This window comes from Aptenodytes patagonicus, chromosome Z, assembly GCF_965638725.1.
Source record: "Aptenodytes patagonicus chromosome Z, bAptPat1.pri.cur, whole genome shotgun sequence".
NCBI lineage: Eukaryota > Metazoa > Chordata > Aves > Sphenisciformes > Spheniscidae > Aptenodytes > Aptenodytes patagonicus.
In genome coordinates, this window is record NC_134982.1 from 5028 (window position 1) to 74804 (window position 69777).

The 69777-nt window shown below is 56.4% G+C and overlaps 3 long non-coding RNA genes across 13 annotated transcripts; all 3 read right to left on the bottom strand.

The window, feature by feature from the left end:
* Window positions 1-23223: 23223 nt before the first annotated feature.
* LOC143172926 (uncharacterized) lies at window positions 23224-33616 on the bottom strand. 3 transcript variants are annotated; one of them, XR_012997435.1, is made up of 5 exons: window positions 33576-33616; window positions 32713-33041; window positions 32489-32597; window positions 26228-26338; window positions 23224-23437 (listed from the first exon to the last, which is right to left on the bottom strand). It is a non-coding gene; the product is annotated as an uncharacterized LOC143172926 (long non-coding RNA). The 3 variants fall into 3 exon arrangements; XR_012997434.1 differs by lacking the exons at window positions 23224-23437; window positions 26228-26338 and adding an exon at window positions 27134-27516; XR_012997436.1 differs by lacking the exons at window positions 23224-23437; window positions 26228-26338; window positions 33576-33616 and adding exons at window positions 27134-27516; window positions 33438-33555.
* A 7531-nt stretch (window positions 33617-41147) lies between these two features.
* LOC143172673 (uncharacterized) lies at window positions 41148-49664 on the bottom strand. 5 transcript variants are annotated; one of them, XR_012997389.1, is made up of 5 exons: window positions 49624-49664; window positions 48898-49089; window positions 48537-48645; window positions 43199-43376; window positions 41148-41388 (listed from the first exon to the last, which is right to left on the bottom strand). It is a non-coding gene; the product is annotated as an uncharacterized LOC143172673 (long non-coding RNA). The 5 variants fall into 5 exon arrangements; XR_012997388.1 differs by having other exon boundaries at window positions 48821-49089; XR_012997387.1 differs by having other exon boundaries at window positions 43199-43308; window positions 48761-49089.
* Window positions 49665-53877: 4213 nt separating this feature from the next.
* LOC143172718 (uncharacterized) lies at window positions 53878-62387 on the bottom strand. 5 transcript variants are annotated; one of them, XR_012997401.1, is made up of 5 exons: window positions 62347-62387; window positions 61621-61812; window positions 61260-61368; window positions 55929-56106; window positions 53878-54118 (listed from the first exon to the last, which is right to left on the bottom strand). It is a non-coding gene; the product is annotated as an uncharacterized LOC143172718 (long non-coding RNA). The 5 variants fall into 5 exon arrangements; XR_012997400.1 differs by having other exon boundaries at window positions 61544-61812; XR_012997399.1 differs by having other exon boundaries at window positions 55929-56038; window positions 61484-61812.
* Between the last annotated feature and the right edge of the window lie 7390 nt (window positions 62388-69777).

The window sequence follows — 69777 nt, forward strand, 5'->3', positions numbered from 1 at the left end:
GCAGCCGCTCGCGTCCCCCCCCTGACACGGTGCAGCAGCCGCTCGCGTCCCCCCCTGACACGGTGCAGCAGCCGCTCGCGCCCCCCGGAACACGGGGCAGCAGCCGCTCGCGTCCCCCCCGAACACGGGGCAGCAGCCGCTCGCGTCCCCCCGAACACGGGGCAGCAGCCAGTTGCAACCCCCCCAAACACGGTGCAGCAGCCACTCGCGTCACCCCCCGAACACGGAGCAGCAGCCACTCGCGTCCCCCCCCGACACGGGGCAGCAGCCAGTTGTGACCCCCCCAGACACGGTGCAGCAGCCACTCACGTCCCCCCCCAAACACGGTGCAGGAGCCACACGCGTCCCCCCCCAAACACGGTGCAGCAGCCAGTTGTGACCCCCGGACATGGTGCAGCAGCCACTCGCGTCCTCCCCCGACACGGGGCAGCAGCCGCTTGCGTCCCCCCTGACACGGGACAGCAGCCGCTCGCGTCCCCCCCGACACGGGACAGCAGCCGCTCGTGTCCCACCCCAACATGGGGCAGCAGCCACTCGCGTCCCCCCCCAACACGGGGCAGCAGCCACTCGCGTCCCCCCCCAACACGGGGCAGCAGCCAGTTGCGACCCCCCAGACACGGTGCAGCACTCACTCGCGTACCCCCCCAACAAGGTGCAGCAACAGCTCGCGTCCCCCCCCGGAACACGGTGCAGCAGCCACTCGCGTCCCGACCCGACACAGGGCAGCACCCCCTCGCGTCCCCCCCGAAGATAGTGCAGCAGCCACTCACGTCCCGCCCCGACACAGGGCAGCACCCCCTCACGTCCCCCCCGACACGGGGCAGCAGCCAGTTACAACCCCCCAGACACGGTGCAGCAGCCACTCGCGTCCCCCCCAAACACGGTGCAGCAGCCACTCGCGTCCCCCCCGACACGGTGCAGCAGCCGCTCGCGTCCCCCCCGAACACGGCGCAGCAGCCAGTTGCGACCCCCCAGACACGGGGCAGCAGCCGCTCGCGACCCCCCCGAACACGGGGCAGCAGCCGCTCGCGTCCCCCCCGACACGGGGCAGCAGCCGCTCGCGTCCCCCCCGACACGGGGCAGCAGCCAATTGCAACCCCACCTGACACGGTGCAGCAGCCACTCGCGTCACCCCCAAACACGGTGCAGCAGCCGCTCGCGTCGCCCCATACACGGTGCAGCAGCCGCTCGCGTCGCCCCCAAACACGGTGCAGCAGCCACTCGCGTCACCCCCAAACATGGGGCAGCAGCCAGTTGCGACCCCCCAGACACGGTGCAGCAGCCGCTCGCGTCCCCCCCGACACGGTGCAGCAGCCAGTTGCAACCACCCCAGACACGGTGCAGCAGCCACTCGCGTCCCCCCCGACACGGGGCAGCAGCCACTCGCGTCCCCCCCGACACGGGGCAGCAGCCGCTCGCGTCCCCCCCGACACGGTACAGCAGCCACTCGCGTCCCCCCCGACACGGGGCAGCAGCCGCTCGCGTCCCCCCCGACACGGGGCAGCAGCCGCTCGCGTCCCCCCCCAGACACGGTGCAGCAGCCACTCGCGTCCCCCCCGACACGGTGCAGCAGCCAGTTGCAACCACCCCAGACACGGGGGCAGCAGCCACTCGCGTCCCCCCCGACACGGGGCAGCAGCCACTCGCGTCCCCCCCCGACACGGGGCAGCAGCCACTCGCGTCCCCCCCGACACGGGGCAGCAGCCACTCGCGTCCCCCCCGACACGGGGCAGCAGCCGCTCGCGTCCCCCCCGGCACGGCGCAGCAGCCGCTCGCGTCCCACCCCAACACGGGGCAGCAGCCACTCGCGTCCCACCCCAACACGGGGCAGCACGCCCTCCCGTCCCCCCCGACACGGTGCAGCACCCACTCATGTCCCCCCCGACACGGTGCAGCAGCCACTCGCGTCCCCCCCCGACACGGGGCAGCAGCCACTCGCGTCCCCCCCCGACACGGGGCAGCAGCCACTCGCATCCCCCCCCGACACGGGGCAGCAGCCACTCATGTCCCCCCCCACGGTGCAGCAGCCACTCGCGTCCCACCCCGACACGGGGCAGCAGCCGCTCGCGTCCCCCCCGACACGGGGCAGCAGCCGCTCGCGTCCCCCCCGACACGGGGCAGCAGCCGCTCGCGTCCCCCCCGACACGGGGCAGCAGCCGCTCGCGTCCCCCTCGGCACGGAGCAGCAGCCGCTCGCGTCCCCCCCCGACACGGCGCAGCAGCCACTCGCGTCCCCCCCGACACGGCGCAGCAGCCACTCGCGTCCCCCCCCGAACACGGCGCAGCAGCCACTCGCGTCCCCCCCCGAACACGGGGCAGCAGCCACTCGCGTCCCCCCCCGAACACGGGGCAGCAGCCACTAGCGTCCCCCCCCGAACACGGGGCAGCAGCCACTAGCGTCCCCCCCGACACGGGGCAGCAGCCACTCGCGTCCCCCCCCCGACACGGGGCAGCAGCCACCCGCGTCCCCCCCCGACACGGGGCAGCAGCCACTCGCTTCCCCCCCCGACACGGGGCAGCAGCCAGTTGCGACCCCCCAGACACGGTGCAGCACCCACTCGCATACCCCCCAACAAGGTGCAGCAGCCGCTCGCGTCCCCCCCCGAACACGGGGCAGCAGCCGCTCGCGTCCCCCCCCCCAACACGGGGCAGCAGCCAGTTGCGACCCCCCAGACACGGTGCAGCAGCCGCTCACGTCCCCCCCGACACGGGGCAGCAGCCAGTTGCAACCCCCCCAGACACGGTGCAGCAGCCACTCGCGTCACCCCCAAACACGGTGCAGCAGCCGCTCGCGTCCCCCCCGACACGGGGCAGCAGCCACTCGCGTGCCCCCCGACACGGGGCAGCAGCCACTCGCGTGCCCCCCGAAAATGGCGCAGCAGCCAGTTGCGACCCCCCAGACACGGGGCAGCAGCCGCTCGCGTCCCCCCCGACACGGGGCAGCAGCCAGTTGTGACCCCCCAGACACGGGGCAGCAGCCACTCGCGTGCCCCCCAAACACGGTGCAGCAGCCAGTTGCGACCCCCCCCCCGACACACTGGAGTAGCCACTCGCATCTCCCTGACACGGCGCAGCACCCACTCGCGTCCCCCCCCGAACATGGTGCAGCAACCACTCTCGTCCCACCCCAACACAGGACAGCAGCCAGTTGTGACCGCCCCAGACACGGTGCAGCACCCACTCCTGTCCCCCCCGACACAGTGCAGCACCCACTCACGTCCCCCCGAACACGGTGCAGCAGCCAGTCGCTTCCCCCCCCCCAACATGGTGCAGCACCAACTCGCCTCCCCAAAATATACCAGGACGAGCTCCCTTCTCCCCAGAAGACAACAGCAGCAGCTCTCCTCCCCCAAATGCAGCAGGAACTAAAGCCAAAAACAGAGCAGCAACTCTTCCCCCACACCAGAACAGGAACACTCGTGTCCCCCCCGACACGGTGCAGCACCCGCTCGCGTGCCCCCCCAGACACGGTGCAGCAGCCACTCGCGTCCCCCCGCAACACAGGGCAGTAGCCACTCGCATCCCCCCCCTCCCAACACGGGGCAGCAGCCACTCGCATCCCCCCCCCCAACACGGGGCAGCAGCCACTCGCGTCCCCAAAATATACCAGGATGAGCTCCCTTCTCCCCGAAAGAAAACAACACCAGCTCTCCTCCCCCCAACACAGCAGCAACTGAAGACAAAAACAGAGCAGCAACTCTTCCCCCGCACCAGAACACAAACACTCGCGTCCCCCCCGACACGGGGCAGCAGCCGCTCGTGTCCCCCCCCGACACGGGGCAGCAGCCGCTCGCATCCCCCCCCGACACGGGGCAGCAGCCAGTTGTGCAGCAGCCACTCGCGTCCCCCCCACACACAGTGCAGCAGCCACTCGCGTCCCACCGCAACACAGTGCAGCAGCCAGTTGCGACCCCCCCGACACAGGGCAGCAGCCGCTCGTGTCCCCCCTGACACGGGACAGCAGCCGCTCGCGTCCCCCCCGACACGGGACAGCAGCCACTCGCGTCCCCACCGACACGGGACAGCAGCCACTCGCGTCCCCACCTGACACGGGGCAGCAGCCACTCTCGTCCCCCCCGAACATGGTGCAACAACCACTCGCGTCCCACCCCAACACGGGGCAGCAGCCACTCGCGTCCCCCCCCCCGCCCCCCCCGACACGGGGCAGCAGCCACTCGCGTCCCCCCCCCGACACGGGGCAGCAGCCACTCGCGTCCCCCCCCCGACACGGGGCAGCAGCCACTCGCGTCCCACCCCGACACGGGGCAGCAGCCACTCGCGTCCCACCCCGACACGGGGCAGCAGCCACTCGCGTCCCACCCCGACACGGGGCAGCAGCCAGTTGCGACCCCCCCCGACACGGGGCAGCAGCCGCTCGCGTCCCCCCCGAGCATGGTGCAGCAGCCAGTTGCGACCCCCCCCGACACGGGGCAGCAGCCGCTCGCGTCCCCCCCGACACGGGGCAGCAGCCACTCGTGTCCCCCCCGACACGGGGCAGCAGCCGCTCGCGTCCCCCCCGACACGGGGCAGCAGCCGCTCGCGTCCCCCCCGAACATGGTGCAACAACCGCTCGCGTCCCACCCCAACACGGGGCAGCAGCCACTCGCGTGTCCCCCCCCCCGCCCCCCCCGACACGGGGCAGCAGCCAGTTGCAACCCCCCCAGACACGGTGCAGCAGCCACTCACGTCCCCCCCCCAACACGGGGCAGCAGCCACTCACGTCCCCCCCCAACACGGGGCAGCAGCCACTCGCGTCCCACCCCAACACGGGGCAGCAGCCACTCGCGTCCCACCCCAACACGGGGCAGCAGCCACTCGCGTCCCACCCCAACACGGGGCAGCAGCCACTCGCGTCCCACCCCAACACGGGGCAGCAGCCAGTTGCGACCCCCCCCCCGACACGGGGCAGCAGCCGCTCGCGTCCCTCCCGAACATGGTGCAGCAGCCACTCTCGTCCCACCCCAACACAGGACAGCAGCCAGTTGTGACCGCCCCAGACACGGTGCAGCACCCACTCCTGTCCCCCCCCGACACAGTGCAGCACCCACTCGCGTCCCCCCCCAAACACAGTGCAGCACCCACTCGCCTCCCCAAAATATACCAGGACGAGCTCCCTTCTCCCCTGAAGACAACAGCAGCAGCTCTCCTCCCCCAAACACAGCAGCAACTAAAACCAAAAACAGAGCAGCAACTCTTCCCCCACACCAGAACACTAACACTCGTGTCCCCCCCGACACGGTGCAGCACCCGCTCGTGTCCCCCCCAACACGGTGCAGCACCCACTCGCATCCCCCCCCCAACACGGGGCAGTAGCCACTCGCATCCCCCCCCCCAAACACGGGGCAGCAGCCACTCGCATCCCCCCCCCCCAACACGGGGCAGCAGCCGCTCGCGTCCCCCGTCCCCCCGTCCCCCCCCCCGACACGGTGCAGCAGCCGCTCGCGTCCCCCCCAACACGGTGCAGCAGCCACTCGCGTCCCCCCCGAACACGGTGCAGCAGCCAGTCGCTTCCCCCCCCCCCCAACATGGTGCAGCACCAACTCGCCTCCCCAAAATATACAGGACGAGCTCCCTTCTCCCCTGAAGACAACAGCAGCAGCTCTCCTCCCCCAAACACAGCAGCAACTAAAGCCAAAAACAGAGCAGCAACTCTTCCCCCACTCCAGAACAGCAACATTCGTGTACCCCCCGAGACGGTGCAGCACCCACTCGCGTCCCCCCCAACACGGTGCAGCACCCGCTCGTGTCCCCCCCCCAGACACGGTGCAGCACCCGCTCGTGTCCCCCCCGAACACGGGGCAGCACCCACTCGCAACCCCCCCCAACACGGGGCAGCACCCACTCGCATCCCCCCCCCCCCAACACGGGACAGCAGCCACTCGCATCCCCCCCCCCAACATGGGGCAGCAGCCACTCGAGTCCCCCCCCCCCAACACGGGGCAGCAGCCACTCGCATCCCCCCCCCCCCCAACACGGGGCAGCAGCCACTCGCATCCCCAAAATATACCAGGACGAGCTCCCTTCTCCCCGAAAGAGAACAACACCAGCTCTCCTCCCCCCAACACAGCAGCAACTGAAGCCAAAAACAGAGCAGCAACTCTTCCCCCACACCAAAACACTAACGCTCACGTCCCCCCCGAACATAGTGCAGCAGCCACTCGCGTCCCACCCCAACACGGGGCAGCAGGCAGTTGCGACCGCCCAGACACGGGGCAGCAGGCGCTCGCGTCCCACCCCAACACGGTGCAGCAGCCACTTGCGTCCCACCCCAACACGGTGCAGCAGCCACTCGCGTCCCCCCCCCCAACACGGTGCAGCAGCCAGTTGCAACCCCCCCCCCAACACGGTGCAGCAGCCACTCGCGTCCCCCCCGACACGGTGCAGCAGCCAGTTGCAACCCCCCAGACACGGTGCAGCAGCCACTCGCTTCCCCCCCGACACGGTGCAGCAGCCACTCGCTTCCCCCCCGAACACGGTGCAGCAGCCACTCGCTTCCCCCCCGAACACGGTGCAGTACCAACTCGCCTCCCCAAAATATACAGGACGAGCTCCCTTCTCCCCTGAAGACAACAGCAGCAGCTCTCCTCCCCCAAACACAGCAGCAACTAAAACCAAAAACAGAGCAGCAACTCTTCCCCCACACCAGAACACTAACACTCGTGTCCCCCCCGACACGGTGCAGCACCCGCTCGTGTCCCCCCCCAACACGGTGCAGCACCCGCTCGCGTGCCCCCCCAGACACGGTGCAGCAGCCACTCGCGTCCCCAAAATATACCGCCCCTCTTCTCCCCAAACACACGGAGCCACCGCCCCTCTTCTCCCCAAAGACACGGAGCCAAATCCTTACCATCTGACACCCTCCAGAAGGGATTAGTACACCCACATAACATATACATACAGAACCGAGCCACGTACTTGACATCCTCAGGATCAGCCCTGCAAAGATGAAAGGAAGTCTGATGCTATGTCCCTGGATGCTCCAGCGCTCAGCTCCTCTCTCTGGTGCTCTCATTGTGGCAAAACACTTGTGAAGATATCTAGCAAAAAGCAGAGAGTACTACAGGGACCTGGAAACCAAAAAGAAGACTAGACTCTATCTGCAAGAATGGACTAAAGAAACCCTACCAAGAAGACTTGTAACCAGAAAACATGAAAAGCCCAGAAAGCTCAAAAAGACAGGACAGAGTACCATACAGCAACTGAGATTACCCAATAAATGAAGCTGTAAAGACAAAAGGTCCCAAATACCTTAACCCACTCAAACGCTGCAACCGACTGAAGGAATAGCAGATCGCTGACCCCATGGAAACCCAGGAGCACAATGAAGCCCCTGACCAGAGGCTGCGGCTCATATATGCTGGGACCCACCCACCACCCTTCCCACAATCCCCTGGGAAAGGGGGGGGACAAACCACCCAACGACATAAAGGCGGCCAGAGGAGCGGAAGGGAGTTTTCTCATCTACCTTAACTTTACAACCTACAAAGTGCTGAACAGAGAAGGCAACCCTTACTAGAAACGACATCTATTGCATCAGCAACGTGACCAGGTAGGGAATTTAGCTTAATTTTTCTGGGGTGCAGATACAGTAAGATAGATGTCATACTAAGCTATGTGGGAAAGTAGCTTGTTAAATGCAATAACAATATCATTATCAAAAATGACATACGTTAGGTTCGTATTTAAACAAAAAAACCAAAATGCTGTGGGGTTATACTTCATTTCTAGCAAGACCACACGTGCTACCTAACTGCTACCAGAACTACTTTCTGGATACGACTGAATGACAAAGCAGAACCAGATCCCGTAAGAATCCCTTCTCAAAAATATCTCTGGCTGCAAAGTAAATTATTTACTGTAAATGACCGACGATTCAGAGTCGCCTCGACGGCCTCTCCAACTGACTCCCTTAACAGAACTGGATGAGTCCCAAAGGACAGAAAACACAAAAAGCCCATGGAAATACAAGAAGTGTATCAGAAGCTGTATGAAGCAGCATAATTAACACCTAAGTAGCTAGAACAAAAGTGAATTGCAAAACGCAACAAAAAACCACCCCAGGAGCTGCGTTGAAAAGAAGAGATGGAGGCTATCGCCTCTGCTGAAAAACTCAAGAGACCATCCGAGCCGACAATAGACATCTCTGGGTACCAGATACCAAACAGAAACAGACTATAAGACAGAAAACAGACTGCTGCGGAGCACCAAGGTGGGTTCGGAAGAGGTTGTGACAGAACAAGAGGCATCGTCACAGGGATTAGAGAGGTCCCGAAGGGGGCGGAGAGACTAAAGAAGTCTCGGGGATGCAATGAGCTCAAAAGGGAATGGAACAAAGCACAGATGTCCTCAGGGGACCGAACAGAGGTGCACCAAATGGCTGAGAGAACAGACAGACCGACCGGGGTAACAGATGCGGACTCAGGAAGGAGTCTGAGGGGAAAAGAGGGGTGCAAAGTGCCCTCCCGAGCTAGAATGGGTCTCTGGGGCGTAGGGGATGTCTCACGAGAGCTCGGCAACAGGGAGCGGAGAAGTCCTGAGGGGGCCTGAGAGACCAAAGAAGCTTCACAGGTAACAGTGCGGAACTCTGCAGGGATTTCAACAAAGTACAGATGTCGTCACGGGGCTGGGGGGCGAACGAAGGCATCCTAAATGGCAAAGAGTAAGACAGTGCTCTGAAGCACACAAAAAAAAAAGTCTAAACGGACCTACAAGAGTGCTGTGGAGTATAAGAAAGGACTCAGATGACGTTGTTATAGAGAGCAGAGGAATTGGGGGGGGTCAGGGTAAGAAAAGAAGGCTTGGAGATACAGCGAGGGCCTTGGAGTCTTGGGGGGGCATCTAGGCAAACTACAGATGACTAACTGAGGAACCAAACAGAGACACCCTCGATGACAGAGAGAAAGATAAATGAGCGCTACGTACCAAAGAAAGATGGCAGGCCCTGATGGAACAAGAGAGATGGAAAGGGAGATAAAGAGCTACAAGGTGCTGTGGAGAATGAGGAGGGTCTCGGGAGGCATCATGACTAGGAGAAAAAAATGCCCTGAGGGAGCCAGAGAGACCCAAAAAGGACTGGGGACATGATGAAATCCAGAGGGGACGTGAACCGAGAAAACATGTCATCAGAAGGCCAGGGAACGACTAGAGGCAAGAGAGGACCAAATAACTGGGCTGGCTCACGGATATGGACTCAAGAAGTCTTCTGAGGGAATGAGAGGGGTGCGAGGTCTCCTACAAAGCTAAAAGCGTGCTAAGGGCAACGTCAAAGGCATCGTGACACCATTAGAGGGCTCCTGAATGTGCCAGAGAGACCAAAGAAGGCTCAGGGACACAAGGAGGAAGTCTGGAGGGGATCTGAACAGAGTACAGATGTCCTCAGGAGGCCAAGGACCGAACAGAGGCATCCGACATGGCGGAGGGAAGGTAAGAGTGCTCTCAGGCAAAATGAAATCTTGAGGAAAAGTTGTCTCTGAATATGGAAGATAAAAATGCTGCTGCAGAACTAAAGGATGGCTATGGAACACAAGGACGCTCGCAGGAAGCATTGTGACAGAAATAGAGGGGTGCTGAGGTGGCTGGAGAGATAGAAGGGGGCTCGAGGGCACAAAGGTACTCGGGAGGGGATTTGAACAGAGTAAAGATGTCGCAAGGGAGACGCTGACCCATTGGAGGCGAGCGAGATGGAGGAGAGGACAAAAAGACTGCTCTGAGGAGATGTTTTGACAAAATGAGAGGGGTACAAATTACACTCCAGAGATAAAAGTGTGCCAAGGAGACCCTCTAAAGCCTCAGAATGAACTGAGAGAAGAGAAAAAAAATGAGACACAGAAAATATCAAAACTGACACGGTATGTGACAAACAAGAAAGAACTAAAAAATAGGGATAGACAGCTGGATAGAAGATGTAGAAAGAAAATTTAAAAAGTGAAAGGGCACAAAGTAGAGGAGAAAAAAAAATTTAAAAAGAGGGACAGAAAACTAGACAAAAGTATACATAGAAAAAAATTGGAAAACGAAGGCAACAAAGGAGGAAAAATTTAAAATACAGGGACAGCAAACTAAATAAACAGAGACATAGAAGGAAAATTGAAAAATTGAGAGAGTACCCAACAGACAAGAAAGATTTAAAAAATAGGGATGGGAACTAAATAAAAGCAGATGTAGAAAAAAAAAATTTAAAACCCAACAAGATTAAGGAAATAAAGGGAAAAATTAAAAAATAGGGACAGCGAACTAAAATGGAGACATATAAAGTAAATTTAAAAATGAACAGGGTACACAACAGACAAGAAAGAATTAAAAAACAGGGAGTTGGATAAAAGTAGACATAGAAAAAAATTTTAAAAGTGACAGCAGTAAAGAAAGACAAGAAACAATTAAAAATAAAGACAGTGAATGGGATAAAAGTAGACAAAGAGAGGGCATTTTAAAAAAGGATTAAGAAAATAAAGGAAAAAATTTAAAAAGAAGGACAACTAACTAAAACGCAGACATAGAAAGAAAATTTAAAAAGCAAAGGTGTAAAGGACAGACAAGAAAAAAATTAAAATACAGACAGTGAACTGGATAAGCGGAGACACAGACAATATTAAAAGCAACTGGTATTAGGGAAATAAAGGCAAAAAATTTAAAAAATAAGGACAGCTAACTAAACAGAAACATAGAAAGTAAATTTTAAAAGTGATGGCGATTAAGAGAGGAAAAGATAAAAAATAGAGGCAGAAAACTAAATAAGAATAGATGTAAAAAATTTTAAAAGCAATGGGAATAAGAGAGGAAAATAGTAAAAAATAGGGACAGCAAACTAGAATGGAGACTAAGACAGAAAACATTTAAAAAGGTGGCACTAAGGAAAGACAAGAAATAATTCAAAACTTAAGACATCAAAGGGGGTAAAAGTAGACACAGAACATTGTAAAAGCAACAAGGACTAGGAGAAGTGAAGAAAAAAATTAAAGAATAGGGACAACAAACTAAATAAATGGAGACATACAAAGTAAATTTTTAAAGTGATGGGATACATGACAGGCAGGAAATAAAAAATCCTGATAGGGAGCTTGACAAAAGTAGGCATAGAAGGAAAACATAAAAAGGGATGAGGTACAGGACAGGCAGGAAAGAGCTAAAAATAAAGACAGCAAACTAGATAAAAAAAGACAGAGAAGCAACATCTTAAAAGCCAAGGGATTAAGAGAGGAAACAATTAAACAATAACGATAGCAAATGAAAACACAGCCATGGAAACAAAATTTTAAAATGTGAGCACTAAGGCAAGACAAGAAATGATGAAGAAATAAAAACAGCAAACAGGATAAAGGAAGAAAGAAAGAAAGATTAAGGAAATAAGGAAAAAATTTAAAGATAGCAACAGCAAACTACAACAGAGATGTAGAAAGAAAATCTAAAAAGCGACAGCACTAAGGAAAGAAGAGAAAAAATTAAAAGAAAAGAGAGAGAACTAAATAAAGCCAACGGCATAAAGGTAGAAAATATGAAAAAGCAACAGGGATTAGGGAAATAAATGGAAAACATTGAAAATAGGGACAGCGAACTAAAACACAGATGTAGAAATAAAATTCAAAAAGTGAGGGCACTAAGGAAAGACAAGAAGTAATTAAAAAATACAGTGAATGGAATAAAAGCAGACAGAAAATTTTAGAAGCAAATAGGATTAAGGAAATAGGAAAAAGTTAAAAAGTAGCGATGGCAAACTAAAACAGAGTCATAGAAAAAAAACTTAAAAAGCGACAGCACTGAGGAAAGACAAGAAATAATTTTAAGAAAACAGCAAATGGAATAAAAGTAGGCACAGAACGAACATTTAAAAAGCAATAGGCATTAGGGAGATAAAGGAAAAAATATGAAATAGGGACAGCAAACTAGAACAGAGACATAGAAAGAAAATTTTAAAAGGGCTGCACCAAGGAAAGACAAGAAATAACTAAAAAATAAAGACAGTGAATGGAATGAAAGCAGACAGAAAATTTTAAAGGTGATGGGGATTAAGGAAATTAAAAAACCCTAAAATGTAGCAACAGCAAACTAAAACAGACGTAGAAAGAAAATTTAAAAAGCAAAGGGATTAAGAACAGAGAGAAATAACATAAAATATAGGGTCAGCAAACTAAAGAAATGAAGGCATGAAAACAAAATTTAAAAAGTGATGAAGTGGAGGACAGGCAGGAAAAAATAAAAAACACAGACAAGGAACTGGAGAAATGGAGACAGAGGGAGAAAATTTAGAAAGCGATGGGGTAATGGCCACAGGGCTAAGAAGTTAAATATCGGGAAAGGGAGCCGGATACACAGCCACAGGGAAAGGACATGGGAAGAGTGACAGGGTGCAGAGCAGAGGGAGTCACTGAAAGCAGAGACAGGCGGCCGGGTAGAGGGAGACCTGGAAATGCAATCTTCACAAGCAATGGGGAAGAAGGCAGCATGGGAAGAATGAAACGATAGTGGGTGGGGAGCCGGAAAGGGAGAGGCAGAGGAAGGAAACGAGGAAGGTAACGGTGTACAGGGCAGTGCTAGCAGAAGAGCAAAAAGCTTTCGGGAACCGGACAGCCCGAAAGGGAGACGGAGGCAGGGACAGGCAAGGAGGCAGGCAGAAGTCTGGAGAAGTGTGGCAGAGACGGGCCGGGACACACGCGAGGGGACGCACGACTCACCACAGTTCCTGGCACCAGCAGGAGACCAATACCACCCTGAGGCTTCTCTCTCTGCCTCCTCTGCAGTGCCGGCTGCCAGACCCTCACCCACCCAGGAGGAGGCAGCAGGTGCCTTGACGCCCCTCTCCCACAAGGCTTTCCGGATGCAAGGTGGCTTACACTTGCAGCCAACAGAGGCACTGGGCTCCCAGTGCCATGTGCCGGAAGCGTGCTCTGTCGGGAATGGCTGGGAGGGATCCTTCCTTGCTGTGGGGACCAGCTGTTCCCTGCTGGAGGCAGCTGCCTGTAGAAGCCCCTTGGTTTCACTCCTCAACCAACTCCTGCAAGCAGGCATGCCCAGGCAGCCCCCTCAGCAGATAGAGCCCCTTGGCACAGCAGGTCCAGCCCCATCCTCACCAGCTGCACCTGGTGCTGCCCTGGCCCATCCCCACCTGCAGCCTTTTCAAACCCTTGGCCCAGCCCCATCCTCACCTCATGGGTCTCACCTGGGCTGCCCCAGCCCACAGCTAGAGCCCACTGGGAACAGGGGGCCATCACCCCCTCCCCTGCACCAGTCCACAGGCACAAACTCTGCACCCAGGGGCTGCAAACACATCCAGGGGCACAGGGGAAGCAGGAAAAGTTTATTCATTAATGTGCATAATAAATCCTGGCAGTAAGTTGGCTACAAGGCTCAGTGCCCAAATGCAGCAGGACAGAGGGAGACAAGGGAAGAGAAAAACAGGAGGAAGGACGGAGTGACATAGATAAGAGGTGTGGGACAGGGAGCCAGAAAGCAGGACTGTGTGAACAAGAAAGGGACAGGGAGCAGGACAACGGTGTAGAGAGGGGAGAGCAGAGAGACTGCGGGAAAAACACAGGGAGAAAGAGACGGAGGAATAAATAAGAGAGACAGGGAGCAGGAGAAAGAGGCGGAAGGGACCAGCAAGACAACAAGATAGAGACAAGACAAGGGATGGGGAAAAATTCTAAAGTGATAGGGGAAAAGAAACATAGACAAGAAATAAAAAATAGAAACAGGGAGCCAGATAGAGGTAGACATAGAAAGAAAATTTCAAAAAGCAACAGGGTACAAGAAACGTAGGCAAGAACTAGCAAATAGGGACAGGGAGATAGAAAGAGGGAGATGTAGAAAGTAAGTCTAAAAAGTGACAGGGTACAGAACAGAGAGGGAAGAATTAATTACAGACAGGGAGATGGATAGAGGGAGACAGAAAATTTTGCAAGCGACAGGATACAAGAATCTTCCACAAGAATTAAAAGATAGGTACATGGAGCCGCATGGAGGGAGGCGTAAGAAGAAAATTTGAAAAGTGACAGGGTACAAGAAACACCGGCAAGAAATTAAAATTAGGTCAGGCAGAGAGAGAGAGGGAAAGGTAGCATGAAAATTTAACAAGTGACTGGGTCCAAGAAACATATGTGAGAATTAAAAAGATAGGGATGGAGTGGTAGAAAGGAAGTTTCAAAAGAAACGGGGTACAAGAAATATAGGCAAGAATTAAAAAATAGGGACAGGGAGCCTGATGGAAGGAAACTGTGGTGGGTTGACCTTGGCTGGCTGCCAGGTGCTCACCGAGCCACTCTGTCACTGCCCCTCCTCAACAAGACAGGGGGAGAAAATACAACAAAAAAGCTTGTGCGTCGAGATAAGGACAAAGAGATCACTCACCAGTTCCTGTCACAGGCAAAAGAGACTCGACTTGGGGAAATTAATTTAATTTCTTGTCATTCAAAATCAGAGTACGATAATGAGATATAAGAACAAATCTAAAAAACAGCTTCCCCCCCTCCCTGCTCTTTTATTCTGGGCTCATCTGCATTCCTGACTTCTCTACATCCTACCCCTGAGCAGTGCAGGGGGACAGGGAGCAGGGGTTGCAGTCAGTTCATCACACATTGTCTCTGCTGCTCCTTCTTCCTCACGCTCTTTTTCTGCTCCAGTGTGGGGTCCCCCCCATGGGGCCACAGGTGCTGATAGGAGCCTGCTCCAGTGCAGGCTCTCCACGGGGGTCACAGCTTCCTTCAGGCACATCCACCTGCTCTGGCATGGGGTCCTCCACAGGCTGCAGGTGCACGTCTGCTCCACCGTGGACCTCCATGGGCTGCAGGAGGACAACCTGCGTCACCATGGTCTTCACCACGGGCTGCAGGGGAATCTCTGCTCTGGTGCCTGGAGCACCTCCTCGCCCTCCTTCTTCACTGACCTTGGTATCTGCAGGGCTGTTTCACACTCACATTTTCTCTATCACAGCTTCTGCACAGCACTTTTTAGCCTTTCTTAAGTGTCCCATCACAGATGCACTACTAGCGTTACTGATGGGCTCAGCTTTGACCAGCAGCAGATCCATCTTGGACCTGGAGCCAGCTGTGCCTGACATGGGGGTAACTCCTGGTGTCTTCTCACAGAACCCACCCCTGCAGCCCCTGCCCCCCCACTCCAGCTAACAAAACCTTGCCACGTAAACCCAATACAACAGCGACCGGCTACAGGGCAGAGAGGGGGGATTGAAAAATAGGGAAAGGGAGCCACGGGGAGAGAGGAAGAGGGGAAAAAAAATAGCAACGAGCTATAGGCCAGAGAGGAGGAAGGGACAGGGAACCAGACAGAGAGATGGTACCTCCAGGTACCCAGGGTTGGGGTGGGCAGCCATCTCCTGCCCCTCTTCCTCCTTCCTCTCCACCAGCTCTCAGAAAATCCCTGGGAGCTGCCCTGATGGGGCCTGACTGCAACTGACCATGAACCTCTCAGCTGGAAACATCCTTGCAGCTCGTCAGCATTCTCAGACAGGCATGGCCCAGCAGCACCACCTCCTGGGGCTGCAGCCCTTTTACACAGAGGGGCCATCACCATCAGCCTCACTGGCCCCACCTGGGGCTCCTCCAGCTGCAGCCATGGCCCCTTACACCCAATATGTAACCTGCTCCGCTGGACTCTCTGACAGCCCCTCACCAAGTACAAAGGACTACAAACGCAGCCATGAGTGCAAAGGAGACAGCAAGTGTTTTATTCATTAATGTATAATGTATAATTCCTAGGAGTGAGTCTGCTCCAGAGCTCAGTGCCTGTACACTCACCCTTCCCCTGGGACAACTCGGCTGTCGTTACTGGAGCAGCAAATACAGAGAACAAAAATACAGCAATGGGGAGCAGGACAGAGGAACAGAAAGAGAAAAATAAAATGAGGGAGAAGGACTGAGGAGCAGAGAAAGAAAGGTACAGGGAAAAGGACAGTGAGATGGAGAAATCAATAAAAAAAGAGATGAGGAGCCCTGCAGTGACATGGCGGAAGAAAAACAGGGTCAGGGAGCAGGACAGAGGGAAAGAGAGAGAAAATAATGAGCAGGGAGCAGAACAGATGGATAGGGAGAGAAACTGAATGAGAGGAATAAGGAAGGAGGGAGGGAGAGAAAAAGATAGGGAACAAGCCAGAGGAACTGAGGGAAAAGAAGAGGGAGACAGATCAGGATAAAGAGACGGAGAAAAAAAACAGTGATGGACTGCAGGATGAGAAAAAGGGCCAGGGAGCAGGACAGAGGGGAATAACGGGGCAGTGAACTGGGCAGGGGGATATAGCGAGACAGGCAGTGGTACGGAGATATACAGACAAAAATGTTAGAGGGAGAATGGAGGACAGAATAAAAGAAAAGGGACAGGGAGCGGAGCAGAGATGGAGAAAGAAACATTCGAGGCAGAGAAAGAGGGACAGGTAAGACAACAGATAACGGGAGAAAGAAAGGAAAGGGAACAGCACAGAAGGTCAGAGACAAAAAGAGAGGGATGGCAGAAAGAGAAAAAGAAGACAAGGGAAAAGGACTGAGGAGCAGAGAGAAAAAGGTACAGGGAAAAGGGCAGAGATGGAGAAAACAAAGAAAGACTGGAGGCAGAACAAAGAGAAAGACTGACAAGGACAGGGAGCAGGACAAAGGGACGGAGGAGGGAAAAAATAGTGACGGGCAGCGAATAGGACACAGGAAGAGAGAGAGAAAGAGCAAGAAGAGCAAGAGACGGAGAATGACAGAAGGATGTAGAGAAAGACCAGGACACGTAAAAGGGGGCGGGGAGGGGGACACACACCGGAAGGGTAGAAAGAAAAAAAGGAGAGGGGTGGAGAGCAAGACAGTGTGATAGAGAGAGACGGAGGGAGGGGGGGGGGACGCAAGGATAGAGAAAAACAGACCTACAAGGAAGAGGAAAGAACGACAGAGCGAGAAAGGGGAGGATGGGGAGCAGGAGAGAGAGAGACAGAGAACAAAAAATGCAATGGGCAGAAGAACAGAAATACAGAGAATTCAAAAAATACTTCTAGGGAGCAGGACAGAGGGATACAGCAAGAGGAAAAAATCAACAGGGAGAAGGACGGGTAACACACAGAAGGACACACACAGGGAGCGAGAGGGAGGGGACACAGAGCAGGACAGAGGGATGAAGAGAGACAAAAAATAGGGACAGGACAAAAAGCAGAGTAACCAAGAGAGGAAAAAAAACAGAAAGGGAACTGGAGAGAGATGAGCAGCAGGACAGAGAGACGGAGAAAGAAAAAACAGCGACAAGGTCAGGAACAGAGAGAGAGAGAGAGAAAGAGAGAGGCAAAGAGACGGACGGGGACCAGGACAGTGGGATATAAACAGGGAGGGACAGAGAGCGCGGGACACAGGATTGCAGAGAGAAAGGTACAGGGAAGTGGAAAGAATGCCAGAGGGAACAAGAGAGGGGTGGGGAGCAGGTGAGAGAGCTGGAGAAAGAAAAAGTCCTGCTGGGGAGCAGGACAGGAGGATAGAGCCGAAAGAGATGATGCAGACAGCAAAAACAACGACAGGCAACAGGACAGAGGGACTGACAGAGAAGTAAGGGACAGGGAGCAGGACAGAGGAGTGGGAGGAAAAAATACTGGTGAACAACAAGACAAAGGGATGCAAAGAAAAAGAAGGAGGGAAAAGGAAGGAGGGAGACAGAGGGAAAGATGGGGATAGAGCGCGGGACACGAAGAGACCAAAAGCAGGGCAAGGAACAGGACAGAGGGACTGGGGATCGGGGGCAGGGACAGATGCAGATTAAAACAAAGAGATGGAGAAGGGGGAAAAAAGAAACCGCTGAGGGGCTGCTGGACAGAGACGAAGGAAGAAAAAGCAGGGCCAGAGTAGGGAAGAGAGAAAGGAAAAAAGGGACAGCTGGCTGGACAGGGGGATATAACCAGAAACAATGAGACAGGCAGTGGGACAGAGCGATAAAGGCAGAATAACTAGGGAGAGGAAGGAGGACAGATGGACAGCGAGAGGAAAAAAGGGGCAGGGAACGGGACCGAGAGGTGGAGGAAGCAGCATTAGGGGCAGAGGGATAGAGAGAGGGAAATACAGGTTGGAGGAAGGACAGAGGGACAGAGAGAGAAAGAGAGTGACAGAACTTGGACAGAGAGCAGGAGCAAGAAAAAACAGTGACAAGAAGCAGGCCAGAGGCAGGGGGGCAGGGGGAAGGAAGGACAGGAGGAAGGAGAGAGGGATACAGAAAACAAGTGAGGGACAGAAATGGGATACAGAGAAAAACAGGGATGGGGAGCAGGACATCGGGATAGAGAGCAAGCGAGAGCAACAGGGAGAATGACAGGGAGATGGAGCCAGAGGAAAAACAGGGACCAAAAGCAGGACAGAGAAATGGAAAAGGAAAATTAGGGATGGGGAGCAGGACAGAGGAATGGAGAGACAACGAGGGACGCAAGGATAACGACAGAGAGGGAGGGAGGGAGGGAGGGAGGGAGGGAGGGATGGGGATCTGCATAAAGGTGTATGGAGAAAGAAAGAGAAGAATGGGGAGCAGGGCAGAGAAATGAAGAAAGAAAATACAGTGATGAGGAGCAGGACAGAAGACTAGAAAGAGAAAAATAAGACAAGGGAGAAGACAGAGGAGCAGAGAGAGAAAGAAAGGTCGAAAGAAAAGGTCAGAGAGGTAGAGAAATCAAGAAAAATAGGGACGAGGAGCCCTGCAGAGAGAGCGAGCAAGAAAACGTCGGGTCGGTGAGAGGGACAGAGGGATAGACAGATTGCAGGGTCAGGAGAGGAAGAAGAAAGAAGGGTTAAAGACGGTAACAGGGCACAGGACACAGACAGAGAGAGAAAAAGGACAGGGACCAGGACAAAGGGAAAATTGAGAAATGAAGAAATAAAGAAATAAAAATCACAGCAGCGTGGGAAAGAGGGGGGGCCAGGGGAGGGGCAGGGGGGGCCAGGGGAGGGGCAGGGAGGGCCCGGGACTCACCGCAGCGCTCGCTCTCGGCGCTGCCAGGAGAATTTGCCAGTTCGGACGCTTCTTTCTCCTTCCCTCCTCCCTTCCTCTTCTGTAACTCTGGTTGCTTGGCTGTCCTCCACCTAAGAGAATACGTGGGTGTCTTACAGCTCTCACAAGATGAGGCTTCCTAGACATGTAGCCTCGCTCGCTCACGCACTACGTGGCCGTACCATGCTGCTGGTGACACATACAGACCCTGCGGTGCATGTGGGCAGCCTGACCTGCTGCGGACTACAAAGAAGGATCCTTCCTCACCCGGAGAGGCAGGCTGTCTCTTGCCTGCAGCGGGAGGCAGCTGCCACCTGGATGGCCTTCAGTTTCTTCTTCTTACCTTTCTCTGGCCTCTCCAGCTTCAGCTGCGGCAGCTCCTGTCCACAGCCAGTAAGCGCTCCGCCTGTCCCTTTTCGCCCCCACGCCGTGAGGAAAGCGAGGCCGGGCAGACAACCCACGCAAGCCTGAGGCAGGTGCAGTCAACGGCATCCCCAAGGGAGGAATGGAAAACTGCGTCCTCAGCACGCCTCTGGGAGAGGGAAAGAAGAAGCAGCACCCGTTATTACCGTAGATGGCCCCTGGCCAGACCCCCTGCTTCCGCAGGGGCTTCTGGAGATGCCGCTCTTTCCTCGCGCTGGTAATGGCACCCGCGTTAAGGGAGAATCACGCACATTCGAGGGCCAGCTTGCGGCCTTCACTACAGGGCTTGGAGGCAGCCTGGGGCTATGGGACAGGCTTCAGGGGAAGTGCTGGAGCTGGGGGCAGCTACACAGAGCGAGCGGGGCCGGGGGAGGCTCAGAGGGAGCTCTGGTGAGTTGGGCAGGTGCCCTGCGCCTGGGAGGGTGTCCACCTCCTTCCCCTCTTCCCTTCTGTCAGCTCTCGGCTAAGTCCCTGGGGCTGATCTGACCCGGCTCGCCTGCAGTGGATCGGGAGCCTGCCGCAGCAGGCGGTTTGAAGCTTCCCATCCCGCCACCCTCAGGCAGCCATCGGGCAAGAGACGCGCCGAAGGGGCTCACTCACCTCACCGGTTGCCAGCGCGCCGCCATGCTGCTGCCGGGCAGTGCGCATGCGCAGGACGCCGACGGCGCGCCGGAGGGATCAGAGCCGGCGTGCGATCGCCGGGCTGCAGTACCGCATTTCGGCCACCAGGGGCAGCAGGGAAGGTGGCGGCGGCGCTGCTGCGTACCTGGGCAGTGGCGGCGCTGCAGTACCGGGCTGCGGCCACCAGGCGGCAGCAGCAGGGAGAGCCCGCCGGGCGGCGCGTGCCCGGGGCCGGCACCGGCGCCGCAGTCCCGCGCTTTGCGCGCCGAGCGGCCGCCGACGCTGCGCACGTGGGGCGGCAGCGGCGTTTCCTTACCGGGAGGCAGCAACGAGCGCGGCGGCATCGCCTCGCGAGCACCGCAGCGTCGCATCGCCGTTACCGGCGGACGGCAACGTGGAGCGCGGTGGCGCCGCCGCCCATGCGCAGCGCCTACCCGCAGTACCGCTCCTTGGTTGTCGGGCAGCAACAGCGAACGCAGCGGGGGCGCGCACCACCGCCCATGTGCGGCACCCGTGCTGCAGTACCGCATCTTGGTCTCTGGGCGGCAGCAGCGAGAGCGCAGTTTAGCGACCCACCCACCGCGCGCCACTGCGCATGCGTAGCACCCGGGCTGCACTACCGCGCTTCGGTTGCCCGGCGGCAGCAGCCAGCGCGGCAGCGTGCTCAAGCGCACATGCGTGGCACTCGTTCTGCAGTACCGACTTTTGGTCACCAGGTGGCGGCAGCATGCCCGGCGCTCTACCTGCAGTACCACGTTCCTGTCACCGGGAGGCAGCAGCGAGCACGGGGAACGAGCCACCGCGCATGCGCGGCACCTGTGCTGCAGTACCGACCAGTGGTCGCTGGGAGGCAGTAGCGAGCGTGGCGTGACACCCCCACCGCGCATGCGCGCCGTTCCACCTGCAGTACCACGTTCCTGTCACCGGGAGGCAGCAGCGAGCACGGGAACGAGCCACCGCGCATGCGCGGCACCTGAGCTGCAGTACCGACCTGTGGTCGCTGGGAGGCAGTAGCGAGCGCGGCGTGACACCCCCACCGCGCACGCGCGCCGTTCCACCTGCAGTACCACGTTCCCGTCACTGGGAGGCAGCAGCGAGCACGGGAACGTGCCGCCGCGCATGCGCGGCACCTGAGCTGCAGTACCAATCCTTGGTCGCTGGGAGGCAGTAGCGAGCGCGGCGTGACACCCCCACCGCGCATGCGCGCCGTTTCACCTGCAGTACCACATTCCTGTCACCGGGAGGCAGCAGCGAGCACGGGAACGAGCCACCGCGCATGCGCGGCACCTGAGCTGCAGTACCGACCTGTGGTCGCTGGGAGGCAGTAGCGAGCGCGGCGTGACACACCCACCGCGCATGCGCACCGTTCCACCTGCAGTACCACATTCCTGTCACCGGGAGGCAGCAGCGAGCACGGGAACGAGCCACCGCGCATGCGCGGCACCTGAGCTGCAGTACCGACCTTTGGTCGCTGGGAGGCAGTAGCGAGCGCGGCGTGACACCCCCACCGCGCATGCGCGCCGTTCCACCTGCAGTACCACGTTCCCGTCACTGGGAGGCAGCAGCGAGCACGGGAACGAGCCACCGCGCATGCGCGGCACCTGTGCTGCAGTACCGACCAGTGGTCGCTGGGAGGCAGTAGCGAGCGCGGCGTGACACACCCACCGCGCATGCGCGCCGTTCCACCTGCAGTACCACATTCCTGTCACCGGGAGACAGCAGCGAGCACGGGAACAAGCCACCGCGCATGCGCGGCACCTGAGCTGCAGTACCGACCTTTGGTCGCTGGGAGGCAGTAGCGAGCGCGGCGTGACACCCCCACCGCGCATGCGCGCCGTTCCACCTGCAGTACCACATTCCTGTCACCGGGAGGCAGCAGCGAGCACGGGAACGAGCCACCGCGCATGCGCGGCACCTGAGCTGCAGTACCGACCTTTGGTCGCTGGGAGGCAGTAGCGAGCGTGGCGTGACACCCCCACCGCGCATGCGTGCCGTTCCACCTGCAGTACCGGATTTTGGCCGCCCGGCGGCAGCAGCGAGCACGAGGGCATGCGCCACCCCGCATATACAGCGCCGCACCTGCAGTGCCGCAAGTTGCTCATCAGGGGGCAGCAGCGAGCACGGGGGGGTCGCGCGCCATCGGGCATGCACGGTTCCCCACCTGCAGTACCGCATTATTGTCGCCCGGCGGCAGCAGCGAGCCGGGCGTCGCGGCGCTCGTTCTGCAGTACCGGCTTTTGATTGCCGGGCAGCAGGAGCGAACGCGGTGTAGCACTCAACTCCGCGTGAGCGGCGCCCCTGCTGCAGTGCTGCGTTTCTGTCGCCGGGCGGCATTGCGAGCGGGGTGGCCTCGCGACAGCGCATTCGCAGCGGTGGAGCTGAAGTACCACATTTTGGTCGCTGGGCGGCAGCAGCAAGGGCAGGGGCATGCGCTCGCAAGGCGCGGCCGCACGGCTTGTCGGGGACCGGGCGCAGCGGAAAGGCCGCAAAACCACACGAAACCAGCAACAAAACTACACCTCGTGCCCCACCGCGGGAGCCGCGGCGGTAGCAAGGGCTACGCCGCGCCGCACGCGCCCGAGAGCCATGCGACTGCCCGGCAGCCGCGTCCGCGAAAACTACACCTCCTGGCAAGCACCGGCAGACACAGCACGGCCGCCCGGTCCCCGAGTGACGGAAGACTACACCTCCCGGCATGCTCCGGGGAACAAACATGGCCGACCGGAAGTCCGTGCCCCAGGACTACAGCTCCCGGCATGCCGCGGGAGGCAGCCGTCCCCGCTCTCTGACCCTGCGGGGACACCGTTCTCCCCCCGCCGACGCACCCGGAAGCCCCGCCCAGCCCCCAGCGCAGCCCCACGTTCCCCAGCGTGGCTCCGGACGGCCACTGCCGCCCGGCTCCGAGGCGGCGCGACCCTCCTGCCGGCCTCGCCGCCCCCCTCGCTCAGCGACCACTCCGCTCCTCCCTTGGCTCACACCGGCCCCTCCACGGCCACCCGGGGCACAGCAGCCCCAGCACCAGCCCCACAGCCTGCAGCTACTCTGGCAACACAGCCCCTTTACAAGGAGGGGCCGTCGCCATCAGCCTCACTGCCCGCACCTGGGGCTCCTCTGGCCCAAGCCCAGAGCTGGAGCCCAGCAGGAACAGGGAGCCATCACCCAGCCCCCACCGTGCGTCACCCCCTCCCCTGGGCTCCATCACAGCCCCTTGCCCGGTGCAAAGGAAGCGCAAACGCAGCCGTGAGGGCAAAGGAGGCGGCGAGTGTTTATTCAGTCATGCACGTAACAAGTCCCGGGAGCAAGTCTGCTCCGGGGCTTGGAGCCTCCAATGCTCCCCCTGCCCCTGGGACACCTCAGCAGTCATTCCTGGAGCCGTGCTCGTCAGTCCGGCGGGGAACAGACAGTCGGTCGGTCAGCTCCTGGAGCGATGGAACGCTGGGCAGAGGCAGAGGCCACTAGAAAAGAAAAGTGGCAGCCTGTTGGACAGCGGGGGTGTAGTGAGAAAGCATGAGGCAGGGAACAGGACAGCCAAAGAAAGATAGGGACAAGGAGCCTGACAGAGATGGAGAAAGAAGCAACAGGGAGAGAGGAAGGGAGTCAGCAGAAAGAGGGAGAAGGAGCAGGACAGAGACCGATAAAGAAGGGTGGGGAGCAGGATAGAGATGCAGGAAAAAACCAGGGATGGGCAGCATGACAGAGAGGGAGAAAAAAAAAATATGGGCAGGGAGCCAGGACAGCAAAGGATGGAGGGAAGGGGCAGGGTGAGGGGAACAACACAAAACAAACCACATAGCTACACGCTACAGGGCAGAGAGGGAAGAATTAAGAAACAGGGACAGGGAGCCAGAAAAAAAAGACCTGGAGAGCAAAAAGAACAGCAATGTGTACAGAAAGAAGAGGGGGGTAATTCTAAAATAGGGTCATTGGGGAGCCAGAGACAGTGAGATGGAAAAAGGACAAAAGTGACAGGCTACAGGGCGGAGAGGGAGGAATTAACAAATAAGGACACAGAGCTGGCCAGAGAGAGACAGAGAAAGGCAAAAGATCACACGGGCGACAGGGCAGAGAGGGAGGAATTAGAAAACCAGGGACAGGAGCCGGACAGAGATAGAGGCAGAAATAAGATGGGGAAAAGAGACAGGCCACAGGGCAGAGAGGGAGGCATTGATCAATAGGGACAGGGGACTAGAGAGAGCACGATGGAGAACAGGAAAAAATAGCAGTGGGCTACAGGGAAGAGGGAGGAATTAAAGAACAGGGACAGGGAGCTGGACAGGGAGACATGGAAAAAGAAAAAAAAAAAACAACCAGTGATGGGCTACAAGATGGATAGGGAGGAAATAAAAAATAGCAGCAGGGAGCCGGACAGAGAGAGATGGAGAAAGACCAACAAATAGTGTGGGGCTATTTCTGTATGGGATGGAGGAGGAAAAAAATAGTGATGGGGCAGTGAATAGGACAGAGGAAGAGAGAGAAGAAGAGCAAGAAGAGCAAGAGATGGAGAATGACAGAAGGATGTAGAGAGAAAGACCAGGACATGTAAAAGGGGGGGCATGGTGGGACACACATCAGAAGGGTAAAAAGAAAAAAGAGAGGGATACAGAAAACAAGTGAGGGACAGAGCGTGAGAAAATAGGATACAGAAAAAGAGAGGGATGGGGAGCAGGACACTGGGATAGAGAGCGAGAGCAACAGGGAGAATGACAGGGAGATGAAGCCAGAGGAAAAACAGGGACTGAAAGCAGGACAGAGAAATGGAAAAGGAAAATTAGGGATGGGGAGCAGGACAGAGGGATGGAGAGACAACAAGGGATGCAAGGATAATGACAGGGAGGGAGGGAGGGAAGGATAGGGAGCAGCACAGAGGTGTGGAGAAAGAAAGAGAGGGATGGGGAGCGGGGCAGAGAAATGAAGAAAGAAAGTACAGTGATGGGGAGCAGGACAAAGGACTAGAAAGAGAAAAATAAGACAAGGGAGAAGACCGAGGAGCAGAGAGAAAAGAAAGGTCAAAATAAAAGGTCAGAGAGGTAGAGAAATCAAGAAAAATAGGGACGAGGAGCCCTGCAGAGAGAGCGAGCAAGAAAATGTCAGGTCGGTGAGTAGGACAGAGGGGGGCGGGAGATTGGGGGGGAAGGAGAGGAAGAAGAAAGAAGGGTCAAAGACGGTGACAGGGCGCAGGACACAGAGAGAAAAAGGACAGGGAACAGGACAAAGGGATTGAGAAATAAAAAAAAGGGTCAGATCTGTACAAAGAGACCAAGAAGGAAAAGAAGAAAAAAAACAGCAGTGGGCTAGAGGACAGAGACAGAGGAAGAGAAAAAAGGGCCAAGCAGGGCAGAGGAGGAGAGAAAGGAAAAATGGGAGAGCCGGCTGAACAGGAAGGTATATCAAGAAACAATTGGACAGGCAGCAGGACAGAGAAATAAAGAGAAAAAACAACAACAGGAAGCAGGACAGAGGGACAGTGAGAGGAAACAAGGGGCAGGGAGCAGGACGGTGTGAGGAAACAAGGGGCAGGGATCAAGACAGAGGTGGAGAAAGAAGCATTGGGGCAGAAGGACAGAAAGAGGAAAAAAAAGGCAGAAAGAAGGATGGGGGATGATAGGGGGAAAAGAAGGACAAGGAGCAGGACACAGACTGTAAGAGAAAGACAGGGACAGGGAGCAAGACAAGGTGATATAGAGAGCGAAAAAAGGGACAGGGAGGCAGGACAAAGTGAAAGACAGGCAGAAATAAGAGACAGGGAGCAGGACAGAGATGGAGTGAGAAAAAACAGCGACAGGGAGCAGGACACAGTGACAGAGAACCCAAAAACCAAAGAGGGAAGACGACAGAGAAACAAGGGGAAAGGCAAGGAGGACAGAGAAGCAGAGAGGGAGGCGGGGGCGGGACAGGGAGCAGGACAGAGAGATGGAGCAAGAAAGGAAAAAAAGTACAGGAGGCAGAAAAAAGGGAAAGAGAGACAAGGGCAGGGAGCAGGACAAAGAGCTGGAAAAGGAAAAAACAGCGATGGGCTACAGGACAGAGGCAGAGGATGAAATGGAAAAAAAAGGAGGGAGAGGGAGCAGAACAAAAGCGCAGAGAGAAAAAGAAAAGGGAGCTGCAGAACAGGAGAAAGAGAGGGAGAGAGGAAGAGGGAGCAGGACAGAAGAATAGGGAGAGGCACAAGGAAGCAAAAACCCCAAACAAACCAAAAAAAAAGAGAGGCGGGGCCAGGGGCAGGGCAGGGAGGGCCCGGGACTCACTGCAGCTTTTGCTCTCGGTGCTGCCAGGAGACTTTGCCAGTTCAGATGTTTTTTTCTCCATCTCTCCTCCCTTCCTCTTCCTTAACTCCGGTCGCTTGGGCTGTCCTCCACCTGAGAGAATACGTGGGTGTCTTACAGCTCTTTACGATACGAGGCTTCCTAGACGTAGCCTCGCTCGCTCGTGCACTACGCGGCCGTACCACGCTGCTGGTGACACATACAGACCCTGCAGCGCGTGTTGGTGATCGGATCTGCTGAGGACTGCACTAAGAGGGATCCTTCCTCACCCAGAGAGGCAGGCTTTCTCTTGCCTGCAGCGGGAGGCGGCTGCCGGCTGGATCCTTTTTATTTTATTCTTCAGCTGCTTTACCTTTCTCTGGCCTCTCCGGCTTCAGCCGCGGCAGCTCCCGTCCACAGCCAGGAAGTGCTCCACTTGTCCCTTTCCGCCCATGCCGCTAGGAGAATGAGGCCAAAGGCAACACACACAAACCTGAGCCAGCTGCAGTCAACAGCATCCCCAGAGAGGAACCGACAACTGAGCCCTCGGTGCTGCCTCTGGGAGAGGCAGAGAACAAGCAACTGTTATCCACAGTGATGACGGTAGCTCTCGTCAGGCAGGAACCCCTCCTTCTGCAGGAGCTGCTGGAGACAGGGTTTGGGGGCAGCCTGTGGCTATGGGACAGGCTTCAGGGGAGGTGCTGGAGCCGGGGAGGGGAGCTGCGTAGGGTGAGCTGGGCTGGAAGAGTTTTGTTGAGTTGGGGAGGCACCCACTGCCTTTTCCAGGGGGTGGGAAGGCCTCCAAGTACCCAGAGGGGTGGGGGCAGCCATCTCCTGCCCCTCTTCCCGCTTCCTCTCCACCAGCTCTCAGAAAATCCCTGGGAGCTGCCCTGATGGGGCCTGGCTCCAACTGACCATGAACCTCTCAGCTGGAAACATCCTTGCAGCTCGTCAGCATTCTCAGACAGGCATGGCCCAGCAGCACCACCTCCTGGGGCTGCAGCCCTTTTACACAGAGGGGCCATCGCCATCAGCCTCCCTGGCCCCACCTGGGGCTCCTCCAGCCCCAGCCCACAGGTGCAGCCACGGCCCCTGACACCCACTGCATAACCTGCTCCCCTGGACTCTCTGGCAGCCACTCACCAAGTACAAAGGACTACAAATACGGCCACGAGTGCAAAGACGACAGCAAGTGTTTATTCGTTAATGTGTATAAGTCCCAGGAGTGAGTCTACTCCAGGGCTCGGTGCCTGTACACTCACCCTTCCCCTGGGACAACTCGGCAGTCGTTACTGGAGCGACAGATACAGAGAACGAGAGTACAGCGATGGGGAGCAGGACAGAGGAACAGAAAGAGAAAGACAAAATGAGGGAGAAGGACTGAAGAGCAGAGAAAGAAAGGTACAGGGAAAAGGACAGCGAGATGGAGAAATCAATTTAAGAAAACGAAAAAAAGAGATGAGGAGCCCTGCAGCGACATGGTGGAAGAAAAACAGGGTCAGGGAGCAGGACAGAGGGAAAGAGAGAGAAAACGATGAGCGAGGAGCAGAACAGACGGATCAAGGGAGAAATTGAACGAGAGGAATAAGGAAGGAGGGAGGGAGAGAAAGAGGCAGGAGACAAGCCACAGAGGGATTGATGGGGGGTGCAGGGGAAGAGAGAGACAGATCAGGACAAAGAGATGGAGAAAGAAAAACCAGTGCTGGGCTGCAGGATGAGAAAAAAGCCAGGGAGCAGGACAGAGGGGAATAATGGGACAGCGAGCCGGGCAGGGGGATATAGCGAGAAATGATGGGACAGGCAGTGGTATGGAGGTACACGGACAAAAAGTTAGGGGGAGGATGGAGGACAGAGAGAATAAGGGAAAAGGGACAGGGAGCGGGGCAGAGATGGAGAAAGAAACATTCGAGACAGAGAAGGAGGGACAGGTAAGAGAACAGAGAATTGGAGAAAGAAAGGAAAGGGAACAGCACAGAGGGTCACAGAGGAAAAGAGAGGGATGGCAGAAAGAGAAAAAGAAGACAAGGGAGAAGGACTGAGGAGCAGAGAGGAAAAGGTACAGGGAAAAGGACAGGGATGGAGAAAACAAAGAAAGACTGGAGGCAGAGCAAAGGGAAAGATTGACAAGGACAGGGAGCAGGACAAAGGGAAGGAGAAGGAAGAAATAGTGATGGGCAGCAGGATAGAGGAAAAGAGAGAAAAAAAGAGCATGAAGAGCAAGAGAAGGAGAATGACAGAGGGATGTAGAGAGAAAGACCAGGACACGTAAAAGGGGGAGGTGGGGGGACACACATCAGAAGGGTAGAAAGAAAAAGAGAGGGATGGGGAGCAAGACAGTGTGAGAGGGAGGGAGGCAGGCAGTGGGATGCAAGGATACAGAAAAACAGAGGTACAGGGAAGAGGAAAGACAGAGAGAGAAAGGGGAGGATGGGGAGCAGGAGAGAGAGACAGAGAACGAAAAATGCAATGGGCAGAAGAACAGAAATACAGAGAATTAAAAAATACTTCTCGGGAGCAGGACAGAGGGATAGAGCAAGAGGAAAAAAATCAACAGGGAGAAGGACGGGTAACACACAGCAGGACACACACAGGGAGTGAAAGGGAGGGGACACAGAGCAGGACAGAGGGATGAAGAGAGGGGGAAAAAAAAGGGACAGGAAGAAAAGCAGAGTAACCAAGAGGGGAAAAAGAACCAGAAAAGGAACTGGACAGAGAGATGGAGGAAGAAATAACAGGGACAAGGACAGGGACAGAGAGATAGAGAGGCAAAGAGAGGGACGGGGACCAGGCCAGTGGGATATAAACAGGGAGGGACAGGGAGCGCGGGACACAAGATTGCCGAGAGAGAGGTACAGGGAAGTGGAAAGAATGACAGAGGGAAAAAGAGAGGGGCGGGGAGCAGGCGAGAGAGCTGGAGAAAGAAAAAGTCCTGCTGGGGAGCAGGACAGAAGCATAGAGCCGAAAGAGATGAATGGGAAGCAGGGCAGTGGGATGCAGACAGCAAAAACAATGATAGGTAACAGGACAGAGGGATTGACAGAGAAGGGACGGGGAGCAGGACAGAGGAATGGGTCGAAAAAAAACTGATGAGCAACAGGACAAAGGGATGCAGGTGAAAACAAGGAGGGAAACGGAAGGATGGAGAGAGAGAGAAAGACGGGGATAGAGCATGGGACGTGGAGAGACAAAAAGCAGGACAAGGAACAGAAGAGAGGGACTGGGGCGGGGGGGAAGCGCAGAACCAGATGCATATTAAGACAAAGAGGAGGAGAACGGAAAAAACCAATGACAGGCTGCTGGACAGAGACGGAGGAAGAAAAGGTAGGGCCAGAGTAGGGAAGAGAGAAAGGAAAAAAGGGACAGCTGGCTGGACAGGGGGATATAACTAGAAACAATGAGACAGGCAGTGGGACAGAGGGATAAAGGCAGAATAACCAGGGAGAGGAAGGGGGACAGATGGACAGCGAGACCAAAAAAGAGGCAGGGAGCAGGACCAAGAGATGGAGGAAGAAGCATTAGGGACAGAGTGGCGGAGAGAGGGAAATACAGGTTGGAGGAAGGACAGAGAGAGAAAGAGGTGACAGAACACGTACAGAGAGCGGGAGAAAGAAAAACCAGTGACAAGCATCAGGCCAGAGGCAGGGGGAAGGAAGGACAGGAGGAAGGAGAGAGTGATACAGAAAACAAGCGAGGGACATGGAGCAAGAAAATGGGATCCGAAGAAAAAGAGAGGGATGGGGAACAGGACACTGGGATAGAGAGCGAGAGCAACAGGGAGAATGACAGGGAGACAGAGCCAGAGGAAAAACGGGGACTGAAAGTAGGACAGAGAAATGGAAAAGGAAAATTAGGGATGGGGAGCAGGACAGAGGGGTAGAGAGACAATGAGAGATGCAAGGATAACGGGAGAGAGGGCGGGAGGGAGAGGGAAGGAGGAACAGGGAGCAGCACAGAGGTATGGAGAAAGAAAGAGAGGGATGGAGAGTGGGGCAGAGACATGGAGAAAGAATACAGTGATGGGGAGCAGGACAGAGGACTAGAAAGAGAAAAATAAAGACAGGGGAAAAGACTGAGGAGCAGAGAGAGAAAGAAAGGTCAATAAAAATGTCAGAGAGGTAGGGAAATAAAGAAAAATAGGGATGAGGAGTCCTGCAGAGAGATGGAGCAAGAAAATGTAGCGTCACTGAGCAGGACAGAGGGACAGAAAGATGGGGGGAAAGGAGAGGAAGAAGAAAAGAGGGACAAAGATGGTGACAGGGTGCAGGACACAGAGAGAGAAAAAGGACAGGGAACAGGACAAAGGGATTGAGAAAGAAAGAAAAGGTCAGATCTGTACAAAGAGACCAAGAAGGAAAAAAGAAACAGCAATGGGCCAGAGGACAGAGACAGAGGAAGAGAAAAAAGGGCCAGGGAGCAGGACAGAGAAGGAGAGAAAGGAAAAAAGGGAGAGATGGCTGGATGGGGAGGTATAGCAAGAAACGACTGGACAGGCAGCGGGACAGAGAAATAAAGACAGAAAAAATGGGGACAGGAAGCAGGACAGAGGGACAGTGAGAGGAAACAAGGGGCAGGGAGCAGGACAGAGTTGGAGGAAGAAGCATTGGGGCAGAAGGATAGAAAGAGAAAAAAGAAAGACAGGAAGAAGGATGGGGGATGATAGAGAGGGGGAAAAAGAAGGACAAGGAACAGGACACATTGTCAGAGAGAGACAAGGGAGCAAGACAACATGATACAGAGAAAGAAAAAAGGGACAGGAGGCAGGACAAAGTGAAAACCAGGCAAAAATAAGAGACAGGGAGCAGGACAGAGATGGAGGGGAAAAAGCCTAGAATGGGCAGGAGAGATAGATGGAGAAGGAAAAAACCAGCATTGGGCTGCAGGACAAAGATGGGAGTGAGAAAAAACAGTGACAGGGAGCAGGACAGAGTGACAGAGAACAAAAAACCCAAAGAGGGCAGAGAAATGGGGGGAAGGGAAGGAGAAGGATGGAGGAAACAAGAGAGGGGTGGGGGGGATAGGGAACAGGACAGAGAGATGGAGCAAGAAAGGAAAAAAGGACGGGAGGCAGAAAGAAGGGAAAGAGAGACAAGGACAGGGAGCAGGACAAAGGGACGGAAGAGGAAAGAAATAGTGATGGGCTCCAGGACAGAGATGGAGGAATTAAAAAATAGACACGGGGAGCAGGACAGAATGACAGAAACAGAAAAAAGGGATGGAGAGCAGGACAGCATTGGAGGAAAGAACCCAACTGTGATGGGCAGTGGGAGAGAGAGAGAGATGGGGAAAGAAAAAATACTGAGGAAGAGAGAAAGAAAAGAAGGGACAGTCAGCTGGACAGGGGGATGCAGTTAGAAAGGATGGGAGAGGGAATGGGACAGAGAGAGAAAGATAGAAAAGACAGCGAGAGGAAGCAGGGCAGAGGGACAGCAAGAGGAAAAAAAAGGGAGAGGGATCTGGACAGAGATGGGGAAAAAAGCAGCAGGGACAGAGGAAAAGAGACAAAGAGTGACAGAGAGCAGGGCAGAGAAATTAAAATCAGGGCAGCAGCAGGATGAAGATGGAGAAAAAAACCTGGGATGGTCAACAGGACAGAGAGGAATACGAGTACGGGCAGGGAGCAGGACAAAGGGGTATAGTGAGAAACAATGGAACAGGAAGCAAGACAGAGTGACAGACAAGAGTAATGATGAGAGAGAGAGAAAGACAGAGACCGTGAGAAGCACAGGGGGTTGGAGAAAGAAAGAGAGGTATTAGGAGCCCTGCAGAGAAATGGAGAATGAAAAAAAAAAAGGGGCAGGGAGCAGCACAAAGGGTCAGAGAGAGTAAGAGATGAACAGGAAGAAGGACGGGGACAGTGAGATACAGAATGAAAAAAAACAGTGACAGTGAGCAAGACAGAGGGTTAGAGAGAGAAAGAGAAGGAAGGAAGGAAGGAAGGGGAGAGATAGGAAGGCACATACAGGTGCAGAGAGGAAAAGAACGCCAGGAAACAGGCCAGAGAAATTGTGGGGAAAAAGAGACGAATGCAGATCAGGGCAAAGAGATGGAAAAGGAAAAAACAGCAATGGGTGCAGGACAGAGACAGATGAAAAAAAAAGAGAGAAAGGGAGCAGGACAGAAGAATAGAGAGAAAAGGAGAGGTACAGGGAAGTTAAAAAAAAAAAAAATCACAGCAGGGTGCGAAAGAGAGGGGGCCAGGAGAGAGGCAGGGAGGGCCTGGGATGCACAAGAGGAGCGACAGGGCCCCGAGGGCCTGGAACTCACCGCAGCTCTCGCTCTCTGCACTGCAGGAGCCTTTGCCAGTTCAGACGCTTCTTTTCCCTTCTCTCCTCCCTTCCACTTCTGTAACTACAGTCGCTTGGCTGTCCTCCACCTAAGAGAATACATGGGTGTCTTATAGCTCTTACAAGATGAGGCTTCCTAAACACTTAGCCTCGTTTGCTCGCGCACTACACAGCCGTACCGCGCTTTGGGTTACGCATACAGACCCTGTGGTGCATGTTGGCGCCGTGACCTGCTGCGGACTACAAAGAAGGATCCTTCCTCACCCAGAGAGGCAGACTCTCTCTTGCCTGCAGCGGGAAGCAGTTGCCAGCCGGATGGCCTTCGATTTCTTCTTCTTTACCTTTCTCTGGCCTCTCCAGCTTCAGCCGCGGCAGCTCCTGTCCACAGCCAGTAAGCGCTCCGCCTGTCCCTTTTCACCCCCACACTGCGAGGACAGTGAGGCCAGGCAGAGACAACCCACGCAAGCCTGAGGCAGGTGCAGTCAATGGCATCCCCACGGGAGGAATGGAAAACTGCATCCTCAGCGCAGCCTCTGTGAGAGGGAAAGAAGAAGCAGCAACCATTATTACTGTAAATCGCCTCTGGCCAGACCCCCTGCTTCTGCAGGGGCTTCTGGAGATGCTGTTCTTTCCCCGCGCTGCTGCTAACAGCACCCATGCTAAGGGAGAATCAAGCACATTCGAGGGCCAGCTTGCAGCCTTCACTACAGGGCTTGGGGGAGGTCTGGGGCTACGGGACAGGCTTCAGGGGAAGTGCTGGAGCTGGGGGCAGCTTCACAGGGCGAGCGGAGCCGGGGGAGGCTCAGGGGGAGCTCTGGTGAGTTGGGGAGGTGCCCAGCATCTACATCTGGGGGAGTGTCCGCCTCCTTCCCGTCTTCCCTTCTATCAGCTCTCGGTTAAGTCCCTGGGGCTGCCCGGACCCGGCTCACCTGCAGCGGACCGAGAGCCTACCGCAGCGAGCGGCTTGAAGCTACCCGTCCCGCCACCGCCGGGCGGCCAGCGGGCAGGAGACACCCCCGCACCCGCCGAAGGGGCTCGCTCGCCTCACCGGCGGCCCCGGCCCTTACCCGCCGCCGGCGGCAGGAACCGCGTCCAGCGCGCCGCCATGCTGCTCCCGGGCAACGCGCATGCGCCAGTCAGCGACGGCTTCTGAGCTGCAGTACCGGCTTTTGGTCGCCGGGCGGCAGCAGCGAGCGCGGTGTAACACCCCACCGCGCATGCGCGGCGTCCGTCCTGCAGTACCGGCTTTTGGTCGCCGGGCGGCAGCAGCGAGCGCGGCATAAGGCTAATCAGCGCATGCGCGGCTTCTGAGCTGCAGTACCGGCTTTTGGTCGCCGGGCGGCAGCAGCGAGCGCGGCATAAGGCTAATCAGCGCATGCGCGGCTTCAGAGCTGCAGTACCGAATTTTGGTCGCCGGGCGGCAGCAGCGAGCGCGGTGTAACACCCCACCGCGCATGCGCGGCGTCCGTCCTGCAGTACCGGCTTTTGGTCGCCGGGCGGCAGCAGCGAGCGCGGCATAAGGCTAATCAGCGCATGCGCGGCTTCTGAGCTGCAGTACCGGCTTTTGGTCGCCGGGCGGCAGCAGCGAGCGCGGCATAAGGCTAATCAGCGCATGCGCGGCTTCAGAGCTGCAGTACCGGCTTTTGGTCGCCGGGCGGCAGCAGCGAGCGCGGCATAAGGCTAATCAGCGCATGCGCGGCTTCAGAGCTGCAGTACCGGCTTTTGGTCGCCGGGCGGCAGCAGCGAGCGCGGCATAAGGCTAATCAGCGCATGCGCGGCTTCTGAGCTGCAGTACCGGCTTTTGGTCGCCGGGCGGCAGCAGCGAGCGCGGCATAACGCTAATCAGCGCATGCGCGGCTTCTGAGCTGCAGTACCGGCTTTTGGTCGCCGGGCGGCAGCAGCGAGCGCGGTTTAACGCTCAAATTCGCATGCGCGGCTTCTGAGCTGCAGTACCGGCTTTTGGTCGCCGGGCGGCAGCAGCGAGCGCGGCATAAGGCTAATCAGCGCATGCGCGGCTTCAGAGCTGCAGTACCGGCTTTTGGTCGCCGGGCGGCAGCAGCGAGCGCGGCATAAGGCTAATCAGCGCATGCGCGGCTTCAGAGCTGCAGTACCGGCTTTTGGTCGCCGGGCGGCAGCAGCGAGCGCGGTTTAACGCTAATCAGCGCATGCGCGGCTTCAGAGCTGCAGTACCGGCTTTTGGTCGCCGGGCGGCAGCAGCGAGCGTGGCATAAGGCTAATCAGCGCATGCGCGGATTCAGAGCTGCAGTACCGGCTTTTGGTCGCCGGGCGGCAGCAGCGAGCGCGGCATAACGCTCAAATTCGCATGCGCGGCTTCTGAGCTGCAGTACCGGCTTTTGGTCGCCGGGCGGCAGCAGCGAGCGCGGTGTAACACCCCACCGCGCATGCGCGGCGTCCGTCCTGCAGTACCGGATTTTGGTCGCCGGGCGGCAGCAGCGAGCGCGGCATAAGGCTAATCAGCGCATGCGCGGCTTCTGAGCTGCAGTACCGGCTTTTGGTCGCCGGGCGGCAGCAGCGAGCGCGGCATAAGGCTAATCAGCGCATGCGCGGCTTCAGAGCTGCAGTACCGGCTTTTGGTCGCCGGGCGGCAGCAGCGAGCGCGGTTTAACGCTCAAATTCGCATGCGCGGCTTCTGAGCTGCAGTACCGGCTTTTGGTCGCCGGGCGGCAGCAGCGAGCGCGGCATAACGCTCAAATTCGCATGCGCGGCTTCTGAGCTGCAGTACCGGCTTTTGGTCGCCGGGCGGCAGCAGCGAGCGCGGCATAACGCTAATCAGCGCATGCGCGGCTTCTGAGCTGCAGTACCGGCTTTTGGTCGCCGGGCGGCAGCAGCGAGCGCGGCATAAGGCTAATCAGCGCATGCGCGGCTTCAGAGCTGCAGTACCGGCTTTTGGTCGCCGGGCGGCAGCAGCGAGCGCGGCATAAGGCTAATCAGCGCATGCGCGGCTTCTGAGCTGCAGTACCGGCTTTTGGTCGCCGGGCGGCAGCAGCGAGCGCGGTGTAACACCCCACCGCGCATGCGCGGCGTCCGTCCTGCAGTACCGGCTTTTGGTCGCCGGGCGGCAGCAGCGAGCGCGGCATAAGGCTAATCAGCGCATGCGCGGCTTCAGAGCTGCAGTACCGGCTTTTGGTCGCCGGGCGGCAGCAGCGAGCGCGGCATAAGGCTAATCAGCGCATGCGCGTCTTCTGAGCTGCAGTACCGGCTTTTGGTCGCCGGGCGGCAGCAGCGAGCGCGGCATAAGGCTAATCAGCGCATGCGCGGCTTCAGAGCTGCAGTACCGGCTTTTGGTCGCCGGGCGGCAGCAGCGAGCGCGGCATAAGGCTAATCAGCGCATGCGCGGCTTCTGAGCTGCAGTACCGGCTTTTGGTCGCCGGGCGGCAGCAGCGAGCGCGGCATAAGGCTAATCAGCGCATGCGCGGCTTCTGAGCTGCAGTACCGGCTTTTGGTCGCCGGGCGGCAGCAGCGAGTGCGGCATAAGGCTAATCAGCGCATGCGCGGCTTCAGAGCTGCAGTACCGGCTTTTGGTCGCCGGGCGGCAGCAGCGAGCGCGGCATAAGGCTAATCAGCGCATGCGCGGCTTCTGAGCTGCAGTACCGGCTTTTGGTCGCCGGGCGGCAGCAGCGAGCGCGGCATAAGGCTAATCAGCGCATGCGCGGCTTCAGAGCTGCAGTACCGGCTTTTGGTCGCCGGGCGGCAGCAGCGAGCGCGGCATAACGCTAATCAGCGCATGCGCGGCTTCTGAGCTGCAGTACCGGCTTTTGGTCGCCGGGCGGCAGCAGCGAGCGCGGTTTAACGCTCAAATTCGCATGCGCGGCTTCTGAGCTGCAGTACCGAATTTTGGTCGCCGGGCGGCAGCAGCGAGCGCGGTGTAACACCCCACCGCGCATGCGCGGCGTCCGTCCTGCAGTACCGGCTTTTGGTCGCCGGGCGGCAGCAGCGAGCGCGGCATAAGGCTAATCAGCGCATGCGCGGCTTCTGAGCTGCAGTACCGGCTTTTGGTCGCCGGGCGGCAGCAGCGAGCGCGGCATAACGCTCAAATTCGCATGCGCGGCTTCTGAGCTGCAGTACCGGCTTTTGGTCGCCGGGCGGCAGCAGCGAGCGCGGTTTAACGCTCAAATTCGCATGCGCGGCTTCAGAGCTGCAGTACCGGCTTTTGGTCGCCGGGCGGCAGCAGCGAGCGCGGCATAACGCTAATCAGCGCATGCGCGGCTTCAGAGCTGCAGTACCGGCTTTTGGTCGCCGGGCGGCAGCAGCGAGCGCGGCATAAGGCTAATCAGCGCATGCGCGGCTTCAGAGCTGCAGTACCGGCTTTTGGTCGCCGGGCGGCAGCAGCGAGCGCGGTTTAACGCTCAAATTCGCATGCGCGGCTTCTGAGCTGCAGTACCGGCTTTTGGTCGCCGGGCGGCAGCAGCGAGCGCGGCATAAGGCTAATCAGCGCATGCGCGGCTTCAGAGCTGCAGTACCGGCTTTTGGTCGCCGGGCGGCAGCAGCGAGCGCGGCATAAGGCTAATCAGCGCATGCGCGGCTTCAGAGCTGCAGTACCGGCTTTTGGTCGCCGGGCGGCAGCAGCGAGCGCGGCATAAGGCTAATCAGCGCATGCGCGGCTTCAGAGCTGCAGTACCGGCTTTTGGTCGCCGGGCGGCAGCAGCGAGCGCGGTTTAACGCTAATCAGCGCATGCGCGGCTTCAGAGCTGCAGTACCGGCTTTTGGTCGCCGGGCGGCAGCAGCGAGCGTGGCATAAGGCTAATCAGCGCATGCGCGGATTCAGAGCTGCAGTACCGGCTTTTGGTCGCCGGGCGGCAGCAGCGAGCGCGGCATAACGCTCAAATTCGCATGCGCGGCTTCTGAGCTGCAGTACCGGCTTTTGGTCGCCGGGCGGCAGCAGCGAGCGCGGTGTAACACCCCACCGCGCATGCGCGGCGTCCGTCCTGCAGTACCGGCTTTTGGTCGCCGGGCGGCAGCAGCGAGCGCGGCATAAGGCTAATCAGCGCATGCGCGGCTTCAGAGCTGCAGTACCGGCTTTTGGTCGCCGGGCGGCAGCAGCGAGCGCGGCATAAGGCTAATCAGCGCATGCGCGGCTTCAGAGCTGCAGTACCGGCTTTTGGTCGCCGGGCGGCAGCAGCGAGCGCGGCATAAGGCTAATCAGCGCATGCGCGGCTTCAGAGCTGCAGTACCGGCTTTTGGTCGCCGGGCGGCAGCAGCGAGCGCGGCATAAGGCTAATCAGCGCATGCGCGGCTTCAGAGCTGCAGTACCGGCTTTTGGTCGCCGGGCGGCAGCAGCGAGCGCGGCATAACGCTAATCAGCGCATGCGCGGCTTCTGAGCTGCAGTACCGGCTTTTGGTCGCCGGGCGGCAGCAGCGAGCGCGGTTTAACGCTCAAATTCGCATGCGCGGCTTCTGAGCTGCAGTACCGGCTTTTGGTCGCCGGGCGGCAGCAGCGAGCGCGGCATAACGCTCAAATTCGCATGCGCGGCTTCTGAGCTGCAGTACCGGCTTTTGGTCGCCGGGCGGCAGCAGCGAGCGCGGCATAACGCTAATCAGCGCATGCGCGGCTTCTGAGCTGCAGTACCGGCTTTTGGTCGCCGGGCGGCAGCAGCGAGCGCGGCATAAGGCTAATCAGCGCATGCGCGGCTTCAGAGCTGCAGTACCGGCTTTTGGTCGCCGGGCGGCAGCAGCGAGCGCGGCATAAGGCTAATCAGCGCATGCGCGGCTTCTGAGCTGCAGTACCGGCTTTTGGTCGCCGGGCGGCAGCAGCGAGCGCGGTGTAACACCCCACCGCGCATGCGCGGCGTCCGTCCTGCAGTACCGGCTTTTGGTCGCCGGGCGGCAGCAGCGAGCGCGGCATAAGGCTAATCAGCGCATGCGCGGCTTCAGAGCTGCAGTACCGGCTTTTGGTCGCCGGGCGGCAGCAGCGAGCGCGGCATAAGGCTAATCAGCGCATGCGCGGCTTCAGAGCTGCAGTACCGGCTTTTGGTCGCCGGGCGGCAGCAGCGAGCGCGGCATAAGGCTAATCAGCGCATGCGCGGCTTCAGAGCTGCAGTACCGGCTTTTGGTCGCCGGGCGGCAGCAGCGAGCGCGGTTTAACGCTAATCAGCGCATGCGCGGCTTCAGAGCTGCAGTACCGGCTTTTGGTCGCCGGGCGGCAGCAGCGAGCGTGGCATAAGGCTAATCAGCGCATGCGCGGATTCAGAGCTGCAGTACCGGCTTTTGGTCGCCGGGCGGCAGCAGCGAGCGCGGCATAACGCTCAAATTCGCATGCGCGGCTTCTGAGCTGCAGTACCGGCTTTTGGTCGCCGGGCGGCAGCAGCGAGCGCGGTGTAACACCCCACCGCGCATGCGCGGCGTCCGTCCTGCAGTACCGGCTTTTGGTCGCCGGGCGGCAGCAGCGAGCGCGGCATAAGGCTAATCAGCGCATGCGCGGCTTCAGAGCTGCAGTACCGGCTTTTGGTCGCCGGGCGGCAGCAGCGAGCGCGGCATAAGGCTAATCAGCGCATGCGCGGCTTCAGAGCTGCAGTACCGGCTTTTGGTCGCCGGGCGGCAGCAGCGAGCGCGGCATAAGGCTAATCAGCGCATGCGCGGCTTCAGAGCTGCAGTACCGGCTTTTGGTCGCCGGGCGGCAGCAGCGAGCGCGGCATAACGCTAATCAGCGCATGCGCGGCTTCAGAGCTGCAGTACCGGCTTTTGGTCGCCGGGCGGCAGCAGCGAGCGCGGTTTAACGCTCAAATTCGCATGCGCGGCTTCTGAGCTGCAGTACCGGCTTTTGGTCGCCGGGCGGCAGCAGCGAGCGCGGCATAACGCTCAAATTCGCATGCGCGGCTTCTGAGCTGCAGTACCGGCTTTTGGTCGCCGGGCGGCAGCAGCGAGCGCGGCATAACGCTAATCAGCGCATGCGCGGCTTCTGAGCTGCAGTACCGGCTTTTGGTCGCCGGGCGGCAGCAGCGAGCGCGGCATAACGCTCAAATTCGCATGCGCGGCTTCTGAGCTGCAGTACCGGCTTTTGGTCGCCGGGCGGCAGCAGCGAGCGCGGCATAAGGCTAATCAGCGCATGCGCGGCTTCAGAGCTGCAGTACCGGCTTTTGGTCGCCGGGCGGCAGCAGCGAGCGCGGCATAAGGCTAATCAGCGCATGCGCGGCTTCTGAGCTGCAGTACCGGCTTTTGGTCGCCGGGCGGCAGCAGCGAGCGCGGCATAAGGCTAATCAGCGCATGCGCGGCTTCAGAGCTGCAGTACCGGCTTTTGGTCGCCGGGCGGCAGCAGCGAGCGCGGCATAAGGCTAATCAGCGCATGCGCGGCTTCTGAGCTGCAGTACCGGCTTTTGGTCGCCGGGCGGCAGCAGCGAGCGCGGTGTAACACCCCACCGCGCATGCGCGGCGTCCGTCCTGCAGTACCGGCTTTTGGTCGCCGGGCGGCAGCAGCGAGCGCGGCATAACGCTCAAATTCGCATGCGCGGCTTCTGAGCTGCAGTACCGGCTTTTGGTCGCCGGGCGGCAGCAGCGAGCGCGGCGTAGCGCTGAAATGCGCATGCGCGGTGATTGAGCTGTAGTACCGCGTTTTGATCGCCGGGCGGCAGCAGCGAGGGCGCTTTACACCACACCGCGCATGAGCGACGTCCATCCTGCAATACCGCATTTTGATCGCCGGGCGGCAGTAGCGAGCGCCGTGTAACACCCCTCCACCGATGGGCTGCGACCGTGCTGCAGTACCGGCTTTTGATCGCCCGGCGGCAGCAGCGAGCGCGGCGTAAAGCTCAACTGCGCATGCGCGGCGCTGGAGCGGCAGTACCGCATTTCGGTCGCAGGGCGGCAGCAGCCAGCTTAGAGGCACGCGCTCTCGAGATGCAGCCGCACGGCTTATCGGGGACAGGGCGCAGCGGGAAGCCCGCAGAAAACCGCGCGAAACCGGCAACAAAACTACACCTCGTGCCGCGCCGCGGGGGCCGCGGCGGTAGCAAGGACTACGCCGCGCCGCACGCGCCTGAGAGCCATGTGGTTGCCCGGCAGCCACGTACGCGAAAACTACACCTCCCGGCATGCACCGGCAGAGACCGGCCGGCCGCCGAGTGACGGAAGACTACACCTCCCGGCATGCTCCGGAGAGCCAACATGGCTGACCGGAAGCCCCCTGCCCTAGGACTACAGCTCCCGGCATGCCGCGGGAGGCAGCCGTCCCCCCCTCTCTGCCCCTGCGGGGACACCGTTCTCCCCCGCCGATGCACCCGGAAGCTCCACCGAGCCCCCAGCGGAGCCCCGCGCGGCCCCGGGCAGCCAGCGCCGCCCTGCTCCTACACGGCGCGGCCCCCCCGCCGGCCTCGCCGCCCCCCCCTCGGTCGCCGCCCACTCCGCCCCTCCCTTGGCTCACACGGGCCCTTCCGCAGCCACCCGGGGCGCAGCAGCCCCACCACCATCCCCACAGCCTGCAGCTACTCTGGCGACACAGCCCCTTTAAAGGGAGGGGCCGTCGCCATCAGCCTCGCTGCCCGCACCTGGGGCTCCTCCGGCCCCAGCCCACAGCTGGAGCCCAGCAGGAACAGGGGGCCGTCGCCCGAACCCCACAGTGCGCCACCTCCTCCCATGGGCTCCATCACAGCCCCTCACCCGGTGCAAAGGAAGTGCAAACGCAGCCGTGCGGGCAAAGAAGACGAGGAATGTTTATTCAGTCACACACATAACAAGTCCCGGGAGCGAGTCTGCTCCAGGGCTTGGAGCCTCCGACACTCCCCCTGCCCGGGGACACCTCAGCAGTTGTTCCCGGAGCCACGCTCGTCAGTCCAGCGGGGAATGGACAGGCGGTCGGTCACCTCCTGGAGTGATAGGCTGCTGGGCAGAGGTGGAAGTCGCCAAAAATGAGGAGCAGGGCGCAGGACACTAGAAGAGAAAAGTGGCAGCCTGTTGGACAGAGGGGGTGTAGCGAGAAAGCATGAGGCAGGGAACGGGACAGTGAGAGAAAGATGGGGACAAGGAGCCCGACAGAGATGGAGAAAGAAGCAACAGGGAGAGAGGAAGGGAGGCAGCAGAAAGAGGGAGAAGGAGCAGGACAGAGACCGATAAAGAAGGGTGGGGAGCAGGATGGAGATACAGAAAAAAATGGGGATGGGCAGCATGACAGAGAAGGAGGAAAAAAGAACAGGGGCAGGGAGCCAGGACAGCGAACGACGGAGGGAAGGGGTAGGGCGAGGGGAACAACACAAAACAAACCACATGGCTACATGCTACAGGGCAGAGAGGGAAGAATTAAGAAACAGAGACAGGGAGCCGGAAAAAAGAGCTGGAGAGCAAAAGGAATAACAATGTGTACAGAAAGAAGAGGGGAATTCTAAAATAGGGTCATGGGGGAGCCAGAGACAGCGAGATGGAGAAAGGACAAAAGCGACAGGCTACAGGGCGGACAGGGAGGAATTAACGAATAGGGACAGAGAGCTGGCCAGAGAGAGACAGAGAAAGGCAAAAGATCGCACGGGCGACAGGGCAGAGAGGGAGGAATTAGAAAACCAGGGACAGGGAGCCGGACAGAGACAGAGGCAGAAATAAAATGGGAAAAAGAGATGGGCCACAGGGCAGAGAGGGAGGAATTGATAAATAGGGACAGGGGACCAGACAGAGCACAATCACGATGGAGAACAGAAAAAAATAATGGTGGGCTACAGGGAAGAGGGAGGAATTAAAGAACATGGACTGGGAGCTGGACAGAGAGACATGGAGAAAGAAAAAAAAAAAACCAGCGATGGACTACAAGATGGATAGGGGAGAAATAAAAAATAGCAGCAGGGAGACGGACAAAGAGAGATGGAGAAAGACAAACAAATAGCGTGGGGCTATGGGACAGAGAACGTGGAATTAAAACATGGAGAGCAGGAGCCAGACAGAGAGACCAAGGGAAAAGTCCAGACAGGCTACAGGGGGCAGAGGGAGGAATGAAAAACTGGGGACAGGGAGGTGGACAGAGAGAGATGGAGAATTGCAAAAATAGCGGCAGGGTACAGGGCGGAGAGGAAGAGTTAAAAAATGGGAGCAGTGAGATGGATGGAGAGGGAGGGAGAAAGGAAAGACGCTATGGGCAACATGGCAGAGAGGGAGGAATGAAGAAAGTGGGACAGGGAGCCAGACAAACCGAGACAGGGAAAGACTACTATAGCAACGGGCTAGGGGGCACACAGGGAAGACTTAGGAAAACCGGGACAGGGAACAAGACAGAGTGACATGGAGAAAGGACAAAATAGCGATGGGCGACAGGACAGAGGGAGGAATTCAAAATGAGGGGCAGGGAGCAGGATAAAAAGAGATGGAGAAAGAAATAGACTCGCGGTGTGCTACAGGGCTGAGAAGGAAGACCTTGAACAACAGGGAAAAGGAGCCAGACGGAGAGAGACAGAGACAGCAGAAATACCGATGGGCTACAGGACAGAGAGGGAGTAATGCAAAAATTGTGGCCGGGAGCTGAACAGAGAGAGACTGAGAAGGAAAAAATAGCCATGGGCTACAGGGCAGAGAGAGAGGGAGGACCTAAAACATGGGGACAGGGAGCTGCTCAGAGCGAGATGGAGAAAGGAGGTACAGGGGAGCAAAAAAAAAAAAAAAAAATCGCAGCAGTGTGGGAAAGAGAGGGGGCCAGGGGATGGGCAGGGAAGGACCGGGATGCAGAAGAGGGGCGACAGGGCCCTGAGGGCCCAGGACTCACCGCAGCTCTCGCTCTGGGCGCTGCCAGGAGAATTTGCCAGTTCAGATGCTTCTTTCTCCTGCTCTCATCCCTTCCTCTTCTGTAACTCCGGTCGCTTGGCTGTCCTCCACCTAAGAGAATACGTGGGTATCTTACAGCTCTTATGAGATGAAGCTTCCTAGACACGTAGCCTTACACACTACACGTAGGACAGGGAGAAAGAGAGAGAAAATAATGAGCAGGGAGCAGAACAGACGGATAGGGAGAGAAATTGAATGAGAGGAATAAAGAAGCGGGAGGGAGAGAAAACAATAGGGAACAAGCCAGAGGAATTGAGGAAAAAAGAGAGACAGACAGATCAGGACAAAGAGATGGAGAAAGAAAAACCAGTGCTGGGCTGCAGGATGAGAAAAAAAGCCAGGGAGCAGGACAGAGGGGAATAATGGGACAGTGAAGCCGGGCAGGGGGATATAGCAAGAAACGATGGGACAGGCAGTGGTATGGAGATATACAGACAAAAAGTTAGAGGGAGGATGGAGGACAGAGAGAATAAGGGAAAAGGCACAGGGAGCGGGGCAGAGATGGAGAAAGAAACATCAGAGACAGAGGAAGGAAGAGAGTGACAGGACAGAAAAAGAAAAAAACAGTAATGGGTAGCAGGCCAGAGGGACAAGGATAGACAGGAGGAAGGACAGAGCGATATAGAAAACAGGTGAGGGACAGGGAGTCAGAAAGTGGGATACTGCGAAAGAGAGAGGGACAGGGAGCAGGATGCTGAGATAGAGAGCCAATGAGAGCAACAGAGAGAATGACAGAGAGGTGGAGCACGAGAGAAAACAGGGACAGAGAGCAGGACAGAGAAGTGAAGCAATAAATAACAGGGCCAGGGAGCAGGACACAGGAAGAGAGACAGAGAGAGAGGGACAGGTAAGACAACAGAGAATTGGAGAAAGAAAGGAAAGGGAACAGCACAGAGGGTCACAGAGGAAAAGAGAGGGATGGCAGAAGGAGAAAAAGAAGACAAGGGAAAAGGACTGAGGAGCAGAGAGGAAAAGGTACAGGGAAAAGGACAGGGATAGAGAAAACAAAGAAAGACTGGAGGCAGAGCAAAGGGAAAGATTGACAAGGACAGGGATAGAGAAAACAAAGAAAGACTGGAGGCAGAGCAAAGGGAAAGATTGACAAGGACAGGGAGCAGGACAAAGGGAAGGAGAAGGAAGAAATAGTGATGGGCAGCAGGATAGAGGAAAAGAGAGAAAAAAAGAGCATGAAGAGCAAGAGAAGGAGAATGACAGAGGGATGTAGAGAGAAAGACCAGGACACGTAAAAGGGGGAGGTGGGGGGACACACATCAGAAGGGTAGAAAGAAAAAGAGAGGGATGGGGAGCAAGACAGTGTGAGAGGGAGGGAGGCAGGCAGTGGGAGGCAAGGATACAGAAAAACAGAGGTACAGGGAAGAGGAAAGACAGAGAGAGAAAGAAAGGGGAGGATGGGGAGCAGGACAGAGAGATGGAGAATGAAAAAACAGTGATGGACAGAAGAACAGAAATACAGAGAATTAAAAAAATTCGTTCTGGGGAGCAGGACAGAGGGATAGAGCAAGAGGAAAAAATCAACAGGGAGAAGGATGGGTAACACACTGCAGGACTGTGTGTTACCAGGACACTGGGGGAGTGAGAGGGAGGGGACACAGAGCAGGACAGAGGGATGAAGAGAGGAAAATAATAGGTACAGGAAGAAAAGCAGAGTAACCAAGAGAGCGAGAAAACCAGAAAGGGACCTGGACAGAGATGGCAGCAGGACAGAGAGATGGAGGAAGAAATAACAGGGACAAGGACAGGGACAGAGAGATAGAGAGGCAAAGAGAGGGACGGGGACCAGGCCAGTGGGATATAAACAGGGAGGGACAGGGAGCGCGGGACACAAGATTGCCGAGAGAGAGGTACAGGGAAGTGGAAAGAATGACAGAGGGAAAAAGAGAGGGGCGGGGAGCAGGCGAGAGAGCTGGAGAAAGAAAAAGTCCTGCTGGGGAGCAGGACAGAAGCATAGAGCCGAAAGAGATGAATGGGAAGCAGGGCAGTGGGATGCAGACAGCAAAAACAATGATAGGTAACAGGACAGAGGGATTGACAGAGAAGGGACGGGGAGCAGGACAGAGGAATGGGTCGAAAAAATACTGATGAGCAACAGGACAAAGGGATGCAGGTGAAAACAAGGAGGGAAACGGAAGGATGGAGAGAGAGAGAGAAAGACGGGGATAGAGCATGGGACGTGGAGAGACAAAAAGCAGGACAAGGAACAGAAGAGAGGGACTGGGGCGGGGGGGAAGCGCAGAACCAGATGCATATTAAGACAAAGAGGAGGAGAACGGAAAAAACCAATGACAGGCTGCTGGACAGAGACGGAGGAAGAAAAGGTAGGGCCAGAGTAGGGAAGAGAGAAAGGAAAAAAGGGACAGCTGGCTGGACAGGGGGATATAACTAGAAACAATGAGACAGGCAGTGGGACAGAGGGATAAAGGCAGAATAACCAGGGAGAGGAAGGGGGACAGATGGACAGCGAGACCAAAAAAGAGGCAGGGAGCAGGACCAAGAGATGGAGGAAGAAGCATTAGGGACAGAGTGGCGGGGAGAGGGAAATACAGGTTGGAGGAAGGACAGAGAGAGAAAGAGGTGACAGAACACGTACAGAGAGCGGGAGAAAGAAAAACCAGTGACAAGCATCAGGCCAGAGGCAGGGGGAAGGAAGGACAGGAGGAAGGAGAGAGTGATACAGAAAACAAGCGAGGGACATGGAGCAAGAAAATGGGATCCGAAGAAAAAGAGAGGGATGGGGAACAGGACACTGGGATAGAGAGCGAGAGCAACAGGGAGAATGACAGGGAGACAGAGCCAGAGGAAAAACGGGGACTGAAAGTAGGACAGAGAAATGGAAAAGGAAAATTAGGGATGGGGAGCAGGACAGAGGGGTAGAGAGACAATGAGAGATGCAAGGATAACGGGAGAGAGGGCGGGAGGGAGAGGGAAGGAGGAACAGGGAGCAGCACAGAGGTATGGAGAAAGAAAGAGAGGGATGGAGAGTGGGGCAGAGACATGGAGAAAGAATACAGTGATGGGGAGCAGGACAGAGGACTAGAAAGAGAAAAATAAAGACAGGGGAAAAGACTGAGGAGCAGAGAGAGAAAGAAAGGTCAATAAAAATGTCAGAGAGGTAGGGAAATAAAGAAAAATAGGGATGAGGAGTCCTGCAGAGAGATGGAGCAAGAAAATGTAGCGTCACTGAGCAGGACAGAGGGACAGAAAGATGGGGGGAAAGGAGAGGAAGAAGAAAAGAGGGACAAAGATGGTGACAGGGTGCAGGACACAGAGAGAGAAAAAGGACAGGGAACAGGACAAAGGGATTGAGAAAGAAAGAAAAGGTCAGATCTGTACAAAGAGACCAAGAAGGAAAAAAGAAACAGCAATGGGCCAGAGGACAGAGACAGAGGAAGAGAAAAAAGGGCCAGGGAGCAGGACAGAGAAGGAGAGAAAGGAAAAAAGGGAGAGATGGCTGGATGGGGAGGTACAGCAAGAAACGACTGGACAGGCAGCGGGACAGAGAAATAAAGACAGAAAAAATGGGGACAGGAAGCAGGACAGAGGGACAGTGAGAGGAAACAAGGGGCAGGGAGCAGGACAGAGTTGGAGGAAGAAGCATTGGGGCAGAAGGATAGAAAGAGAAAAAAGAAAGACAGGAAGAAGGATGGGGGATGATAGAGAGGGGGAAAAAGAAGGACAAGGAACAGGACACATTGTCAGAGAGAGACAAGGGAGCAAGACAACATGATACAGAGAAAGAAAAAAGGGACAGGAGGCAGGACAAAGTGAAAACCAGGCAAAAATAAGAGACAGGGAGCAGGACAGAGATGGAGGGGAAAAAGCCTAGAATGGGCAGGAGAGATAGATGGAGAAGGAAAAAACCAGCATTGGGCTGCAGGACAAAGATGGGAGTGAGAAAAAACAGTGACAGGGAGCAGGACAGAGTGACAGAGAACAAAAAACCCAAAGAGGGCAGAGAAATGGGGGGAAGGGAAGGAGAAGGATGGAGGAAACAAGAGAGGGGTGGGGGGGATAGGGAACAGGACAGAGAGATGGAGCAAGAAAGGAAAAAAGGACGGGAGGCAGAAAGAAGGGAAAGAGAGACAAGGACAGGGAGCAGGACAAAGGGACGGAAGAGGAAAGAAATAGTGATGGGCTCCAGGACAGAGATGGAGGAATTAAAAAATAGACACGGGGAGCAGGACAGAATGACAGAAACAGAAAAAAGGGATGGAGAGCAGGACAGCATTGGAGGAAAGAACCCAACTGTGATGGGCAGTGGGAGAGAGAGAGAGATGGGGAAAGAAAAAATACTGAGGAAGAGAGAAAGAAAAGAAGGGACAGTCAGCTGGACAGGGGGATGCAGTTAGAAAGGATGGGAGAGGGAATGGGACAGAGAGAGAAAGATAGAAAAGACAGCGAGAGGAAGCAGGGCAGAGGGACAGCAAGAGGAAAAAAAAGGGAGAGGGATCTGGACAGAGATGGGGAAAAAAGCAGCAGGGACAGAGGAAAAGAGACAAAGAGTGACAGAGAGCAGGGCAGAGAAATTAAAATCAGGGCAGCAGCAGGATGAAGATGGAGAAAAAAACCTGGGATGGTCAACAGGACAGAGAGGAATACGAGTACGGGCAGGGAGCAGGACAAAGGGGTATAGTGAGAAACAATGGAACAGGAAGCAAGACAGAGTGACAGACAAGAGTAATGATGAGAGAGAGAGAAAGACAGAGACCGTGAGAAGCACAGGGGGTTGGAGAAAGAAAGAGAGGTATTAGGAGCCCTGCAGAGAAATGGAGAATGAAAAAAAAAAAGGGGCAGGGAGCAGCACAAAGGGTCAGAGAGAGTAAGAGATGAACAGGAAGAAGGACGGGGACAGTGAGATACAGAATGAAAAAAAACAGTGACAGTGAGCAAGACAGAGGGTTAGAGAGAGAAAGAGAAGGAAGGAAGGAAGGAAGGGGAGAGATAGGAAGGCACATACAGGTGCAGAGAGGAAAAGAACGCCAGGAAACAGGCCAGAGAAATTGTGGGGAAAAAGAGACGAATGCAGATCAGGGCAAAGAGATGGAAAAGGAAAAAACAGCAATGGGTGCAGGACAGAGACAGATGAAAAAAAAAGAGAGAAAGGGAGCAGGACAGAAGAATAGAGAGAAAAGGAGAGGTACAGGGAAGTTAAAAAAAAAAAAAATCACAGCAGGGTGCGAAAGAGAGGGGGCCAGGAGAGAGGCAGGGAGGGCCTGGGATGCACAAGAGGAGCGACAGGGCCCCGAGGGCCTGGAACTCACCGCAGCTCTCGCTCTCTGCACTGCAGGAGCCTTTGCCAGTTCAGACGCTTCTTTTCCCTTCTCTCCTCCCTTCCACTTCTGTAACTACAGTCGCTTGGCTGTCCTCCACCTAAGAGAATACATGGGTGTCTTATAGCTCTTACAAGATGAGGCTTCCTAAACACTTAGCCTCGTTTGCTCGCGCACTACACAGCCGTACCGCGCTTTGGGTTACGCATACAGACCCTGTGGTGCATGTTGGCGCCGTGACCTGCTGCGGGCTACAAAGAAGGATCCTTCCTCACCCAGAGAGGCAGACTCTCTCTTGCCTGCAGCGGGAAGCAGTTGCCAGCCAGATGGCCTTCGATTTCTTCTTCTTTACCTTTCTCTGGCCTCTCCAGCTTCAGCCGCGGCAGCTCCTGTCCACAGCCAGTAAGCGCTCCACCTGTCCCTTTTCACCCCCACACTGCGAGGACAGTGAGGCCAGGCAGAGACAACCCACGCAAGCCTGAGGCAGGTGCAGTCAATGGCATCCCCACGGGAGGAATGGAAAACTGCATCCTCAGCGCAGCCTCTGTGAGAGGGAAAGAAGAAGCAGCAACCATTATTACTGTAAATCGCCTCTGGCCAGACCCCCTGCTTCTGCAGGGGCTTCTGGAGATGCTGTTCTTTCCCCGCGCTGCTGCTAACAGCACCCATGCTAAGGGAGAATCAAGCACATTCGAGGGCCAGCTTGCAGCCTTCACTACAGGGCTTGGGGGAGGTCTGGGGCTACGGGACAGGCTTCAGGGGAAGTGCTGGAGCTGGGGGCAGCTTCACAGGGCGAGCGGAGCCGGGGGAGGCTCAGGGGGAGCTCTGGTGAGTTGGGGAGGTGCCCAGCATCTACATCTGGGGGAGTGTCCGCCTCCTTCCCGTCTTCCCTTCTATCAGCTCTCGGTTAAGTCCCTGGGGCTGCCCGGACCCGGCTCACCTGCAGCGGACCGAGAGCCTACCGCAGCGAGCGGCTTGAAGCTACCCGTCCCGCCACCGCCGGGCGGCCAGCGGGCAGGAGACACCCCCGCACCCGCCGAAGGGGCTCGCTCGCCTCACCGGCGGCCCCGGCCCTTACCCGCCGCCGGCGGCAGGAACCGCGTCCAGCGCGCCGCCATGCTGCTCCCGGGCAACGCGCATGCGCCAGTCAGCGACGGCTTCTGAGCTGCAGTACCGGCTTTTGGTCGCCGGGCGGCAGCAGCGAGCGCGGTGTAACACCCCACCGCGCATGCGCGGCGTCCGTCCTGCAGTACCGGCTTTTGGTCGCCGGGCGGCAGCAGCGAGCGCGGTGTAACACCCCACCGCGCATGCGCGGCGTCCGTCCTGCAGTACCGGCTTTTGGTCGCCGGGCGGCAGCAGCGAGCGCGGCATAAGGCTAATCAGCGCATGCGCGGCTTCAGAGCTGCAGTACCGGCTTTTGGTCGCCGGGCGGCAGCAGCGAGCGCGGCATAAGGCTAATCAGCGCATGCGCGGCTTCTGAGCTGCAGTACCGGCTTTTGGTCGCCGGGCGGCAGCAGCGAGCGCGGCATAAGGCTAATCAGCGCATGCGCGGCTTCTGAGCTGCAGTACCGGCTTTTGGTCGCCGGGCGACAGCAGCGAGCGCGGCATAACGCTAATCAGCGCATGCGCGGCTTCTGAGCTGCAGTACCGGCTTTTGGTCGCCGGGCGGCAGCAGCGAGCGCGGCATAACGCTCAAATTCGCATGCGCGGCCTCTGAGCTGCAGTACCGGCTTTTGGTCGCCGGGCGGCAGCAGCGAGCGCGGCATAAGGCTAATCAGCGCATGCGCGGCTTCAGAGCTGCAGTACCGGCTTTTGGTCGCCGGGCGGCAGCAGCGAGCGCGGCATAAGGCTAATCAGCGCATGCGCGGCTTCAGAGCTGCAGTACCGGCTTTTGGTCGTCGGGCGGCAGCAGCGAGCGCGGCATAAGGCTAATCAGCGCATGCGCGGCTTCTGAGCTGCAGTACCGGCTTTTGGTCGCCGGGCGGCAGCAGCGAGCGCGGCATAAGGCTAATCAGCGCATGCGCGGCTTCTGAGCTGCAGTACCGGCTTTTGGTCGCCGGGCGGCAGCAGCGAGCGCGGCATAAGGCTAATCAGCGCATGCGCGGCTTCTGAGCTGCAGTACCGGCTTTTGGTCGCCGGGCGGCAGCAGCGAGCGCGGCATAAGGCTAATCAGCGCATGCGCGGCTTCAGAGCTGCAGTACCGGCTTTTGGTCGCCGGGCGGCAGCAGCGAGCGCGGCATAACGCTCAAATTCGCATGCGCGGCTTCTGAGCTGCAGTACCGGCTTTTGGTCGCCGGGCGGCAGCAGCGAGCGCGGCATAAGGCTAATCAGCGCATGCGCGGCTTCTGAGCTGCAGTACCGGCTTTTGGTCGCCGGGCGGCAGCAGCGAGCGCGGCATAAGGCTAATCAGCGCATGCGCGGCTTCAGAGCTGCAGTACCGGCTTTTGGTCGCCGGGCGGCAGCAGCGAGCGCGGTGTAACACCCCACCGCGCATGCGCGGCGTCCGTCCTGCAGTACCGGCTTTTGGTCGCCGGGCGGCAGCAGCGAGCGCGGCATAAGGCTAATCAGCGCATGCGCGGCTTCTGAGCTGCAGTACCGGCTTTTGGTCGCCGGGCGGCAGCAGCGAGCGCGGCATAAGGCTAATCAGCGCATGCGCGGCTTCAGAGCTGCAGTACCGGCTTTTGGTCGCCGGGCGGCAGCAGCGAGCGCGGCATAAGGCTAATCAGCGCATGCGCGGCTTCTGAGCTGCAGTACCGGCTTTTGGTCGCCGGGCGGCAGCAGCGAGCGCGGCATAAGGCTAATCAGCGCATGCGCGGCTTCAGAGCTGCAGTACCGGCTTTTGGTCGCCGGGCGGCAGCAGCGAGCGCGGCATAAGGCTAATCAGCGCATGCGCGGCTTCTGAGCTGCAGTACCGGCTTTTGGTCGCCGGGCGGCAGCAGCGAGCGCGGCATAAGGCTAATCAGCGCATGCGCGGCTTCAGAGCTGCAGTACCGGCTTTTGGTCGCCGGGCGGCAGCAGCGAGCGCGGCATAAGGCTAATCAGCGCATGCGCGGCTTCAGAGCTGCAGTACCGGCTTTTGGTCGCCGGGCGGCAGCAGCGAGCGCGGTTTAACGCCAATCAGCGCATGCGCGGCTTCTGAGCTGCAGTACCGGCTTTTGGTCGCCGGGCGGCAGCAGCGAGCGCGGTTTAACGCTCAAATTCGCATGCGCGGCTTCTGAGCTGCAGTACCGGCTTTTGGTCGCCGGGCGGCAGCAGCGAGCGCGGCATAAGGCTAATCAGCGCATGCGCGGCTTCTGAGCTGCAGTACCGGCTTTTGGTCGCCGGGCGGCAGCAGCGAGCGCGGCATAAGGCTAATCAGCGCATGCGCGGCTTCAGAGCTGCAGTACCGGCTTTTGGTCGCCGGGCGGCAGCAGCGAGCGCGGCATAACGCTCAAATTCGCATGCGCGGCTTCTGAGCTGCAGTACCGGCTTTTGGTCGCCGGGCGGCAGCAGCGAGCGCGGTTTAACGCTCAAATTCGCATGCGCGGCTTCAGAGCTGCAGTACCGGCTTTTGGTCGTCGGGCGGCAGCAGCGAGCGCGGCATAAGGCTAATCAGCGCATGCGCGGCTTCTGAGCTGCAGTACCGGCTTTTGGTCGCCGGGCGGCAGCAGCGAGCGCGGCATAAGGCTAATCAGCGCATGCGCGGCTTCAGAGCTGCAGTACCGGCTTTTGGTCGCCGGGCGGCAGCAGCGAGCGCGGCATAAGGCTAATCAGCGCATGCGCGGCTTCAGAGCTGCAGTACCGGCTTTTGGTCGCCGGGCGGCAGCAGCGAGCGCGGTTTAACGCTAATCAGCGCATGCGCGGCTTCAGAGCTGCAGTACCGGCTTTTGGTCGCCGGGCGGCAGCAGCGAGCGCGGTTTAACGCTAATCAGCGCATGCGCGGCTTCAGAGCTGCAGTACCGGCTTTTGGTCGCCGGGCGGCAGCAGCGAGCGCGGTTTAACGCCAATCAGCGCATGCGCGGCTTCTGAGCTGCAGTACCGGCTTTTGGTCGCCGGGCGGCAGCAGCGAGCGCGGTTTAACGCTCAAATTCGCATGCGCGGCTTCAGAGCTGCAGTACCGGCTTTTGGTCGCCGGGCGGCAGCAGCGAGCGCGGCATAACGCTCAAATTCGCATGCGCGGCTTCTGAGCTGCAGTACCGGCTTTTGGTCGCCGGGCGGCAGCAGCGAGCGCGGCGTAGCGCTGAAATGCGCATGCGCGGTGATTGAGCTGTAGTACCGCGTTTTGATCGCCGGGCGGCAGCAGCGAGGGCGCTTTACACCACACCGCGCATGAGCGACGTCCATCCTGCAATACCGCATTTTGATCGCCGGGCGGCAGTAGCGAGCGCCGTGTAACACCCCTCCACCGATGGGCTGCGACCGTGCTGCAGTACCGGCTTTTGATCGCCCGGCGGCAGCAGCGAGCGCGGCGTAAAGCTCAACTGCGCATGCGCGGCGCTGGAGCGGCAGTACCGCATTTCGGTCGCAGGGCGGCAGCAGCCAGCTTAGAGGCACGCGCTCTCGAGATGCAGCCGCACGGCTTATCGGGGACAGGGCGCAGCGGGAAGCCCGCAGAAAACCGCGCGAAACCGGCAACAAAACTACACCTCGTGCCGCGCCGCGGGGGCCGCGGCGGTAGCAAGGACTACGCCGCGCCGCACGCGCCTGAGAGCCATGTGGTTGCCCGGCAGCCACGTACGCGAAAACTACACCTCCCGGCATGCACCGGCAGAGACCGGCCGGCCGCCGAGTGACGGAAGACTACACCTCCCGGCATGCTCCGGAGAGCCAACATGGCTGACCGGAAGCCCCCTGCCCTAGGACTACAGCTCCCGGCATGCCGCGGGAGGCAGCCGTCCCCCCCTCTCTGCCCCTGCGGGGACACCGTTCTCCCCCGCCGATGCACCCGGAAGCTCCACCGAGCCCCCAGCGGAGCCCCGCGCGGCCCCGGGCAGCCAGCGCCGCCCTGCTCCTACACGGCGCGGCCCCCCCGCCGGCCTCGCCGCCCCCCCCTCGGTCGCCGCCCACTCCGCCCCTCCCTTGGCTCACACGGGCCCTTCCGCAGCCACCCGGGGCGCAGCAGCCCCACCACCATCCCCACAGCCTGCAGCTACTCTGGCGACACAGCCCCTTTAAAGGGAGGGGCCGTCGCCATCAGCCTCGCTGCCCGCACCTGGGGCTCCTCCGGCCCCAGCCCACAGCTGGAGCCCAGCAGGAACAGGGGGCCGTCGCCCGAACCCCACAGTGCGCCACCTCCTCCCATGGGCTCCATCACAGCCCCTCACCCGGTGCAAAGGAAGTGCAAACGCAGCCGTGCGGGCAAAGAAGACGAGGAATGTTTATTCAGTCACACACATAACAAGTCCCGGGAGCGAGTCTGCTCCAGGGCTTGGAGCCTCCGACACTCCCCCTGCCCGGGGACACCTCAGCAGTTGTTCCCGGAGCCACGCTCGTCAGTCCAGCGGGGAATGGACAGGCGGTCGGTCACCTCCTGGAGTGATAGGCTGCTGGGCAGAGGTGGAAGTCGCCAAAAATGAGGAGCAGGGCGCAGGACACTAGAAGAGAAAAGTGGCAGCCTGTTGGACAGAGGGGGTGTAGCGAGAAAGCATGAGGCAGGGAACGGGACAGTGAGAGAAAGATGGGGACAAGGAGCCCGACAGAGATGGAGAAAGAAGCAACAGGGAGAGAGGAAGGGAGGCAGCAGAAAGAGGGAGAAGGAGCAGGACAGAGACCGATAAAGAAGGGTGGGGAGCAGGATGGAGATACAGAAAAAAATGGGGATGGGCAGCATGACAGAGAAGGAGGAAAAAAGAACAGGGGCAGGGAGCCAGGACAGCGAACGACGGAGGGAAGGGGTAGGGCGAGGGGAACAACACAAAACAAACCACATGGCTACATGCTACAGGGCAGAGAGGGAAGAATTAAGAAACAGAGACAGGGAGCCGGAAAAAAGAGCTGGAGAGCAAAAGGAATAACAATGTGTACAGAAAGAAGAGGGGAATTCTAAAATAGGGTCATGGGGGAGCCAGAGACAGCGAGATGGAGAAAGGACAAAAGCGACAGGCTACAGGGCGGACAGGGAGGAATTAACGAATAGGGACAGAGAGCTGGCCAGAGAGAGACAGAGAAAGGCAAAAGATCGCACGGGCGACAGGGCAGAGAGGGAGGAATTAGAAAACCAGGGACAGGGAGCCGGACAGAGACAGAGGCAGAAATAAAATGGGAAAAAGAGATGGGCCACAGGGCAGAGAGGGAGGAATTGATAAATAGGGACAGGGGACCAGACAGAGCACAATCACGATGGAGAACAGAAAAAAATAATGGTGGGCTACAGGGAAGAGGGAGGAATTAAAGAACATGGACTGGGAGCTGGACAGAGAGACATGGAGAAAGAAAAAAAAAAAACCAGCGATGGACTACAAGATGGATAGGGGAGAAATAAAAAATAGCAGCAGGGAGACGGACAAAGAGAGATGGAGAAAGACAAACAAATAGCGTGGGGCTATGGGACAGAGAACGTGGAATTAAAACATGGAGAGCAGGAGCCAGACAGAGAGACCAAGGGAAAAGTCCAGACAGGCTACAGGGGGCAGAGGGAGGAATGAAAAACTGGGGACAGGGAGGTGGACAGAGAGAGATGGAGAATTGCAAAAATAGCGGCAGGGTACAGGGCGGAGAGGAAGAGTTAAAAAATGGGAGCAGTGAGATGGATGGAGAGGGAGGGAGAAAGGAAAGACGCTATGGGCAACATGGCAGAGAGGGAGGAATGAAGAAAGTGGGACAGGGAGCCAGACAAACCGAGACAGGGAAAGACTACTATAGCAACGGGCTAGGGGGCACACAGGGAAGACTTAGGAAAACCGGGACAGGGAACAAGACAGAGTGACATGGAGAAAGGACAAAATAGCGATGGGCGACAGGACAGAGGGAGGAATTCAAAATGAGGGGCAGGGAGCAGGATAAAAAGAGATGGAGAAAGAAATAGACTCGCGGTGTGCTACAGGGCTGAGAAGGAAGACCTTGAACAACAGGGAAAAGGAGCCAGACGGAGAGAGACAGAGACAGCAGAAATACCGATGGGCTACAGGACAGAGAGGGAGTAATGCAAAAATTGTGGCCGGGAGCTGAACAGAGAGAGACTGAGAAGGAAAAAATAGCCATGGGCTACAGGGCAGAGAGAGAGGGAGGACCTAAAACATGGGGACAGGGAGCTGCTCAGAGCGAGATGGAGAAAGGAGGTACAGGGGAGCAAAAAAAAAAAAAAAAAATCGCAGCAGTGTGGGAAAGAGAGGGGGCCAGGGGATGGGCAGGGAAGGACCGGGATGCAGAAGAGGGGCGACAGGGCCCTGAGGGCCCAGGACTCACCGCAGCTCTCGCTCTGGGCGCTGCCAGGAGAATTTGCCAGTTCAGATGCTTCTTTCTCCTGCTCTCATCCCTTCCTCTTCTGTAACTCCGGTCGCTTGGCTGTCCTCCACCTAAGAGAATACGTGGGTATCTTACAGCTCTTATGAGATGAAGCTTCCTAGACACGTAGCCTTACACACTACACGTAGGACAGGGAGAAAGAGAGAGAAAATAATGAGCAGGGAGCAGAACAGACGGATAGGGAGAGAAATTGAATGAGAGGAATAAAGAAGCGGGAGGGAGAGAAAACAATAGGGAACAAGCCAGAGGAATTGAGGAAAAAAGAGAGACAGACAGATCAGGACAAAGAGATGGAGAAAGAAAAACCAGTGCTGGGCTGCAGGATGAGAAAAAAAGCCAGGGAGCAGGACAGAGGGGAATAATGGGACAGTGAAGCCGGGCAGGGGGATATAGCAAGAAACGATGGGACAGGCAGTGGTATGGAGATATACAGACAAAAAGTTAGAGGGAGGATGGAGGACAGAGAGAATAAGGGAAAAGGCACAGGGAGCGGGGCAGAGATGGAGAAAGAAACATCAGAGACAGAGGAAGGAAGAGAGTGACAGGACAGAAAAAGAAAAAAACAGTAATGGGTAGCAGGCCAGAGGGACAAGGATAGACAGGAGGAAGGACAGAGCGATATAGAAAACAGGTGAGGGACAGGGAGTCAGAAAGTGGGATACTGCGAAAGAGAGAGGGACAGGGAGCAGGATGCTGAGATAGAGAGCCAATGAGAGCAACAGAGAGAATGACAGAGAGGTGGAGCACGAGAGAAAACAGGGACAGAGAGCAGGACAGAGAAGTGAAGCAATAAATAACAGGGCCAGGGAGCAGGACACAGGAAGAGAGACAGAGAGAGAGGGACAGGTAAGACAACAGAGAATTGGAGAAAGAAAGGAAAGGGAACAGCACAGAGGGTCACAGAGGAAAAGAGAGGGATGGCAGAAGGAGAAAAAGAAGACAAGGGAAAAGGACTGAGGAGCAGAGAGGAAAAGGTACAGGGAAAAGGACAGGGATAGAGAAAACAAAGAAAGACTGGAGGCAGAGCAAAGGGAAAGATTGACAAGGACAGGGATAGAGAAAACAAAGAAAGACTGGAGGCAGAGCAAAGGGAAAGATTGACAAGGACAGGGAGCAGGACAAAGGGAAGGAGAAGGAAGAAATAGTGATGGGCAGCAGGATAGAGGAAAAGAGAGAAAAAAAGAGCATGAAGAGCAAGAGAAGGAGAATGACAGAGGGATGTAGAGAGAAAGACCAGGACACGTAAAAGGGGGAGGTGGGGGGACACACATCAGAAGGGTAGAAAGAAAAAGAGAGGGATGGGGAGCAAGACAGTGTGAGAGGGAGGGAGGCAGGCAGTGGGATGCAAGGATACAGAAAAACAGAGGTACAGGGAAGAGGAAAGACAGAGAGAGAAAGAAAGGGGAGGATGGGGAGCAGGACAGAGAGATGGAGAATGAAAAAACAGTGATGGACAGAAGAACAGAAATACAGAGAATTAAAAAAATTCGTTCTGGGGAGCAGGACAGAGGGATAGAGCAAGAGGAAAAAATCAACAGGGAGAAGGATGGGTAACACACTGCAGGACTGTGTGTTACCAGGACACTGGGGGAGTGAGAGGGAGGGGACACAGAGGGATGAAGAGAGGAAAATAATAGGTACAGGAAGAAAAGCAGAGTAACCAAGAGAGCGAGAAAACCAGAAAGGGACCTGGACAGAGATGGCAGCAGGACAGAGAGATGGAGGAAGAAATAACAGGGACAAGGACAGGGACAGAGAGATAGAGAGGCAAAGAGAGGGACGGGGACCAGGCCAGTGGGATATAAACAGGGAGGGACAGGGAGCGCGGGACACAAGATTGCCGAGAGAGAGGTACAGGGAAGTGGAAAGAATGACAGAGGGAAAAAGAGAGGGGCGGGGAGCAGGCGAGAGAGCTGGAGAAAGAAAAAGTACTGCTGGGGAGCAGGACAGAAGCACAGAGCCGAAAGAGATGAATGGGAAGCAGGGCAGTGGGATGCAGACAGCAAAAACAATGATAGGTAACAGGACAGAGGGATTGACAGAGAAGGGACGGGGAGCAGGACAGAGGAATGGGTCGAAAAAATACTGATGAGCAACAGGACAAAGGGATGCAGGTGAAAACAAGGAGGGAAACGGAAGGATGGAGAGAGAGAGAAAGACGGGGATAGAGCATGGGACGTGGAGAGACAAAAAGCAGGACAAGGAACAGAAGAGAGGGACTGGGGCGGGGGGGAAGCGCAGAACCAGATGCATATTAAGACAAAGAGGAGGAGAACGGAAAAAACCAATGACAGGCTGCTGGACAGAGACGGAGGAAGAAAAGGTAGGGCCAGAGTAGGGAAGAGAGAAAGGAAAAAAGGGACAGCTGGCTGGACAGGGGGATATAACTAGAAACAATGAGACAGGCAGTGGGACAGAGGGATAAAGGCAGAATAACCAGGGAGAGGAAGGGGGACAGATGGACAGCGAGACCAAAAAAGAGGCAGGGAGCAGGACCAAGAGATGGAGGAAGAAGCATTAGGGACAGAGTGGCGGGGAGAGGGAAATACAGGTTGGAGGAAGGACAGAGAGAGAAAGAGGTGACAGAACACGTACAGAGAGCGGGAGAAAGAAAAACCAGTGACAAGCATCAGGCCAGAGGCAGGGGGAAGGAAGGACAGGAGGAAGGAGAGAGTGATACAGAAAACAAGCGAGGGACATGGAGCAAGAAAATGGGATCCGAAGAAAAAGAGAGGGATGGGGAACAGGACACTGGGATAGAGAGCGAGAGCAACAGGGAGAATGACAGGGAGACAGAGCCAGAGGAAAAACGGGGACTGAAAGTAGGACAGAGAAATGGAAAAGGAAAATTAGGGATGGGGAGCAGGACAGAGGGGTAGAGAGACAATGAGAGACGCAAGGATAACGGGAGAGAGGGAGGGAGGGAGAGGGAAGGAGGAACAGGGAGCAGCACAGAGGTATGGAGAAAGAAAGAGAGGGATGGAGAGTGGGGCAGAGACATGGAGAAAGAATACAGTGATGGGGAGCAGGACAGAGGACTAGAAAGAGAAAAATAAAGACAGGGGAAAAGACTGAGGAGCAGAGAGAGAAAGAAAGGTCAATAAAAATGTCAGAGAGGTAGGGAAATAAAGAAAAATAGGGATGAGGAGTCCTGCAGAGAGATGGAGCAAGAAAATGTAGCGTCACTGAGCAGGACAGAGGGACAGAAAGATGGGGGGAAAGGAGAGGAAGAAGAAAAGAGGGACAAAGATGGTGACAGGGTGCAGGACACAGAGAGAGAAAAAGGACAGGGAACAGGACAAAGGGATTGAGAAAGAAAGAAAAGGTCAGATCTGTACAAAGAGACCAAGAAGGAAAAAAGAAACAGCAATGGGCCAGAGGACAGAGACAGAGGAAGAGAAAAAAGGGCCAGGGAGCAGGACAGAGAAGGAGAGAAAGGAAAAAAGGGAGAGATGGCTGGATGGGGAGGTACAGCAAGAAACGACTGGACAGGCAGCGGGACAGAGAAATAAAGACAGAAAAAATGGGGACAGGAAGCAGGACAGAGGGACAGTGAGAGGAAACAAGGGGCAGGGAGCAGGACAGAGCTGGAGGAAGAAGCATTGGGGCAGAAGGATAGAAAGAGAAAAAAGAAAGACAGGAAGAAGGATGGGGGATGATAGAGAGGGGGAAAAAGAAGGACAAGGAACAGGACACATTGTCAGAGAGAGACAAGGGAGCAAGACAACATGATACAGAGAAAGAAAAAAGGGACAGGGAGGCAGGACAAAGTGAAAACCAGGCAAAAATAAGAGACAGGGAGCAGGACAGAGATGGAGGGGAAAAAGCCTAGAATGGGCAGGAGAGATAGATGGAGAAGGAAAAAACCAGCATTGGGCTGCAGGACAAAGATGGGAGTGAGAAAAAACAGTGACAGGGAGCAGGACAGAGTGACAGAGAACAAAAAACCCAAAGAGGGCAGAGAAATGGGGGGAAGGGAAGGAGAAGGATGGAGGAAACAAGAGAGGGGTGGGGGGGATAGGGAACAGGACAGAGAGATGGAGCAAGAAAGGAAAAAAGGACGGGAGGCAGAAAGAAGGGAAAGAGAGACAAGGACAGGGAGCAGGACAAAGGGACGGAAGAGGAAAGAAATAGTGATGGGCTCCAGGACAGAGATGGAGGAATTAAAAAATAGACACGGGGAGCAGGACAGAATGACAGAAACAGAAAAAAGGGATGGAGAGCAGGACAGCATTGGAGGAAAGAACCCAACTGTGATGGGCAGTGGGAGAGAGAGAGAGATGGGGAAAGAAAAAATACTGAGGAAGAGAGAAAGAAAAGAAGGGACAGTCAGCTGGACAGGGGGATGCAGTTAGAAAGGATGGGAGAGGGAATGGGACAGAGAGAGAAAGATAGAAAAGACAGCGAGAGGAAGCAGGGCAGAGGGACAGCAAGAGGAAAAAAAAGGGAGAGGGATCTGGACAGAGATGGGGAAAAAAGCAGCAGGGACAGAGGAAAAGAGACAAAGAGTGACAGAGAGCAGGGCAGAGAAATTAAAATCAGGGCAGCAGCAGGATGAAGATGGAGAAAAAAACCTGGGATGGTCAACAGGACAGAGAGGAATACGAGTACGGGCAGGGAGCAGGACAAAGGGGTATAGTGAGAAACAATGGAACAGGAAGCAAGACAGAGTGACAGACAAGAGTAATGATGAGAGAGAGAGAAAGACAGAGACCGTGAGAAGCACAGGGGGTTGGAGAAAGAAAGAGAGGTATTAGGAGCCCTGCAGAGAAATGGAGAATGAAAAAAAAAGAGGGGGCAGGGAGCAGCACAAAGGGTCAGAGAGAGTAAGAGATGAACAGGAAGAAGGACGGGGACAGTGAGATACAGAATGAAAAAAAACAGTGACAGTGAGCAAGACAGAGGGTTAGAGAGAGAAAGAGAAGGAAGGAAGGAAGGAAGGAAGGGGAGAGATAGGAAGGCACATACAGGTGCAGAGAGGAAAAGAACGCCAGGAAACAGGCCAGAGAAATTGTGGGGAAAAAGAGACGAATGCAGATCAGGGCAAAGAGATGGAAAAGGAAAAAACAGCAATGGGTGCAGGACAGAGACAGATGAAAAAAAAAGAGAGAAAGGGAGCAGGACAGAAGAATAGAGAGAAAAGGAGAGGTACAGGGAAGTTAAAAAAAAAAAAATCACAGCAGGGTGCGAAAGAGAGGGGGCCAGGAGAGAGGCAGGGAGGGCCTGGGATGCACAAGAGGAGCGACAGGGCCCCGAGGGCCTGGAACTCACCGCAGCTCTCGCTCTCTGCACTGCAGGAGCCTTTGCCAGTTCAGACGCTTCTTTTCCCTTCTCTCCTCCCTTCCACTTCTGTAACTACAGTCGCTTGGCTGTCCTCCACCTAAGAGAATACATGGGTGTCTTATAGCTCTTACAAGATGAGGCTTCCTAAACACTTAGCCTCGTTTGCTCGCGCACTACACAGCCGTACCGCGCTTTGGGTTACGCATACAGACCCTGTGGTGCATGTTGGCGCCGTGACCTGCTGCGGGCTACAAAGAAGGATCCTTCCTCACCCAGAGAGGCAGACTCTCTCTTGCCTGCAGCGGGAAGCAGTTGCCAGCCAGATGGCCTTCGATTTCTTCTTCTTTACCTTTCTCTGGCCTCTCCAGCTTCAGCCGCGGCAGCTCCTGTCCACAGCCAGTAAGCGCTCCGCCTGTCCCTTTTCACCCCCACACTGCGAGGACAGTGAGGCCAGGCAGAGACAACCCACGCAAGCCTGAGGCAGGTGCAGTCAATGGCATCCCCACGGGAGGAATGGAAAACTGCATCCTCAGCGCAGCCTCTGTGAGAGGGAAAGAAGAAGCAGCAACCATTATTACTGTAAATCGCCTCTGGCCAGACCCCCTGCTTCTGCAGGGGCTTCTGGAGATGCTGTTCTTTCCCCGCGCTGCTGCTAACAGCACCCATGCTAAGGGAGAATCAAGCACATTCGAGGGCCAGCTTGCAGCCTTCACTACAGGGCTTGGGGGAGGTCTGGGGCTACGGGACAGGCTTCAGGGGAAGTGCTGGAGCTGGGGGCAGCTTCACAGGGCGAGCGGAGCCGGGGGAGGCTCAGGGGGAGCTCTGGTGAGTTGGGGAGGTGCCCAGCATCTACATCTGGGGGAGTGTCCGCCTCCTTCCCGTCTTCCCTTCTATCAGCTCTCGGTTAAGTCCCTGGGGCTGCCCGGACCCGGCTCACCTGCAGCGGACCGAGAGCCTACCGCAGCGAGCGGCTTGAAGCTACCCGTCCCGCCACCGCCGGGCGGCCAGCGGGCAGGAGACACCCCCGCACCCGCCGAAGGGGCTCGCTCGCCTCACCGGCGGCCCCGGCCCTTACCCGCCGCCGGCGGCAGGAACCGCGTCCAGCGCGCCGCCATGCTGCTCCCGGGCAACGCGCATGCGCCAGTCAGCGACGGCGCGCCGGAGGGGTCAGAGCCGGCGCGCGAGCGCCGGGCTGCAGTACCACGCATCGGCCACGAGGCGGCAGGGGGGAAGGCAGCGGCGGCGCTGCTGCGCAGTACTGCGCTTCGGCCAGCAGGCGGCAGCAGCAGCGAGCACCCGCCGGGCGGCGCGTGCCCACGGGCGGCACCGGTGCTGCAGTCCCGCGCTTTGCGCGCCGAGCGCCCGCCGACACCGCGCACGTGGGGCAGCAGCGGCGTTTCCCTAACGCCGCAGCAACGAACGCGGCGGCATCGCCTCGCAGGCACCGCAGCATCGCATCGCCGTTACCGGCGGACGGCAGCAGTGAGCACGGTCGCGTGCCCCACCGCGCGATGTGGCCAGGCTTATTCCCCGCTGGCAGGTAACTACAGGTCCCAGCGTGTACGTGAGGCCAGTATGAGGAGACTACGCATCCCGGCATGCTGCACAGACCGACATGGCCAACTGGCTGCTCTGTGTCGAAAGACTACATCTCCCGGCATGCCCTGCGGACTACCGTGGCCGACCAGAAACTGGGTACCTGAAGACTATAGCTGCCCGCATGCTGCGGGCTGCTGCTTTCTGTGGGGCTTAACAGAAACTGCGGGGACAGCGTCCCGTACGCCCTCCCCCCACCAGCACCCGCGAGACCCAGCTGGTCCTGTGGAGGCCGGCTCGCAGGGCCGGGATTCCCAGCACCACCACCAGGTCCGGTTCAGGTCCGATGCTTCCCCAGCTGCCCCCCACCTCTCCGGCACCGCCCGCTCCTCCGCACGACCTGGAAGCGCTCTAGCCACCCCCTCACACACACACCCCGGGACCCTCGTCGGGACTTTGCTCGGGATCGCCCTTTTGCAGGGTCCCGACCTGACCCAGGTGCTTCCCCAGCACTACTCCTACCCCACGGTGAACCCCAGCGCTTAGGCAGCCCCGCATGTCTATGTGCGGCCTCCCCACTGTCCCGGTGCACCAGCTTTCCCCCATCCCCTTGGGTTTTGGGCCACCCACGACCCCAGTGCCACACCCTCCCCTCCTTGGCCTTAGTGCAGGTCTTCCTGGACCCGGTCGCTGTGTGCCCCAGCCCCCCCTCCCCCTTTGTGTCATCTTCCCTGGGATGTTCCGGGTCACACAGACCCCCCCCCAGCCCCATTCACCTGTTCTGCGGTTGCAGCCTCAGTCCTGGTCCCAGAATGTAAGGCTCAGCACTGGCTTTGTTGTCCTGGACCTACCCTGATGCGGTGATGTGAACGCCACACTTAACGGCAGTAGCTCAGCAGACCCCAGCCCACAGCTGCAGCCCATGGGACACAGGCATCATCGCCATCAGCCTTGCTGGCCGCCCCAGAGGCTTGTCATCCCCAGCCCCTTGGTCCACAGCTGCATCCCACAGAGAACATGGGCTATTGCCATCAGCCCCACTGGGGACAGCTGTGGCTGCTGGGACAGCAGAGGTGTGCCCCAGCTCCTGAGGGCAGCTTCCCAAAAGCTAAAGGGAGAGTCCTGGGTTGCACAGGAAGGGAAAAGGGGATGAGAACAAACGGAAAACTCCGGAGTGCAATGGTGCGGGGGGAGGAAAACATAGGACTCTGGGGCTGCAGAAAGGTAAAGGGGAGGGCCCTGGGCCACACAGAAAGGAAGATGGATGACCACCAAAAAAGCACCGGGAAAACTCTGGGATGGGAGAAAAGCTAAACAAGAAGTATTGTGGCATACTGTATGACAAACACGGGGCCTTGGGGCACACAGAAAGACTTGGGGGGAACCTAAAATATGAATTCAGAAGTTCAGAGGGCTCCAGGGCACAGCCAAATACAAATTGGTGCGCACCAAAGGGGCTGTGCAGCATGCCATGCAGTGTGGCTGATGGGAAGTGGCCTGCAGCCAGCACCAGACCGTATGGAAACTCCCTCTCAGAACCGCTTGTGCTGGCCCCAGCCCTTCACCAGTATCTTGGGTACTGTATGTGGTTGCCCCCTTCAGGGACCCTGGAAGAGGCAGCCTCAGTGACCTTGTTGGGAATTAAGAGCTCACCACCTATATTCCTTCAGATCCTCCTTGCTATTGCCTCTGTCCATGCTTGCCCCAGACCAGACAGCCCAGACCAGCCCTTGCCACGCTCTGGCCTCACTCACCCCTCACCTGCCCAACACACAGGGTTGTCCTGCCACTAACTTGCACCAACTCAGCCTAGGGACCCTGTGCCCAAAGCCTGCTTCCAGGCAGACTTGTGTGCCTGCCTCCCCGCAGCTCCAGAGTATCTGCATCTGCAAGAGCAAGGGCGCATGCACAGGCCCAGAATGGGGAGTAATCTTGGGTTCCATTATTGTATTTTACTATTGTTTGTGTGCTATTCCCACGCAGACCTTCATATGTGCATACCTAACCCAAAAATCTCTTAGCCCTTAGCAACTTCAGTCACTCATAGCACTTAGGTTTTTCCCACCTCTCAAACCTTACTTGCTCTTTCCTTTCTTGTTGTTACACCTCCTTGGCCCTTTCTGTACATTCTTCCTTAAAACAACATGACTGAAATTAACAAAATGGGTCAAGCAGCTGCTCTTCAAGCTGACGGCTCTGAGAGGATTATCCTACAAATGAATCAAACTACTAAGGTCATTGGACAATTCTAGTTTTAGAGCATTTTTCCAAAGCTTTAACTGTGGGTCCCTGCTAGGTTATGTGATAAAAAGCTTGTCTCCATAAACTCAAAGTCACACAGGTACTATGCCAGGTAAGGCACCCCAGTGACTCAGCCAGAGAAACAGAGCCCCCTCCTGTCCTGGCTCCTCCCAGAGCTGTCCCTGTAGAGCCATCAGCCCCGTGGTATGGGGTGACACTCACCATGATGAGTAGCTGGGAGATGCTTTCTGGATCACCATACAGACTGAGGAAGGTTACTGCCTAAGGATATGGGACCTGTTATGGGATGCAAGGGAAGAGCATTTGGGGACTGCACAGGATGTACTATGGTATGTTTACTGGAGGAACCAAAGGTGGGGAAGGGGAAGTATCAGAGTAGTTTGCGGAGGAACAAGCATGGGAAAATAGAGGGACAAGGGGATAAAAAGGGCTGGTGGCATCCAAATAGGTTGCTGGTCAGTAGGATTGTCTGGCTGTGCCCTGCGCCTGATCAGCATAGTCTGTCCTGTCTTCTCATTAAGCTCCATCTCTAGGTATTTTCGTGAGTGAAAGGTTCTCTGTTTTTGTGTGCGTGTGTGTGTGTAGGTTTGAGTGCCTGCAACTTAAGTCATATTACAGGTTATAGGGGCCCACGTGTCTGTGGTGCCAGCAGCTGGAGAGACCCAAATAAGGGAAATCAAGTGCCAGCAACTACAGTCAGAGCCATAAGGTCATAAGGACCTTTGCCAGCTGGTGGCAACAACTGGAGCAAGTGAGGGTGTGTATGTCAGTGTGTGGTCACTAGCAAATACCAAGCCAGATTAGCCAGTGAGTAGGTCGAGTGGCTTGGGAGCCAGGTACATATGTATGTCTAAAAGGGTGAGGCACCTGGAGGAGCTGGCTATCACTGGGACCAGGACACTTGTTTGCATGGGTTTGCATCTCTGTGCAGGAAGAAAGCGGGGAGAGCAAGAATCCAGTGCCAGCTGCTGGATAGACTGTGTGTCTAAGCACTGTTGCTTGAGGGATCCACAGTGAGAGGGAGACCTGTGTCAGCAACTGGAGTGGGACTGTGAGCTTCAGGGGCTCATGTGCCCAGATGCCAGCAGCTGGGGAGACCTGGGATCTGGGGACCAGCTACTGGATAAACTGTGTCTAAGGCCAGCTGCTGGCAGATTGACAGAGTGTGTTTGTGTGTGTGAATGAGGGGGGGACCGGAGACCCAGGCTCGAGCTACAGGGCAGACTGAGTGTCTAAGCCCAGCTACTGGAGGGACTCACCTTCTACGTATGCTATATATTTCCCGCTAACTGGGGGAAAGGTCCTGATCAGGGCCTTCATCCTGATCAGCCAGGGAGGGGAACAAGATGAGGCCATTAGTGCTACTTGCATTTTTATGAGTGCTGAATGTCGCTGCACATGTTGATCTGTGTGGCTGGCATATGTACGTTGCATTTGTGTGTTTGCTTGTGCCTGGGAACACATGGCCAGCCCCACTACTAGCTGGACTCAGAGGCATGGAGCTGCAGCAGTTCAGCAGCTCCCTGACACCAGGGAATTAACCTAGGTGTTTGTGACTCCCTCCAGAAGGTTTGCCATTTGCACCCCACCCCATAGCCTGGGGTAGAAAGGGCTGCCAGGCCTTTAACCAGGAAAGAGATTTGTGCTGCTGGCCACAGTCCTCAAGCCACAAAAGGCACTAACCTCATTGGGATTATCATTTTGCCCAGAGACTTTTTGCCCAATGTTGTGCTGGTGAAAGCAGGCAGGTGGAAACTTATGTGTGGTGTTTCCAAGCTAAATGACCAGAGGAGCAGAGGAAATTTGAGGTGGTTGTGCTGGCTAAACCACTTAAATATATGCTTGTGGGTGTTTGCTACAGTCCTAAGATGTCAGTATTGCTGGGAATCAGAAATGTAGGCCTGGTCCCCGAGGGACAGAGATGTGAACACGGTTAGGTTTCCAAATGTGCAGATAAGCGCTTGCTATTTCTGAATGGTCTTTGCCCATAGGTTTTGGTTGAGGGGGTCCATTACCCTGTTAGGGATAGCTGACTGTGCTTTGCTTTAACACAGTGCTCTGGGGCACAAAGGCCACCCTCCTGTTAAAGTGCTGAATACAACTTTGGTGGCTGCAACTGCTGTAAATTAGTTAGATCTTGTATCTTGCTCTTTCCACTGTCTCTCAGTGTTTAAAATAACAGTATCAGGAACAAAAGTGCAACAGACACTTCCTCTCCTACCACCAACAGACAGCTGTCTAACAGCATCTTAAGTGAGAGATACATTTATGCAGACAATTTTTTAAAAATGTGCCTTCTTCCACCACTGAAGCCTAACTTATGCATGTGTGAGGGAGAGGTGTCTTTCCTACATATATATTTACCTTTTTTACTTTTACAGTTAAGATCCTTTCTGACACTGTTTATTCCCTGTTCCTTTAAGTCACTTAGTTCTTTTACCACAAAGTGATAAGCCCATGTGACAGCTTAATCAGGTAGCTTTTCTCTGCTCATTTTCTTTTCTTTATTGGTGTTGCTCTGGCTCCCTGATGAAGATCTTCAAAAACATATGCATTGAGTATTTTCAAAACAGGAACTATCACCCTATAGCTTGCCAGTTTCCCCTAGTGTCACTGCTGCTGTCTCTTAGGAAAACGACTGATTTTACTTGCTGTTTCTATTAACCCCCTTGTATTTCACATGCAAATACATAACCACAGACCTGAGTGGAACGTAAACCCTTTCCACCAAAGCATTGCATTAATCACTAGCTTTCTTCTCCTGCAGTCACTCAGCCCACTGGTTCTGGGCAGTTAGACCACATTCTTTTACCAGTAGGTGATGTGAATTTTCAGCCTGCTTTCACCATAACCACCTTACTGTTATTGTCGTGTGGGGGCTAAGCAGAATACTAGTGTCTGCACATTGCTGACTCTGCAGAACACAGCTGACCTGCTTACAAGAAGCAGGGTTGTCTTAATACCCTAACTTAGCCCTACAAAGAATCTTTCCCTCTTCTTTCATCTATCTTTAGTTCCCACAGGCCTTCATTATGAAGTTTTCAGTCGATTGCTGTTGACATATACTTGAATTCAAATATTTGTGCTATTCATAGTGAAATGCTCCTTCAGCTAAATGCTTGGCTGTGTCAGGGCTCCTTTGATCAAACTGAATAAAAGACTTGACCAGGTATTCTGCATAGCCCCAGGTCATACAAAGGAATTCACCAGTGCAGGGAGCACATGGAGTATGCAGCGTAGATCATGTCCAGGGTTCCAGCAGACAGAAGGAAAGATTCTGCCAGGGCATGACTTGATCTGTCTTTAGAAGCCTTTAAGGGCATCATCTAAGTGGAAGGCAGAGACAGGTAGATAAGTGTATGTCCTGGTTTCGTCTGGGATAGAGTTAATTTTCTTCTTAGTAGCTGGTACAGTGTTGTGTTTTGGATTTAGTATGAGAATAATGTTGATGACACACTGATGTTTTAGTTGTTGCTAAGTAGCGCTTACACTAGTCAAGGACTTTTCGGCTTCCCATGCTCTACCGACTGAGCAGGCTGGAGGTGCACAAGAAGCTGGGAGGGAGCACAGCCAGGACAGCTGACCCAAACTGGCCAAAGGGACATTCCATACCATGGGACGTCATGCTCAGTACAGAAACTGGGGGAAGCTGGCCAAGGGGGCCGCTGCTCGGGGACTGGCCAGGCATGGGTTGGTGGGTGGTAAGCAATTGCATCATGCATCACTTGCTTTGTATATTCTTTTATTATTATTATTATTGTTGTTGTTGTTGTTGTTATTTTATTTCCATTATTAAACTGTTCTTATCCCAACCCATGAGTTTTCTCACTTTTACTGTTCCAATTCTCTCCCCCATCTCACTGGGGGTGTGTGGGGGGGGAGAGTGAGCGAGCGGCTGTGTGGTGCTCAGTTGCCAGCTGAGGTTAAACCACAACACTGTATCCAAATAAGATGATTCTTGTGATCCAGAGAGTGAAGTGCAGACTGCACACAGACACATTACTCATTCATTCTGAATGTTTGATTTTTGTCCTCTTTCCTGAGGACTGTAGAGAAATTTGGTGTTGTATTTAACTCCCATTAGCCACCTCAGTGATGGGATATCTTGGTGATGGAATCCTCACTGTCCTACACTTCACTGTCCTCACAGCTCCTTGCTCCCTTTCCACAGGGAGCAGCCAGCCCTCTCCACTCCCTGACACCTTAATCTAGAGGATGGGGAAGATGGGGAGGACAGGGGATCAGGCTGTAGAGAGCAGCTAGACCTATATGCTTCCACAGGCAGAACTGCCAGTTGTCCCATCAGACAGAGTGCCTAGCTTCATCAGACCCGGTGGTATTTCTTGTGTTCTTATGCTATGCAACAGAGATCTTTCATCTCTTCTCAGATTCTTTGCTATGCCTGAGCAATGCATTACCCTAGAGCCTGCTGATATTATACTTTGGCCGTTTTGCTGGCCAGAGTAATGCAGAAAGAGATTCTGCCTGCTCACCCTTCTGCCCTATGGTTGTACGTGTCTCTTGATTCTCCTTGTGCTGTTCTTCCCGTATCAGTGCTTTGTAACTCATCCTCCTGGCTTCTTCAGCCTCCCCTGTTACATGCCACTTTTCCCACTGTAAAAGTCACCTTCCAATGCTGTGAAGCCTTTCTTCTGTGTATGATTCCCTTACAGCTCTCAGAGTCTCATTATATCAAAAGGGGGCACTC